The following is a 64,621-nucleotide window of genomic DNA, read 5'->3' on the forward strand; positions in this document are numbered from 1 at the left end:
CAGTATAAACCTTCCGAACTTCGCCGATAAAAATGGGTTGTCGATCGTCCTGGAAGAATGTTCCAGGAGTTCACATGGAAATCCCGTCGGAGATTCATCCCTGGGCCTGGCTTGGCGTACCAGTGCCTTGTTTGCACCATCCCAGCCAGAAGTATAGCGGGCTTGGTGGATTTGATATGATGTATGGTGTAAAGTCCGCCCTTACCAAAAGCCATATAAAAATATAGATATTCGTCCTCCCACGCACCCCCTCACACACACACACACACACACACACACACACACACACACACACACACACACACACACACACACACACACACACACACACACTACTACTACTACTACTAACAATAATGATAATGATAGTAATGATAACAATAATAATAATAATAATGATAATAATAATAATAATACAACTACTACTACTACTACTACTACTACTACTAATAATAATAATAATAATAATAATAATAATAATGATAATAATATTGATAATACTGCTACTACTACGAAACCCAGCGACGGAACGCTAAACCCAAGACCTACAAGTCGTGGAAGAGTATACTGTTCCTATCCACCACTTTGGTACTGTGGGGAATAGCTGCGAACAGTGCGGTATCGGCCTAGGCGGTAGGTCTATGGCTCAGGGCGCACCTGATTTAAGGGTTCAAGTCACGGAACTCAGCAAATTTGCCTCGATAAACCAGGAGCCGTATGTTCTGGCCTGAATCAAGGACCATCACACAAACATATGTTGTACATGTACATACACAAACATATCTACATATAACATAAAGAACAGGTATTGCATGACTGACAAATATATATAAAAACACTAAGGAAATGAAATAATGGAACATCAAACGCTTTCGTCTATTATACTATCTTCGGGGTACAGAAAATAGATTCAAGGTGACAATATCAAGACAAGGAACATGGGGAAGTCACACAAAGAATGCCTCAACCAGAGTCTGTGTCAAGCTGATGACCCTCCTGAGATACCACTATAGACTGTCATACAACAATTTTGTTATACACTCACATACTCAGATTTAAACTACCATCAAAACTATGTTTGATACAGCCGGACTCAATATAATTACTGTCCAATACAGAATTACAGGGTTACAGTTTTTTTTTTATAGAAATGTTCTAGTCAATATCATGGCTATAATCCTTGCCATACACAAACACACCACCACCTGATACGTTCTAATGTTATATGTTATGATGTCGATTGCCTGGTCTTCAGATCTTTACCTGTTTGACTAGTATAACAAATCTCACACCATTTAGATAGAATGGTATAAATACAACCTCCTTATTAAAAGAAATATCCCGGCAAAAGTGGAGGTTGGGCTTATTTACAGTATTTTCAAAGATGTATATATAAGAGAACAAACTGGCAAGGCCAGTGTGTGTGTGTGTGTGTGTGTGTGTGTGTGCTCTGCCAATGTGCCTAGCTCCTTTTCAACCAGAGTCCCATATATTTGAATAAAATCACCTGACGATAGCCAACATTAAAGGGGAAGAACGCCATCCGGTACGAAGGGTGTTCCCCGAGGTGGTCCCCCGCCCACTCGCAACCGGAAAAGGAGACCCAGACTAAAAGGAAGAAAGTGAGACGACGACACGGTAGAGGGAGGAACTGGTATGCGCCGGTGACGAGTTCCAGCCAAGGTGATCATTCAGCCTTGACTTGCTATTCCGGGTTCAGCAACCGGCTCCGGGATTTATCCTTCCTGTTCCTGGCCCGCGGTCGTGACCTCCCCCTCTGGAAGGCCCTGGAAGAACGCCCCTGGAACGTGGCGCTGGATAAGGACCTCGAGAGCGCCCTGGAAGCCGCTGCATGCGAACGGAGCAGATCCCCAACGGGGCCCTTGATGTTGATATCCGTGGGAAGGTCCTTGGAGACGTTCAGGGGCGGGACATGGAAGAGCTTGAGGCAGCAGAAGGGTGATCCTTGGCTGATCAGGTCCTTCATCCTTTCCCTCTCCTTGGCGTCTGTGGTAATGGATTCGTTCTTCAAGTCGGCGAAGGAGGCGGTGGTGGCATCACCCGTTCTGGAAAGGTCGTCGACTTTGGGGCTCAGCGATCTTTCTCCATTCCCGGCAACCATTCCTGTGCCCTTGGTCTTCCGGCGAGGCGTCTCGTCACTGCTGTCGGAGGGACCGAGGGAGGCTAAGTAGTCCTTACACGTGACGAGGAGAGTGCCGCACGACAGAAGGGTCAAAGGTCGGGGGCCGAGGTCTGTGTTAGAGCTGCTAGCGTCGTTGGGGGTTGTCTTGGACGATGGCGACGGAAAATCGAACTCAATCGTTTGCAGGCATTTGTAAGTGTCGACATTCCAGACACGAAGGACCTGTGGGAAATGCGACTAGTTTAACGGACCCTGTTTTATTAAAAGGCACAATTATGATGATAATTATTAACGAAAATAATGAAAAATATCTATCTATCTATATACCATGGGCTTCTTCTCCCTTATAAGGGAAGTAGCCAACTCAAAGAAATGCATCCACTTCCACACATTCCACTCCCATCCACCATCCTTATTTCCCTTTTATATTAGCTCCTCGTGGGTGAAAGGTCACCCTATCTCCTGCCTATACCCTGGGTTAGAGGCAATACAGCGAGGCACAGTACATTAACAGCAGGGCCGCTTAACTTAATCGGCGACCACCCCTTCCCTATCTTCCATACGGGAAATAGGGAAGACAGGAAGAAGTCCCTTCGGGGTGCGTCAGAAATCTTCCATACACAACCATCCTTAACTCACTCGTAACCCTTGCCTTCTCCTTTGGTTGTTCAACAGACATTCCCCTCTTGCTCAAAACCCTTTTCACCTCATCTATCCGTCACATTCTTGGTCCAATCAAATTCACTCTGTCCACCTCTGCTTTCCACAGCTCTTTTACTAATCTTTCTTCACACATTCTTTTTGTATCCAAACCGTCCCAACACTCTTTCATCAGCCTTATCTGCCAGCTCCCTTTCCACCTCCTCTCCCCTCGTTTCTCATTCTATCTATCCTTGTAACCCTTACCATACCTCTCAGACACGTCATCACAACCAATACCTCCCTATCCTCTTCCAAATTCAACAGCTCGCTAAAATACTCTGCCCATCTTCCCCTTTCCGCCTGCACTTCCATCATTTGACCATCTCCACTTTTTACCTCTTCCTCTCTGCCTGACTCACCCAACATTCCTCTCTTAACTTCCAAAACATATTTTCATTCTTTACAAAGTTATTTGTCAAACTCCTACCCTATCTTACATCTGCTTTCCTCTTTGCCTCCTTCATCTTATGTTTTGTGTCTCCTCTGTTTCCCTTGTATCTCTATATGCTTCCCGAGTTCTACTTTGCAACCACTTTCTGAAAGCTCGCTTCTTCTCTTCTACTACTACCTTCTTCATTTCATCATCCCACAACTCACTACCCTTCCTTCTATTCCCTCCCATCCTCATTGTCACACTTGCCATTTTTCCACAACTTGTCACTTTCTCCTTGAAAGACAGTCATTCCTCTTCCATTCCTACCTCTACTCTGTCCTTCCACACCTTCCACAGTTCTCTCACCTTCTCCTAGTACTCACGTTCCTTTTCTTTCTCATTTAAAGTATTTAATCTAAGCGCCTCCCTACCTTCAACCCTTTTCCTCTTTCTCCATTTATCCTCCACTTACCTTCCACAAAAAAAAAAAAAAAAAAAATTAGATATCCCCCACTCTCTCCCCTTAGAACATGAATATCCAGAACTCTTCTTATGTTTCCTTTGGATACCACTACATAGTCCACTAACGCCTCATCTACCACCTTTCCATCCACTACCCTCTCCCATGTATACTTATACTTGACTTTCTTCAACACTGTATTGGATATCATTAACTCTAAACATATCTTCCCTATCAACTCTTCACTATAAGTTTTACCTGGCACTCCAAACTTCCCAACCACTCCATCTATTGGTTCATCCCCTACTCTAGCATTGAGATCTCCCAACACTACTACATTGACATTCCTCCCAAAACTCTCTAAGCACTCATTTAGATATCTCAAAAAGGCCTCCCTTTCCTCTACACTCTTCTCACTACCAAACCCATATGCGCTTACAAAAAAAAAAAAAAAAAAAAATCTCACCCAAATTTCACCTTCGTCCACATTAACCTTGAAGATACTTTTTTCCATCCACCTTGCGCTTTCCTATCTCATCACTTACTAGTAGAGCCATCCCTTCCTTTCCTCGTCCTCTCCTCACTCCCGACACCTTCCCCACCACACTCCCAAACTCAAAATTACCCCCTCCTTTCAACTTAGTTTCACTTAATGCTAACACATCCACCTTTCTTCTCACATACTGCCTATCTCTTCCCTTTAAGTCTCGTCTGCACCACAACCACCCACATTTAATAACACAAATTTTAGGGTCAAAGCATATATAATAACAATAATGATAACAATAATACTAATAATAATACTAAATAATAATGATAATAATAATAATAATAATAATAATAATAATAATAATAATAATAATAATAATAATAATAATAATAATAATAATAATAATAATAATAATAATAATAATGATAATAACAACAACAATAATGAAAACAACAAAAGTGATAAACATAAGGATGAAGAGATCGAAAAAAAGCGAAAACGAAAAGTGCACAGCCTGACCTTATCAGCCGCCAAGGCGAGGACAGCGTTTGAAGAGGCTGATATCAAAACATGGACGACATTGGCGTCGTGGTCAGTGAGGACGGCGAGGGGGGCCGAGGGTACGTACGGGTTCCACAGCCGAACGCTCCCGTCCCTACTACCCGTCACCAAGACGTGGAGCCCCCAGTCCAGCGCAAATGTGCACACACCCTGCAGTAGAAAAACGGTTGGGGAAAACCATGACCAATGTTTCCTCTAATTTCGTCCTGGCTCTATTTTGTTTATTCTATTTCTGATGTGTTTATTATCGGATAGGATGGCACTACTTCCATCTTATATATATATATATATATATATATATATATATATATATATATATATATATATATATATATATATATATATATATATATATATATATATATATATATATATATATTCACTTAGTTTGATCATAATCATATTTATTGTTCAGACTGACAATTGATCTATAAAAAACACAAAATCTCTCAACGACAAAGCACTAAAACGAGACCAACTGACACGAAACTTTATCATTACCATTCACAATCAAACCTTTTTATATATTTCTAAATCTAGTTTGAACAAAAATGTTTTTATCATACACACACACACGCACGAACACAAAACCACCAAGACACATGGCTACGACTTGTTTATGCCAGAGACCTTGTGAATGCTGAAGGAGTAGCCAGGAGAGGCTTGGTCAAGCCCCTGGAGAACAACGGAAGCCTTGGGGTCCTGGCTGCAGGATATCACGGTGGCTGAGGATACGTCCAACTCCACGGATCCTACAGCCTGGGAATGCTTTCCGGATAAACGCGTCACTGTCGTCTGTGCGCAGAGTTCCTGCAGAAGGGAGGGAGAGTTGGGTAGAGGAAATGTCGTTGGTGAATATGATATTCTCCCAGTATGTGCAAATGCGTACAATGAGGATGATATCAATAACAGTGATAATAACAATGATGATGATGACGATAATAATAATAATGATGATGATTATGATAATAATAACAATAATAATAATAATAATGATAATAATAATAATAGTAATAATAACAACAACAACAACTACAACAACAATAATTGTGAAAAAAAACTAAGAAAATAAAGAAACTCGCAACCCTGGACATACTGGCTGCCATGGATTTTATGCAGTCGATGTTTTAGATTTATGGGAGGATTTTGATTGAAAAGGATTAGGAGAGGAACAGAGGAAATAATTGGTGTGTAGTGTGGTTGTAGAAGTAGATGTTTTGTTTTGTTTTTGTAAGGTAGATTGTGAGAAGGCTTTGACTTTTTTTTTTTTAGTGGGAGCTGGATTTATGAGTTTGGAGAAGGCCTATGGCAGGGTAGACAGGAAGTTATTGCTGATATATGAGATTGGGGGAAAGCTGTTAAGGGCAGTCAAGAGTTTAGTAGTAGAGCCTGTGTTAGGATTAGAAATGGAGAGAGCGAGTGGTTTGAGGTACGGGTGTTGCTGCGTCAGGGATGTGTTATGTCACCATGGTTGTTCAATGTGCACTTGGATGGGGTGATACGAAACGTAAATGCGAGGGTAATGGGCAAGGGATTGGAAATGGTTAGCAATAGTAGAAAGAAATGGGAGGTGAGCCAGTTGTTATTTGCGGATGACACTGCTCTTGTGGGGAAAGACTAAGGCAGTTAGTGACGGATTTTGGGAAAGTATGCGATAGGAGGATGTTGAAGGTAAATATGGATAAAAGTGAGGAGATATGTACAAGTAGTGATGGTGGCAACGAGTTAGAAGTAAGTCCTACAGGAGAGAGGCTGGAGAAAGTGAATAGTTTTAAGTAATTGGGGTCACATCTGGCTGGAAATGGAGGGGTTAGGGTGGAGGTAATCTGTAGATTAAGAGAAGCGAGTGAACGTCTTGGGGAATTGAAAAGTGCAATGAGAAATAGGCATCTAGGAATGGAAGCAAAAGGAGGATTAATTAAGGTGTGATTGTGCCTATGACACTTTAGACCGGAGACTTGGATTTAAAAAAGAGGCAAGGGAATATCTGAGAAGCATGGTCAGGGTTACAAGGATAGATAGAGTGAGAAACGAGGTGAGGAGGAGAGAGTGGTGGGAAAAGGAGCTGGCAGATAGGGCCGGTGAAAGAGTATTGGGATGGTTTGGAAACATGGGAAGAATGAGTGAAGGAAGAATAGCAAAAGAGGTGTGGAAAGCGGAGGTTGATTGGGGTGAACTTGAGGAGACGACCGAGGATGAGATGGATGGATGGGGTGAAAGGGGTTTTGAGCAAGAGGGGAATGCCTGTTGAACAAGGAAGGGAGAAGGCAGAGGATAGGGGTGAGTGGAGGATGGATGTGTATAGATGATTTTTAACCCAGCACGAAAGGATTTCTCGCCGTCTTCTCTATTTTCTATATGAAGAGACGGGAAAGGGGGGTCGCCGATTAAGCGAAGCGGCCCTGCTGTGGATGTACTGTATCTTGCTGCATTGCTTCTAACCCAGGCGGTCGGCAGGAGAAAGGGATGACTTTTCATCCATGAGGAACTAAGAGGGAAATAAGGATGGTGGATGGGAGTGGAATGGGTGGGAGTGGGTGCGTGACTTTGGTTTGGCTACCTCCCTTATAAGGGGGAAGAAGTCCGTGGGATATGGGTAGATAAAAATTTTAGGTACTTTATTGACACCCCAATGGACCAAAGTCACTGAGATATATATATTGCATTTATACAGTATATATATATATATATATATATATATATATATATATATATATATATATATATAAACATATATATAGAGAGAGAGAGAGAGAGAGAGAGAGAAAGGGAGAGAGAAAGCTTTATTAGACTGGAGACTACGATCTGCTGCCTTCCTAAATCTCTCATTAACCACCTCAATCTCTTTGGTACGATAGGAAAGAAGCGCTGGTTATTGCTGACAATGAATCTTACCTACCTGCCAAGGGAGCTCTGTCAGCGGCTGCCCTGCTGCTGATGACGCTGTCAGGGCGTTGACTGAGACGAGATTGATGACGTGAACAACGCCAGCCTCGTCGCCAACGACAATGTAATGGCCGGCCCCTGAAGGTCTAACGGATAGAAAGATTATTTTGTTTTGTTTTCTATTCTTGTTATTATTTCTTTGTTTTCTATTTTCTTGTTATTCTGTTTTTTGTGTTCTATATTCTTGTTATTTTGTTTTGTTTTCTATATTCTTGTCTGTACCGTGCATAACACACCCAGACACGTGTACAGGGTGGTTTAAATCTCTTGTTACTCCTATACCAATAGAGGTACAAGTATTACAGTAATACAAAACACATGTCCTGGATTCAGTTTATTTACTGTAAGAACAATGGAACAAAATAAGAACATTGGAACAAAATGTTCCCATCGCAGTATTACCAACTTCGGAGGAGCTGGTTTGCCGAATCTTTCGGTGACGTCATGTCGCACAGCCCCCGTTATGCTCTTGCCTGAACGCACACGCTCATGTGCCCATACTCTTACAAGCAGCCTGAATCCAGGACATGTATTTTGCATTACTGTGATACTTGTACCTCTATTGGTAGGGATAACAAGACATTCGGACCACCCTGTACATGTTAGAGTTAGGCTTGATAGTTTGATAGCATCGGACGGATACGAGTATTACTTCTTTCCTGTACACTAGAATTAATACACCACATACACATATACACACGTGCACACACGCAAATACACATATTATTTATAATAATTGTATTGCAAATATAGCCCGTGGGAGCTGAATAGAAAAAAGTCTGATGTTTTGAACTCTTCTGCGTTCCAGAATGGTCGAAAATGTCAATAAAGATGATAGTTGAAATATTTTTCTACTCAAATTGACAATTAGACTAAATGAATGAATAAATACGATAAAACAGAGGAATGGATAAATGAATTAATAAATAAATTAATAATGTTGATGATTTTTATATTTCACCAATCACGCCATTCTGCTCTCCTCCGTGACTCGACCTCTCCGACGCGGCATTGTTCGCAAGAATGAAACCGTTATTTCTCGCTGACTCAACACAAACACTCAACGCAAAGGCTGGAGGAAGCTGCAGCTCCTCACCTAATGAAAAGGCAGCTGGGCATAGCTGGCAGCTGCGTGAGGGCAAGCAGTGGATGTTGTGACTCTTCGGTTGAGTGCAGAAGGTGAAGGCTGGAATCTGAAGCAGCTACGACAATAGTCTCGTCGTCCATTGTTGCTGCGTCAACCACCCACGACTCCTGTAAACAAATACACTATCACCTTGTCAAGGGACATCTCATAGATGAATAAAGTAGTCTGTCGGCAGACGATTTGCTTCATATGAGGGTTTCTCTCTCTCTCTCTCTCTCTCTCTCTCTCTCCCTCTCTCTCTCTATATATATATATATATATATATATATATATATATATATATATATATATATATATATATCAATCTCTCCGTATAAGTGTAATGTCTGCCTATTTCATGTAGTCGATATTTTAGTGATTTTAATAACTTCATACTGGTAACTATTCACAAGAAATAACTAAAATACCATATTCCATGCCAAACTGTTTATTTCGTCTGAATAAAATCGACTGGCGTTAAAAAAACTAAATCGTGAAGTATGTCGACATGTATTCTCACCATAACGGTCGATGACGTCGAGTCGTCGATCAAAAGTCGATGGTGATGGAGACATCTGAATTTGTGGTTGAGCAAACTCAAAGCCCCAGATCGACTCACGACTAGGAATCGACCGTGACTACGAGGAATTACTCGTGCAGTTACACCGCGCTGAAAAATGGATATATTTATAGTCAGCAATCCGCCATTATGGCTGCAGCAAAAGATAAATAGAATAAGTAGATAAGACAATAATGATGATGAAAATGATAATGATAATAATAATAATAATAATGATAATATGATAATAATAACAATAATAATTATAGTAATAATAATAACAATAATAATATTGATAATAATAATACAACAAAAATAATAATAATAATGGGCAAGTATCATCTTAAACGGAAAAAATTAAACAAACTCTGCAATAATTACAGATGAACCAAATGTATTTTTCTAATATATTTTTAACACAGACGCGAATGCAGATACTATTCCACGGGATAATCATGAACATGCGGTATTTAAGACTCACAGCCATAGACGACCATTCAAAACTCACTCACCTTATTATGAATCAGTAGCTTGTATTTGGGAACAGAACAGAAAGGTGGCGATGAAAGATTTTTGTAATTTGTGTTTTTATTTGTGTCCAGAGCTGCCAGCTGGCCGACCAAATAATCGACGAGTTGCGTCCACTCGAGTGCTTCAGGGCTGCTCGCTGGCTGTTGGTCGTCGCTCAGTGTTCTTCTTTTGCTCAAGGGGGGAGGCCTTAGTCGCTCCGTCTGAGCGAGTTTTGAATCCTGATCGGTCGTCGTGGCCTTAGTTGTGATGACGTCAAAGGCCCGGGCGGTCGTGACGTCATATCGGTCAGTTTCTGAAATGTCATTGAGATAATATACATACACACACACGCGCACGCACACACACACACACACATGTATATTATATATAATATATATATATATATAAATCATTCAAGTGAAAAATCATAATAATGGCAACAATATTAATAATGATAATGATGACAACAACAACAACAATAATAATAATAATAATAATAATAATAATAATAATAATAATAATGATAATAATAATGATAATAATAATAATAATAATAATAATAATAATAATAATAATAATGATAATAGTAGTAGTAGTAGTAGTAATAATAATAATAATAATAACAATATAACAAAAATAATAATAATAATGATATCAATAATAATATTAATAACGACAATGATACTAATAATAATGTCAATAATAATATTAATAGTAATAATATCACTCCAGATGACGTCACACAAGGCAGGCACCTGCGCGCGCGAACCGACTCACCTAGAATGGACCTTATGGCGTTCACGAACTCTTCTTTGTTGAGTTTTAAGTAGACATCTTCGTCAGTAGACGTGTCCAGGAACTCAGCACGATTTAAATAATAGCTGCCTTTCCTGTTGGAGGTAAAAAATGGGTTGAAGATATTTAGACGGGACCCGACGAGTGTTGCTCCTGTCGTGTATACTATATATAGGTCCACACACACATACAATTAAGGGGTTATCACACTGGGCTATTTTTCCTCCAACCTCCGATTGATCGGCGGTACCGCCCACCTTCAGGACTTTTTCCGCCGTCAAATTACAGTGGCAAATTGTTTTGTTTTCTCAACAAAAATGCAAAGAATGTCATTTGATATGCTGGTGGGAAATTATTTCCTCCAGCAAATCAGATTCCTTACCGACAGCTGCGGGATGCAAATTTGCTCCCACAGTCGGAGGAAAAATAGCCCAGTGTGATAACGCCTTCGGGTAATTACACTTATATAACTGAAGTGAATCGCTAATAACAGCGAGAATCATACAAATAATTTCCGTCAGTCGCCGCGGGAATCGAACCGAGGATTGGCATGATGCCAAACCAGTCGGCTCAGTCGGGAAGGTATTTGTTTGGCATCAAGCAAAGTCCCGGTTCGATTCCCGGGGCGACCGTCGGAAACTTTTTGAACAATTGGGTAAATACATCCACATACTCTTGCTGTTCGACAAAATGTCCGCGTAGGAGTTCGAGTCGGTTTAGGTCGAGCTCTTCCCACAGTTCGACTTCGCTCGGCTCGACCAGACTGCGAACATGAAGACGAAAATAAAAAATAAAGATGAAAATGAAATTTAGATTTAAGATGAAGACAAAGATAAACGTGAATATAAAGATGAAAATAAAATATTTAAAATGAAGACAAAGATAAGCGTAAAGATAAAGATGAAAATAAAGTTTAGATTTAATTAAGATGAATATAAAGATAAATGTAAAGATAAAGATGAAAATAAAATTTGAATTTAAGATGAAAACAAAGGTAAATGTAAAGATAAAGATGAAAATGAAATTTAGATTTAAGATGAAAACAAAAATAAATGTAAAGATAAATATAAAAAATAAATTTAAGATGAGGACAAAGATAAATGTAAAGATAAAGACGAAAATGAAAATGAATATAAAGATGACAAAGATAAATTTGAAAATGAGAATAAAGGTAAAGATTAGTATAAAAAGGGAGACGAAGAAAGATAAATACAAATAAGAATATAGATATAAGAATTAAAATAAATATAAATATTAAGGATAGAAATGAAGATGAAAATTAATATAGAAGTAAAAGTAAAGATGAAAAGAATTAAAGATAATATTAAAAAGAATTTCTTTGGGAGGCACTCAGACTACAGAAAAGACCTAAATATCTGAACAAAGAAATTAATAAATGCATAAACAAATAAACAAGTAAAGATACAGAAGACAGACTGCATGGCATTACGAAATAATCCCTTCACCCAAAAAATTATTTATAGATTATATTCTAACTCCAAACAATTTCAATGAGCTGAAGACAAAATCCTGAGGTGTGAGTATTAAATTAGTTATAAGTCAAATGCTGTGTTTATGCACTCCCTACCCGTGGTTCGAACTGTAAAAATTAGGCTGCAAATGCTGCGATGAAAGAGGATGCGACATGACGTCACGATGAGCCTTTCTGAAAACAAAATGAACGAATAAATAAATAAATAAATAAATATTATGATTAAGGTCAAGCTTAAGCTACTTACAATACATTTCCCAGCTATGTTTATTGACTGTCTCCTTAGTTCATTGTCCTAAGGCTGGCGCATTGGGTATGGAGTGTTTAGAAGGACTACGAAGGCTATTGCCAATAAGCGCTTTATGTGTGGTTCAGTATGTTTAGGCGTAGTCAAGGAAGCCCACATCGGTGATCGGTTCTCGAGGTGCTTTGTAAGGGGATTAATTTTTTGAGGATATTTAGATATCAACCAACAAAGTTAGGAAGGGGGTCGGAGGTTAAGTTGTCAGGACAATAAAAAATCGTAAAGATTTTTAATGATACGTAAACTGAAATGAGAAGATACAGTAGAAGAAAAAGTTAGAATTTAAATAGATTTTAGTAGAAGAGAAAGCATATGTAGATGCTTGTGTATGAAGAGGTGTTTTTTGTTTGCGTATGTGTACCAAACATGGTTGCTGCCTCTGAACGGGTGTGTATACAATGTTATGATTTAATGTCACAAACTCCCTTTAACAGGAGGCTAGGACGGTGCCCCTTATAGAGGACTTTTTAGCGTTGAACTTAATGAACCATGACCTTCATTCAACTTCGCCGGTGGCAGGGCTCGAGCCGCCATCCCTTTAACCATCGCAGCAAGTAACGACGCCCTAACCCACCCTTTGTGGGGTCCAACTTCGGACATTCTGGTAAAAACAAATTTAAATCCAGTCCATTCATGGCGGAGGAAACTTAGGATCCACTTTTCGTATATTACCATTAAAGTCAGTACGTGTCAGTTTACTTGAATATACAAGTTTCATTGTATCAAACAGAACATGGTTTTGTGTACTATAGTCCTTGCGCCCCAAAGAGTCCGTTTAAGGTGGGGCAGAAGCGAGAATTCCCCAGAGTGCGACCTTGCCAAATTGATCACCAATTGTCGGGTCGTCACTGTCACCTGTCACCCGGTGACACTTTGACGTCATGGGAACAATCGCTGTCATAACATTTATTCAAATCGTTGTTATAACCAAAAAAGTTATACACATTGTACTACACAGCTTCTTTTACTATATATACAGAATATAAAGAAAATATATATTTCAAATTACACAGACATGGGGAAGAAGACAGAGGCATGTTGGTTTAACAGATGCCTCACGACTTGTGCACAAAGCACAGAGATAAATATGAACGTAACTGTATCACACTGTACACATCACCATTTCGTATATTTTTGTCCACCTATACGTGGCTTTATCGCAGTAACGCTAATTAATTAATGATTTATGCAAATTTTACAATAGAATATGTTCATGTATGTTACAAATTAACGCTGTTATGTTTTAATATAATTTTTCTAGTGATTTTACATTGCGCGTACTTGTATATCAAAGACAACGTCGAGTGCACATAACTTATATTTCATGCAAATTAATAGAATGGCGTATATATCTATGCTTTAAAAGTTTATATGAATACTTAACTGACAACACAAAGTATGAGCTAAAATCAAAATATTCTCAAATGTCTAGAAAACACTTGAGATAGAACTTTACTTGGTTGACTTCAAAACTGTTCTAGCGTCACTAGTTACCATGACAACCAGATCTTGCTTTTAACATTTTAGCAAAGCAGTTAATAATAATTTATGTTAATTGTAGAAAATATATATTTGATATGAAAATCAATAATAAAATTTATTTTACTCAGTGCATGTGAGATTATATAATTATAGTTGTAACTCTACGACAGTTTACAAAACAAATTCAAGACAGTTTATTACAGCAGTTAGGCATGTCAACCCTCAAAATGGTAAACAAACATGTGTATTGTATATATTACAATCTTAAATGTAGATGGGGATGATATATGAATATGGTTTATTTCTGTAGCAGGGTTGAAATATATTATTAAGTTAACTGGTAGTAAGGGCGAAATAAAATGAATGCTGAAATGTTTAATAAATTATATATTGTGATTCATACAAATTACTGAAGCGATTTTTCATCGTACTGTGACAATAACACTGGGGCTGTTTTCACCGCAAGGTTATTCAAAGCTAATTAAGTTGGAAAAGGGTTTATTAAATGTTTTTGTTGTGACCATAGCACCACATGTTAATCTCACCATGGGGATGCTTTTAGTGGAAAAATTGTATTATTGTATGCAAGGGTTTACATTATTTACTTAATTCTTAGACTTATCATGAAGTTCAAGTTACTCTCAGTGTAAAATGAACAAAAAAGTACTGATAGTGACTCATAGTCCCAGTATTTATCGCAAAATACAAAGCATTTTATATAAATCCAAAGTGCAGATAGTGAAAGAGCAATGTAATGAAGAACATGAAGATGACAATGATACCAGAACATCAGAAAGAACATGTTACATTGTAGTAATCTTTGGGATGCATAGATGACATTGTCATTAGACTGTCATTTCACAAATTTTTTACTCTACAGTGTGTATGGAAGTATAATGATGAAAATGATATTGATGTGGTTTTGGAAAGTAACCTGTCTCAGAATTTTATCTTTTTTCCATTAACAAAATTACGTTTCCCCCAAAGAAAAGTCAGGAATGAGTAAAAGTAGTGTCATTCATGATTAGTGTTACCTCAAGTTTCACAGACTAGAAACCTACGTGCATAAGACCTGGCGTTATGTGGCTAGCCTTAGTTAGAAGAAGTTGTGGACTGCTGTTTGTGTCATATTTGTATTGGACTTTTTATGTTAGTGGTTAAAAGAAGAAAATAAGCACTAACTGTCAGCTCTCCTTAACCTCTTAGATATGAGTAAAATTTTTATGGGCAGCATCAGCTGGTTGGTGTATGATGATTCGAAGTAGCATCACAATATTTGAGTTATAAAATATTAAGTTACTGCTGTATTATTAGTTCTCTTTCACTCTGAATATTAATAACTACAAAAAATATGATCAAGACAGTTCACATGATATGGAGGTCACTCAGCTACAACAACAAAATAAATATAATCAAGATGTCGACACTGGCATCCTAATATACCCAGTCATGCTTCATGACGCCTATGTAGGCATCATCGTAGTGAAGGAGTTATGCAAAAAGGTGGAGGAAATATAATTTAAAGTTGATAGAGAGATCATGAACCTGGTCAGAAGACCAATTGTTATACAGTAAACCCTCGATATAATGGATCTTGATTTACTGGATATGGGATATAACAGACAAAATATCTGACCAAACAAACCCTTGCTCTAACAGATTTTCATCCGTTATAGCAAGGGATCCTTGGTTATAACGGATCTTTAGATATAACAACAGACCTCTGTCCTTATATTGTCCATTATATCAAGGGTTTATTGTAATTTCTTATCATACTAATTTCTAATACTGGACACACTTCAGGATATAATGAATCTGTCTGGTATTTCCATTAGATATAATGGATCCTTGGTTATAACAGATCATCAGATATAATGATAGACCTGTTTCCATATTGTCCGTTATATCGAGGGTTTACTTTACTTCCAGATGGAGGTGGGAAGGTTGACAGGGTATTCAAATAGGCAGTAGAGAAATAATTCTCATTACCAACCATCTTTGAAGACCAAACTATCATGTGATTATTATTGGTCCCAATGGATTTACTATTTGGTTTCAAACAATAACTAGTTTCCTTTTTTTTTTTTTTTCCTGAAGGGATTGTTTTCCGAGGACACTAGTTTTCATTAGAAATTTGTTAGAACTGATGGTAGTTTAATTTGTCTTTGTAATTATGAAGTTGGTGCATTATTACCAAGTATGCCATTTTTGGTCATTGTTATAACCATCTGCAATGATCACTTGTGTAAACAAGGAAAGAGAGGAAGAGTGGATTAATGACCTCCATTATGAGGTTTTCCAGCATAGGTTAGGCTATATAATTTTTAACCTTAATCACTTCAGTATGAGTCAAATTCTCATGCACAGCATTGGCTGCCATATGTACAATTCATCACACTACTCATATTCTAAGATATAAAGTCACTGCTGTATTACTCATTCTCTTTTACTTTGAATAATGATAAACACAGAAAATGTGATCAAACTAGTTCGCAGAATCTGGGGATAACTCATGTACAACTACAAAAAAATATATGTAATCAAGACACAGATGTTAGCATCCTTGTGTACCCGCTCATGCCTCATGATGCTACATAGGCGTCATTGTACTAAAGTGGTTAAGGACATCAAAGATGGTATGCTCTTTGTACAGCCTAATATATAGGTTTTATTAAGAATTATGAGAATAAGATTTTTAGTTTTTGTATTTTTATTGAAAACTAATTCCTTTGGAAAAAACAAAGTTTACTCTTATGATTAGAAAAGAGAAGTGGTGAGACTGATTACCATCCAAAACAGTCTATCTCTACATACCAAGGGTTTCTTCCCTCTTATAGTTGAGATAGTCAAGTCTAGGCATGCACCCACTCCCTTCCACCAACATTTATACCCTTTTATCTTTGCTACACATGGATGAAGGGACATCCCTGTCTCGCGTCCACTGCCTGGGTCAGAAGCAATGCTTCAAGACACACCACGTCCACTGCAGGGCTGCTTCATAACCATTTTCCACTTAACCCTATCCCATGCCTTCTCCCTTGCTCAGCAGAATTTCCCCCTATTGCTCAAATCCCCGTTTGCCCCATCCATCCATCTCATCCTCAGTTGTCCCTTCAAGTTCACTCCATCCACCTTTGCTCTCTACATCTTTTTTGCTGATCTTTCTTTACTCATTTTTTCCGTTAAAAAATATTATGTTGGTTAGGTTAAGGTTAAGTTAAGGCTGGGATCAGTTGATGTTGAAGATGGGACATTATGGAGATTATTCTTTGTCAGATGTATCTTATAGAGCCACCACATAAAGTTACCCATTTTTTGTTCCAGTTGTCTAATGTTTCTAATGAAGTATTTTCTGCTTTTATATTACAGGTGCTGATGTATATGTAAAGACCTGTAGCAGACATCATGGACGGAGAAAACTTGGAAGGTACTTACTATCTTTGCAATCGGTGGATTGAGTTTGGTGATCTGTTTTGAATTCTCTTGGATTTAATGGAAAACATATTTGTATATTTTCGGTGATTTTCATCTAATTTGTTTCACTTCAGGAACTTCATCACACTTTGTTTAAATAAATCATTGTCTTTTGTTCAGGAAAACCAGTATTCTCAGGAAAGTTATCATGGTTTGTTCACAGATAAACTTTTAGTAGATACTGAACAGGGAGAAAATGAACAAGTTGAAGCTGATGATATGTTTGCCAGCCTAGCTCCACCAGGGGAAGAATGTGGTGAATATTTTTTTGAATCAGATCCACTTGCTTTAAAGGGTAACCATGATTACCAGCAGTTGATACGTGCACTTGTCGTGCTTGAGTCCCAGCGTGCACAAGGAGTTAAGGTGAGTGAGTATGAACTCCTTCAAGGTGATGATGCCTCCTCAAGTGAATAGAAGTATGCAGTGCATTTCCTTGTCAGAAATAACAGAGATAGGTGAATTTGAGCATCTGACATGAATCAGAGAAAAAATGTATCTATGTGTTACAAAAGTTAAAAAGAAATTGCCTATTTATACAGTATCTTTTGAAGCGTCAGTAAGTCTGTTGCTCATTGGTAGTAATCTGTTTTTCAGGACTTGGAGCGTCTGCAAGAAGCAAGAGAGGAAGCACTTAAAGACCCAATCCAGTTTGTCACAGCTTTACAAAATGGGCAAAATCTTCGTTTACCTGGTCCACAGGATATTACACAAGTAATTGTTTTTCAGTGGGCAGTGGGTGGGAGACAGGAATAACCCTTCATCCATGAGGAGCTAAGATGAGAGGGGGGAAAGGGTGATGGATTGGAGTGGGTACGTGTCTTTTGATTTGGCCTCTCTTATAAAGGGGAAAAACCTCTTGGTATATTTAATTTGTTTTTTTTCATTCATTATTAAGACTTGAACTGTGAAAAGGGTTTTTCACAACTGATTAAAATCACCTAAAGGCAGCTAGAATCAACTGGTCTCTTCCCCTAGGTTTCTCTTCAGAAAAACCATGGCTTCCAGATAACCGAAAACAGCTACTGGATTAACCAACAACTCACTCATAAAAAAGAAGTTGTGTTTTCTGGTGTTTAGATAAATGAAAGTAATAAACAAAACTAACAGTCTTTTAGTTTGGAATGGGGTTATTGGAATGAACTGAAAAGGACCTGAAGAATATCAAGAAAGTGTTTTCTTTACCAGATGTATCAAGTCATGGAATTGCCTAAAAGAAGACAATACTTGAAACTAAACATATACATACATATACCAAAAAGTTATTTTCCCCTCCTATAAAGGAGATGGTAAGCCAAAGCACACACCCACCTTTCGTCCATCCCATATCCATCCAGCAACCGTTTGTTTTCTTTTTTTATCATGAAACACTTATCCAAACAAAAGCTATAAATAAATTTAAAATGAAGTTTGAATGATGGAGAAAAAGATGGGATTTCTTAAGCATAGCTCCTTTCCTGTATTTTACAATTCAATAAATATATATTATATTTCTGCTTGGAAATTCATCCTCAATTTTTTTCATTTTGTCAGAGTATGTGGTAGCTAATTCATGTTACATTCTAACAACATATTGTAGTTTTAAATGTTTATTATTATGATTACCTGCACCTGTATTCAATGCTGAAGGATAAATGCTTTATACTGGTGTCTTGGTTGCAGATTCCACAAATTGACTGGGAAAAATATAATGTACAATCCATTACATGTGGGATGCGTCCCAAAACACGCAAACGGGTGATGAAAGAAGCAGCCGAAAAATCTCAGGAAAGCACCGCTGATGTAAGTAGATTGTGCTTCTTTCTAGAATTAATGATGACAGGTGTATTCCTAAACATTATGTCTGGTTTTATTGTTTTATTATAACTAGTTTATGACTTAGGTTATTCTAAACAGTTGAAAAAAAAGTCGTGTTAGCAGGAAATAGATATATCATAGTACAGAAAGGTTTAATCAAGATTTGTTTGCTATTAACATCTTCAGTATGAGTCAAATTTTTGCATGCAGCATTGGATGCCTAATGTACAATGCATCACACTACTTGCAGTGGAAAATATAAAGTCATAGCTATATTACTCATTCTCTTGCACTCTGATTAATAATAAACACAGAAAACATGATCAAACCAGTTCACAGAATTTGAGGGTCACTTAGCTATGACTACAAAATAAATATAATCAAGATGCCGATGCCAGCATCCTTGTATATCCACTTGTGCCTCATGATGCCTACATAGGCATCATCGTATGGAAGGGATGAAAGGTGGGAAATGCATCTGAATGAAATTTTTTGGTATTCAGCAATCAAAACTAGAAAGTTCCTCTTGGAATGTGGAGGAGTATCCTGCAGCTAAATTAAATTGCCTCACAGCATTCAGAATAAACAGGCAATTGATCTTGATTAAGAAATGGTTAAAGAGAAAATGTGGCTGGGATTTTTTCCATAGTGACTAACTTCCACTCAAAGAATAGTGATCACTTTTAATGTCTACTATCCCTCCTTTCTGCTACCCTCCTTTACCACCCATGTCACTCCGCCTCTTCATTAAGATATTTTTCTTAAGTATAGAAGGGCTGATTATTGGGAACAAAATGTAAATTCCTCTTTTTTTCTCTCTCTTTTTTTTTTCTCTCCCAGTAAATCTTCTTAGACTGAGGACTATTTTAGTAGCTGTTCTTTGTATACTTAATCTTATGTATAGAATAAAATTACTATGGGGCAGATCAAATTCTCATTTTTATTCATATGACTGATGTTAAATAATAAATTTACCTGAATTATAGGATGGGCAGGACAGCAACGATAGTCGAGTTATGGTGCGAGGTCGCCCGTACGATGAAACTAAACCCCAAACATTCAACCAAGCTTGGTCAGAGGAAGAACAGAGAAAGTAAGTAATTTATGATTTAGTATGATAATAGCAGTAATAGTTTATTAAGTATTTAACACACAGATGTAACGTCATAGTTGCAAATTTATGTTAAGGATGGCTTATCTTTATTATCCTCTTCAGGGTAGTGGCATTGTTCTTTAAAAAAAAAAAAAAAAAAAAAAAAAAAAATCCTGGACTCCAGCTCTTCAAAAATACATATACATATATATATATATATATATATAATATGTATATATATATATATGTATATATATATACATACATACATACATACATATACCAATGCTTTTTCCCCCTTACAAGGGAGGTAGCCAAAAAGGAAAAGGCATAAAATCACTCCCACCTATTCCATCCCTAAAAACACTCCACACCCCTCCACCCTCCCTCTTATCTTAGCACCTCCTGGATGACGGGTCATCCCTGCACCTTGTCCACTGCCCTGGGTCAGAAGTAGTGTTGCAAGACACAGCACATCCACAGCAAGGCCGCTTCATTAAATCGGTGACCCCCCTCTCCGTCCCCCCCATGCATAAAAGGAGAAGACGTGGAGAAATCCCTTTGGTCTGCGTCAAAATTTGCTCACACATACTACCTCACCCCCATCCCCCCCCCACCCATTCCACCTCATGCATCACATCATCATCCATATACAACCATTCTCCATTCACCCCTGTCTTCTGTCCTCTCCTGTCCTTCCTCAACAGACATTCCCCTCTTCCCCAAAGCCCCCTTCACCCCATCCATCCACCTCATCCTAGGACGTCCCCTCATGTTCACTCCCTCCACATCTGCCTTCCATACCTCTTTTACTAGTCTTTCTTCACTCATTCTTTCCATGTGTCCAAAGCATCCTAATACTCTTTCATCAACTCTATCTCCCAACTCCCTTTCCACCCCTGTTCTCCTCCTCACCTCCTCATTTCTCACTCTATCTAGCCTAGTAACCCCCATCATACTTCTCAGACACCTCATCTCAAACACATTCAAACTCCTCTCTTCCTCTCTTATGTTCCATGTTTCTGCCCCATACAGTGCTGTTGGCACAATCACTCCTTCATACAGTCTCCTCTTAGCATCCATTCCCAAATGTCTATTCCTTATTACACTCTTCAATCCACCAAGGCATTTACTCGCTTCTCTCAATCTACATTCTACCTCCACCTTCACTCCACCTTTTCCTGCCACATTTGCACCCAAGTATCTAAAACTATCCACTTCTTCCAGTCGCTCTTCCTTAATGCTCACTTCCAGTCTACTGCCACTTTCACCCCTTGTACATCTCATCACCTTACTTTTACCCACATATATATATATAAATATATGATTTATTTATATATACTTTTGTCGTAGAGGGGGGACAGAGAGGGGGGGGTCGCCGATTAAATGAAGCGGCCTTGCTGTGGATGTGCTGTGTCTTGCGACACTGCTTCTGACCCAGGGCGGTGGGCAGGGTGCAGGGATGACCCGTCATCCAGGAGGTGCTCAGATGAGAGGGAGGGTGGGAGAGGTGTGGAGTGTATTTAGGGATGAAATGGGTGGGAGTGTTTTTATGCCTTTCCCTTTTTGGCTACCTCCCTTGAAAGGGGGAAAAAGCCTTGGTATATGTATGTATGTTGTCGAAGAAGTAAGTTTCCACTGTATATAATATATTTTTTATCTCCCCAGGCTTGAGGAGCTCCTTATGAAATATCCAGATGAGCCAATTTCATCTCGCCGTTGGGCTAAAATCTCCAGAGACTTAGGTATTGATATCCCTTGGAAGGGCTTGATGTGTAGTACACTTGGGATCTGTACACTAATTCATATATATCATCTGTCAAAACACTGGGAAGAAATTGTGTTTGGAAACAATTTATAGCATTAGAATATATGATTGGATTATCAGTTAATTATAAATAGTTGCAGTAACCATATCAGTGTAAAAAATTTACCATAAATAGTTGAGGTATTTCTATGTAATCATAACTACATGCTCCAAGTTGATTTCCTGCAGGTAATTATTATGTGAGAAATGAGGAGGTGAGGTAGAGAGTTGGGATTGAAGAGCTGGGAAAGGAGGTCAGTCAAGGAATACTGGGATGGTTTGGTCATACGGAAAGAATGAAGAAAGACAAGTGAAAAAATGTGGAAGGCAGAAGTGGATGGAGTGAACTTGAGAGGAAGACGAGTGGGATGAGTGGATGGGGTGGAGGGGACCTTAGGTACAAGAGGAAAGGAGAGGATGAGAGATAGGTGTGAGTGGAAAGTGGCTGTGAATGGATGATAATCTGACGTGGCCTTAGAGATTTATTCTTGGATTCTGGAGTGATGATGATGATATGGTTTAACATCACAAAATCCCCCCTATCGGAAGGCTAGGATGGTGCCCCTCACAGAGGACTTTGTAGCGTGGAATTTAATGAACCATGCCCTTGGTTCAACTTCGGTGGTGGCAGGATTCAAACCGCCATCCCCTCAACCTTTGCCACAAGTAATGACGCCCTAACCCGCTCGGCCAGCGAGCTTCCTGAGAGTGGGGGAGGTTTATCATCTAGTGAAGTGGTAGGGATAAACCAGCTTCTGCTCTTGGGCCCTGCTATGGAGTTTGTGTGTCTTGTTCCATTGCTTCTGACCTGAGTAATGGGCAAGAAACAGGGATGACTCTTCGTCCACAAGGAACTAGGTAAAGGGACAACAAATGGATGTGGGATGGACGAAGTGTGGGTATGGCTTGGCTAGGCCACCCTCTTAAAAAGAGAAAAGGACCTTTTGGCATATTTGTGCATGGAACACAAACAGTCCATAGAACACAAAATCTCTTCATTAGGTGACTTATAGGCCAGTACAGAGGCTCTTGTCAGATAACCCAGAGCTACAGGTCTCTTGCAGGAAAGAACCACGGCAACTGATTGATTGATTTTCTCACCTTTCTTCCTTGCAGGTACTCGGACTCCTCTTCAGGTGCAGAGTCGTGTTCAAAAGTATTTCATTGCCCTCAAACGGAAGGGTCTACCTGTGCCTGGCAGAGCTCCCAGCAACACTCTTGTGAGAAGATCGGTGAGTATAGCGAGTCTTGGAATTAGAAGTGAAAATAAAGATTTGGACATTAGAGGGAAACAACTGTTGGTGCTACCTTAATCTACATTCTGGTGCCCAGCATTGGTCTTTGTCATATAATCTTATTATTGTCTATTGCATGCGCCCCCTTCCCTCATGTCAGATTAAATTAGATAAAATGCTGTAGATTACTTACTAAAGTTTAAGACAGCCTGTTGGCCTCATTCTAAAGTATAAAAGTGCATATAAACCTCAAATGTTTATGTCATAGTCTTTGTATATTGGTGGATACAATGTATTGAGTATATCTCTTCATTCTGAAAGCTATGCCTCAAGTGAATGAAGGAGTTATTACACTGGGCTATTTTTTCTCCAACCTTTGATTAATCGGCTGTACCACCCACCTCCAGAACTTTTTCCGCTGTAAAATCACTGTCGCAAACTATTTTATTTTCTTAACAAAAATACATAGAATGTCATTTGATATGCTGGAGGAAAGTTATTTTCCTCCAGCATATCAGATTCCTTCTCGAAAGCTGTGGGCTGCAAATTTCCTCCAACAGTTGGAGGAAAAATAGCCCAGTGTGATAATGCCTTGAGGTCATCAGGTGTTGACCAGAACAGTGATGATGATAATTGTTGCCTCAAGTTTCGCTGACTGGAAGCTTGCACTCCCACAACCAAATTTTTTACCCAAATAGACTCCCCCAGAAATCATACATACATACATACACCAAAGGCTTCTTTCCCCCTTACAAGGGAGGTAACCAAAAAAAAAAAGGCATAGAAACCACTCACTCCACTCCCCCCACCCTCCTCACCCAGAAATCAACCAGTAGGAAAATAATTCTCAAAACAAGCAAGAATTACCCTGGCACCTACATTCAGGTCATCATTATTATATAAAGAAACAGTACCAACATAGATTCAACCCAGCATGAGACATCAGTTGCCCAAGGTGCAACTACCACATAAAAGACACAGAGAACTCGATACTACATTGTCCTACACTCACTCTTCCTAGACACAAAATCTCATTACTGGCTTATGAAGTGCACCAATGATCATAGCTGGTTGTTGTGGATCTCATGCAGGAGAGAACTAGGGTAATTAAAAGATTGATGTCTAATTGGGTTACTATATGCAAACATGATTCATTCAAGAATCTCATTTATTAACTGAATTGTTCATTATGTGAGGACTTGCTGATTTGTAGTTGTTTTCATTCTGTTGTATGAAAGTGTAGAGTATTTATTTTATACAAATTCATGTTGTACAGCATGTATCCTTTGCATACATGGAGGGCTAATATATATACTTTCTCTGCTGCTTTTTGGACTTAATGTACTATTATATTGTATGTTTCTTCATGTACAGATATTAATAAGGTTTTCATCTTGATGCTTTATGCAGAATTCCAAAAAGAAACATGCCATAGTTCATGCTTCACACTTTCAACGTTCACACTTCATGTCTGCCTTCAACTATAGTGGTCTAGATGAGGAAGCGGATGTAGATAAGCCCAGTGCCCATAGTACAATGAAAAGAGACGCAGATGTTTCAGTAAGGAGAGACTAATTTGTTCATAATCTATAATTTGTTCAGATTAATCATGGAATTTTGAATATACAGTAGCACAGTACATCTGCTATTCCTGCTGGCTCTCCTGCACATATCCATTAGTTTGCATCATCTTTTGAATTTTTTGTTATTTTCACGTGTCAATGAGAGCATATAATGATGAAAAAATCAACATATAAGGTTGATATGAGAGTAACTAATAGGGTATATGCCATTCTTAGGATGAAGAAGATATAGCAGAAGAATTGTGGAACAGCGAAGAATATCAAGAGCTAATACATTTGAAGAGAATCCGGAATTTGAAGGAAACCGAAGGAGAGTTAGGAGTTGTAAAGCACTTCGATTTTATGGTAAGTCAGGTAACATGTACCTTGCATATCTTATAAACTGTTTTTAATCCCTTCGATACGATGACGCCTACGTAGGCGTTATGAGGAGCAAATGGGTACGCGAGGATGCCGATGTCGGCGTCTTGATTATATATATTGTAGTTGTACCTGCGTGACCCCCATACTCTATAAACTGGCTTCATCATGTTTTTTATGTTTATCAAAATTCGCGGGTGAAAGAGAACGAGTAATACAGCGGTAACTTTATTTTTGATAATGCGAGTATTATGACGCAACATCGCACGTCTGGCAGCTAATGCTGCCCGCGAGATTTTGGCCCAGAGTGAAGGGGTTAAGTGATAATATATATATTTTTTGCCCTGCTTTCTTGTTTTCAGTAATATCTTTAAGATTTCCCATATAGATATCAGAACTTATTTAACTTGTGTTTATTACTAGCCATGACACTAATTACTATCTATCTATATACTAAGAGTTTTTTCCCCCATTCAAGGGAGGTAGCCAAGCCCAAAGACAAGTACCCACTCCCAGCCATTTCACAACCATCCACCACCCTTTCCTCCTTCTTGTCTTAGCTCCTCATGGATGATAAGTCATCCTTGTATCCTGCCCACTGCCCTGGATCAGTTGCAATGCAGCAAGTCACATTATATCAACAGCAAGGCCACTTCATTTAACTGGTACCCCCCCTCTCTGTCCCCCCATGCAGAAAAGAAAAGACAGGGAAAATTACTTTTTGGGTGCATCAAAATATCATTCACGCATAACCACACCCAAATGTACCCCTCATCCTGCACCGCTCCCTTCCTTGCATAACAGTATTATCTATACATAGCCATTCTCCACTCACCCCTATCTCCTACCTACTCCCTTCCCTGCTCAACAGACATTCCCCTCTTGCTCAAACCCCCTTTGACCTCATACTTCTCAGACATTTCATCTCAAATATATTTAAACTTTTCCCCTATGCCTCTCTTAGATTCCAAGTCTCCACTTCATACAGTTCTTTTGGCACAATCACCACCTTCCTATCTCATTGCATTCATTCCCAAATACTTGTTTCTCATGACACTTTTTAATCCTCCAAGGCATTTACTTGCTTCTTTCAATCTACAATTTACCTCCACCTCCACTCCTCCCTTTCCTGCCACATGCAACCCCAGTTACCTAAAACTATCCACTTCCTCCAGTCTCTCTTCCCTTAACACATACTTCCAACTTGCTGCCACCCTCTCCCCTTATGCATCTCATCACCTTTTACTCACACTTACCTTCAATTTTCTCCTATTGCATACCTTCCTAAATTCTGTCACTAACTGCTTTAATCCCCCTCTGACCTGCCACAAGTGCAGTGTCATCAGCAAACAACAACTGGCTCACTTCCCACTTTTCTCCATTTTCTTTAACCATCTCCATGAGAATAATTAACACTTTTTTTTTCTGAAGCATGTAGATCAACAGTGGATTTGGAGAAATCCAAAAGAAGAAATAAGGATCAAAATAGACTTCATATTAGGAGATGAGAACAGCAGCAGCATTAGTAGTGTTTTTGTTATAAATAAAGTAAATGTAGGTAGTGACCAATGAATAGTTGGTTGTACAGCTAAATTAAATTTCAGAACTGAGAAAATTACTATTTTATTTACACATATAAGGTATGGTTGAAAAAAAAATCACAGAAAATTACTCTCCACCTTATATGTTCAAGGTCAGACTTTGAGTAGGTTTAGACTGCTGGCAGTTTGCGGTTTTAGGGATACAGTCAGGCTTCAGTTACCATAAACAAAACTCCAAAGACCCTCCTTGCATAACAATTTCCCATATTTTGTTAGAATAGGTTTTATAAATTGCAAATATAGGTATGATTGTAATTTGTATTTTACGAGTATGTGATAAGCAAATCTGTGTTCACAGCAGATATGTTGTTGTACATTTACCTACCAAAAGACACATCATCCCTTGGTTTGAATATACAAGGGGCTGTAGGAGAGAGGCCAAACGCAGAGTATGGGATCCAATGTATTTAATGTTTTGCCCAGTAGGGCTTCTTCAGAAATAACATAGTGGACAAACATCTGACTCCTTATGTAACCTGAGCTTCTGGGGAGAAACGAACCTGAAACTGGTGTAAACACAATTTGCATAAATTGCTTGTTACTTTGTTATTAAAATTGTTAAAGATTTATTTATTGTAAAAATCCATTGTTTTGATTTATATTTTCAATGAGAGATATAAAACCAGATTCAAAACATTTACCTTAAATACATTGGATCCCATACTCTGTGTTTGACCTCTCTCCTACAATGCTGTTGCAGCTGTTGCTGCTTTTGCTCATACAAGGGGTTGTTAGCAATTTATCTTTCTGTATGTACAATGATTTTCGGTCTGCAGGTTTTAATTCTCTCCTGTTTCCTCTTTCACTTCAGTGTGATGTGTGTGGTAAATCTCCCATTGAAGGCACGCGTTGGCACTGCATGGAGTGTCCACCCAGTACAAGCATCGATCTGTGTGACCAGTGTGTCAAGATGAACTTCTCTACCACAACCCATTCTCCCACTCATATTCTGAAACCTTACTCCTATATGTCCATCAAGGACAGCATCAACAATCCTGACTGATGTGTCATATTAACACACAAGATGGAAGTTATTGACATATGTTGTTGAGGAGCAGTTGTGTGTCTGCAGGTCAGAAAGGAAGTATTCAGAATGCTGGAAGGATAAAGAAGTGTAGCTCTAATTGAAACAAGAAATGGCATGTATTACTTTTGGACTTTTTTTTTTTTTTTTTTTTTTTTTTCCAAAGCAGTCATCCAATACCTTTTATTGATACTCATTTATCTGCTACCTATTCCGAAATTGGAACAGTCTCATCATATCAGCAATTTGCATAGGAATTTGGAGATACATAAACATGTTTATCAATAATGGATTAACCCTTCTGCTGCATTTTATGACTTAAACATTTATTTGTTTACCAGGTGACATTATATATTTGAGGGAAACCTCCTCTGTAGTAAGGGTTAAACTTATCTCAAACCTCTCTTGACTAAACCTTTGCTGCCTTTATGAGTTTAGTATGTGTTCTAGCTGTCACCAGACAGTTTTATTCAGTGGAGGGGAACCCACTCTGCAGCAAACGGGTTAAGTGTCCAATGTTTTCTTAAATAAAGAAGTCTCATCTTTGTGTATAGATATTTTTGCGGTACAAGAAATCAAGAATTTGAATAATACATTTATTTTTTTTAACCTATTCAATGTAGATAAGGAACACTGAGAGTTTTATAGAATTATTTGAAGGGACTGTTAATTAGAACCTGCATGACGTGGTCTCAAGGAATAGACATCAGGAAGGGTTACCTCCCAACTGTCCATCAACACCCTCACTTCCACTCAGAGTTGGAGACTTCAGAGCCTGGTGTTTGGACCAAGTTTAAATTCTTTCCATCAACTTCTATTTCTATTGTTTATCCACTACTTTTTTACAAAAGGGGAACGAACAGCTGGTGACCACCCTTTTCTTTCTACCAGCTGGTGACATAGAAACTGGCCCATGCTTGAGCAACACAGATGCATTCCAGAAAGATCTACAAGAGGGTTTCAGGACTTGGTTGATGCTACAGGGTTGTTGGTTGCCAGTCTATGAATTGAGGCAACAAATGATCAGTTATTTGAAAAGGGGATGAAATCTCAAGATTCAACATGGCTTGTAAAAATTGAAAGTATTGTGAACTTCATGTTTTCATCTCTCTCTTTTATCTATTTATTTTTTTTATTATTATTATCATTATCAGTAAGTGTCTGTGTTGGGAGGAAGGGGCAAATGCTAGGTGGTACATTGCTTCAATCAACCATCCTGTATGGGTATATTTACTCACACAATTGAATATTTACTTAAATATACCAAGGCTTTTTTCCCCATACAAGGGAGGTAGCCAAAAAGGAAAAGGCATAAAATCATTCCCACCCATTCCATCACTGAATACACTCCACACCCCTCCACCCTCCCTCTCATCTTAGCAAAGAGTATTTACTTAATTCTAAATAAATGGAGCCTTGGACATGGGGTTCCATCTTTGTTTCTCCATGTATCAACCTGCTTTAAATTTATGTACACTGTCCACCTTGATTGTTTCTTCTTGTAATTTGTTCCCAAATTAATGTGTCAGTGAGGAAAGGTGTATTTCGTAATATCCTTCAAGTACAGTCTTCTTTTATTGTTTTGCTATGTCCTAAGGTGCTAAAATGGGAGGGAGGGTGGAGGGGTGTGGAGTGTTTTCGGGGATGGAATGGGTGGGAATGATTTTATGCCTTTTCCTTTTTGGCTACCTCCCTAGTAAGGGGGAAAAAACCTTGGTATATGTATGTATGTATGTATGTCCTCTTAATAGACTTTCGTTCCTCTCTTTCTCTCTGTTTGTCAGTCTGTCTGTCCCTCTCTCTCGTAGTTCAGTTTAAATCACAACTCTTTTTACAGCTCTCTAAATGTTTTTGGTGTGTCACCTTTCAGTTGATGTATGGTTAACCACCAAGACATACACCATAAAACAAGTTTTAGGATTCTGAAATTGCCAGTGGTTTTACATAATTTCTGAGCAGGTGAATCTGCATCATCATCATCACCACACCTGAAGAGGAGCAGGTGTCAGGTAAGTGTTTTGGTTGCAATGGAGTTAATCTTTCTACATTGATGGCATGCTGTACTCCTTGTATAATTTGATGCAGTCATCAATTTTTTTTTTCTACATTGCCTCTGACCCAGGGCAATGGGTGAGATACAGGGATGACCCGTCATCCAGGAGGAGCCAAGATAAGAGGGAGGGAGGGGGGTGAATGGGAGTGGAGTATGTGGGAGTGGAATGGATGGAAGTAGATTTTATGCCTTTGTTTTTGGCTGCCTTCTTTATAAGGGGGAAAAAGACATTGGTATATATATATGTATGTATTTATTATTGTTTTTTTCTTCCCTTTTCTCTCTTCTTTAGTCAACAATGAGAAACTTGTGGTCTCATAGTAGCTGACAGTGGTCCTTGCACCCTTTTGTTTATGTTATGTATTACTGTACCTGGGAGTCTAGGTTCTCTTACTATTAGATAAAAACAAAGGAATTGTAAGTTTTGTATATTATCACAAAATGTGGCCCACTTCAGTAGATAGTAACTACAGAAGAGATTCACTATTAGTGGTGATAATATACAAAACTTGCAGTTCTTCTCTTTCTCTATCTCCCATAGTGGATTTTTAGTCTATTTTTACACATTTGTTACTGTATTGTTCTAGTATATGATCTGTATATCAATGGCTTCTTCCCCATTATAAGGGAGATAGCCACTAATATATATGAAAAACTATGACAGGAGAACAAAAACTTCAAGAAGGTATGTACTATTATGTATTATATCCTCAGACAACATAACAGAAAGACATAAATTTGGTAGTTATATACACATAAGAAAGGCACACAGACAAAAGAGGAAGATGTCCACTGGAAAGGGATGTGGGAAGGTACACTGACCCTACCTACCTTCACTTTACCTCATCTCAATTAGGTATATCTGGTGGATTATATATATATATATATATATATATATATATATATATATATATATATATATATATATATATATATAGATATATGTATGTATGATATGTATGTATGTAAAATTTGGTCAACAATATATCATATTGAGAATGTCCATAATTCATATTTACATGACTTGCATTTTCACCTGAGATTGATCATGTTTCAGACATATTCCTCATGAGGAAACATTTTGATTTGAGTAAAATTTGAGCTTCTGGTCAATCAATGTGGTATTAGTAATTGGTTTATGTTGGAGTAATACATTAATTTTTGAGTCAGTTCTGACACTGCTTAGGCAGAGAAATCCTAATTTCTATGACTTTAAAAGTTTGTCTTATATAAAACTTATCACAGTCCCTGAAGGAATTTTATATATAGCACCTTTGTCACATGGTGAGCAATTTTGAGTGAGGATCATATTGGTACTTTTATCATACTCAAATATCAAAGAATCCCCTATATGCAAAACTCCAATATACAAAGATTTGAAAGTAAGAAAAGGAAAAAGTGAGGAAAATTTTTGCTATGCAAGACATATCCTTCAATGGTACAGAAAAAAAAGTATGACAAGAATAATGAAAGTACTGTAACTAAGTTTACTGCACGAATGACTGTAGCAGTTGTCTTTCTTTAATATACAAATGATCACGATATTAAAATGTTTGAATGTATGTATCCATTTCATATATAGGAGACTTCCTATACAATTTTTACATCCAATTTCTTCAGAACCTAAGCAACTCTAAGAAGGTTATGATGAGTCTTTTGGCTGTTTTGCTTTGAGGGGCTGGCACTGGGTTAACAGACTAAACCCAAGACCTTTCTGTTTCAGTGGTATTTACCAGTGATGGGCACATTACTGTCGGACGAGTAGTGTGTTACCGAAAAATCTGCATATGTGTACATACATATAGTGAGACCTCTCATTAATGGACATTAATTAGCAGTGTTTGCAGTGTTTTTGCTGTGTTTTCAGTGTTTTTGGTGCTGTTGTTTAGTGCATGCAATCACTATGCTACCCAGAAACCACTCCAAAACACCGAAAACACAGTGAAAACACCACAAACACAGCTAATTAACATCCGTTAATGAGAGGTCTCACTGTATACACATATGCAGTAACGAGGACTACATACATACATATACCAAAGGCTTTTTCCCCCTTACACGGGGGGGGGGGTAGCCTAAAAGAAAAAGGCATAGAAGTAATGAGGACTGCTGAAAGTAAATTGAAATCAATAATGCATTGATGGAAATGCACCCCAGATTTTTCAGTAATGCACTACCTGTCCGACAGTGCTGCACCCACCTCTGGTATTTACTCTACCTCTTCACATAGGCAGAGCTGACCAGCAACTATCTCCCTTTCACCACTCTGAGCAGGTGACATAGAAACAGTCCAACACTTGTACTGCACAGAAAACAGTCCAGTGGTTTTCATAGAGATGTACAGGAGGGTCCAAGGACCATCACCAGGTGCTAAGATGGGAGGGAGGGTGGAGGGGAGTGGAGTGTATTTAGGGATGGAATGGGTGGGAATGATTTTATGCCTTTTTCTTTTTGGCTACCTCCCTTGTAAGGGGAAAAAAGCCTTGGTATATGTATGTATGTATGTATGTAAGGCTATGGGTTTCCACTCAGCAAAACCTGGCTACCTCAATGGTAAGGAGAAAAAAGACCTTGGTATATAGATTGAAATTCAAGGCAACAATTATTGTCATTACATATACAAATTGTTTCTGACCCAGGGAGATGGGCAAGATGCAGGGATGACCCATCATCCAGGAGGAGCCAAGATAAGAGGAAGAGAGGGGTGGTGAATGGGGGTGGAATGCGTGGGAGTGGAATTATGCCTTTTGACTTCAGCTTCCTCCTTTGTAAAGGGGAAAAAGCCATTTGTATATGTATGTATGTATATACATATGACAAATGGAGTAGGAAACACAGGAGTCTTAGTCTGAGTTTATTCCTGGCTAGTTTCGCAGGTATGCCCTTTTTTTTTTTTTTTTTTTTGCGAAACTTGTCAGACTAAGACTCCTGTGTTTCCTACTCCACTTACGTCAACCTGTCGGAATGTCTCAACGTACGTACATATGTAAATGTATACAATGGGATCAATGATGGCCACATGCTTGTGGTGGTCTTGTGAGATGGAAGGGTTTAGACTGGGGAAGTCATTTGCAGGGTTTGACCAATGCACTTATATGCCTCAATGGCTGCAATGTCTGTGTTCAGTTTGTCCAAAGTGGCATAGGCAAGGATAATACTCTTTTGTTTGGAGTCAAACCTTGCGTTGAGGTGGGATGGGAGGCCTGGACGGATGTAGGTTAGTATTATTGTGGAAGATGGAGGGTGCAGGGATGACCCATCATCCAGGAGGTGCTAAGATGAGAGGGAGGGTGGGGGGTGGAGGGGAGAGGAGTGTATTTAGGAATGGAATGGGTGGGAATGGTTTTATGCCTTTTTCTTTTTGGCTACCTCCTTTGTAAGGGGGAAAAAAGCCTTGGTATATGTATGTATGTATGTATATATTTACTTATTTTTATTTATTTATCTATTTCTATTTTATTTTATTTATTTATTTATATATATATATTTTTTTGTGGTGGTGGGGATGGGAGGCAATAGGTTCAGTTTATTTTTGTTCAGTAAGTTTTTCCAAAGTTCTGTTTTGTAGAAGTCATGGAGTTAAAGGTTATGTGGGGCTCATTTTGAAGCAAGGCATTTGTAAAGGTTGAAAGGACTTGGATCCAAGCTTCACTAATAGTGATCTGTTTCATTAGTTCCACATTTGGAGAAATTTTCCCAGATCAAAAGATATAGTATACTTTAAAAGACACATTGAGTAGTCTAGATTGGGGTCTACTTCATTATGGTAAGCGTTGAGATGAAGATCAAAGGAGCAGGTTAAGTTTGGAAATGCATTGTCTTTCACTGGTATGGGAGAGGTAGCTAATGTTCAAGGTGCAGTGGTCGTTCTGATGTGGCATAGATGGCAGTTATTAATTAATTTGTTAGGAGGGTAGGAGAGGTGACTATCAATGCATCATCAGGTCAAACAGGTTCAGGGTGTGTTATGGTGTGCTGGTTTGCCAACCCCCTAACCATAGGGAGTGTTACAGGACAGGCTTAAATGACAGCAACGGGACTTTCTTGGATCAGGTAAAGCTGTTGGTCCCTCCATTACCCGTTAGTTTGGTTGTCAGGACATGAGACTAGGTGACTTTGGTGGGGGCAGCTCCCCAGCCAAGTGGAATAAGGCTATGATTAGGACATCTTTTCAAGTTCCTGTCCCTTGTGGTGTAAGCAGAATGGATCCTAAAAAAGGCTGCTCAGACATGTAGGCAGCTGCTGATCTGTACTGCTGCTTTGCACTAGCACAGAGCAATCATTCAATCTGTACTGCCTGATGTTGGCTTTGACTAGACTCCCAGAGATCACCTTCTCCTGTCCTGAGTCATGCAGTATTGCCACAGAATTTGTGAGGGGTAGTAGAAGGAGACAGTATTACAGAGATTGATTACACTGCCTCTGACCCCGGACAGTGGGCGAGAAGCAGAGATGACCCATTATCCAGGGTGAGCCAAGATAAAAGGTAGGGAGGGAGGTGGATGGGAGTGGAGTATGTGGGGATGAAATGGGTGGGAGTGGATTCTATGTCTTTGTTTTTTGGCTACCTCCCATGTAAGGGAGAAAAAGCCTTTGGTATATGTATGTATGGTTACACTGTCAGTCTCAACCAATACTTCATATCTAGTTTTGACTTCCCTGGTGGGAGTGAACCCAGGGGCACCTATACAGAGGTGGTGAGGCAACAGCCAGCTTCTCCCTCAGGTGGGAGGAGCCTAATCCTTTGTAGAAATGTGACGTTGTAGAAATAATGAATAGGTAGAAAAGGCTGACCCTGTTGTTAATGTTATCATATAAAGGAAGTTGTCCAATATATCACAGTGAAAACATACAAATATCATGCAGGGTGGATGTTGAAGATCACCATCAAACACTTTCACCCTACCCCATATAAGGATTAGTGCAAAGTCTCTGGACCATGCCCAAGATGTCTCTCTCTCTCTGTTACACACAGTTTCTAATATATTTCTGATATTTTTATACCACAGAACTGTGGACAACATGCAACATCTCTCCTATCAGCTTATGACATAAAACCAGTCCCATATTCACACAACACAGCAATGCAATCCTTCTTTGTTGAAAGAACTAAGCAAAGGCCCAGAAACTGTTACCAGTTGCTTTGGGTCTGCAGGTTTCTGACAAGAGCGACCCATGGGGGAAAATAAGTGAATACAATAAAAAAAAGTTTGGCCCCTTTAATGTTTTCATAAAATATTTTAACCTAACTAGAGGTACTTGCACATGGTGCCATTTCTGTCAGGGTAGCAGAAAAGACTATTCCCGGTTTTTGTGGAGATAAGACCTCCATCATTCCAGGTTATATTGATGCAAGGCATTGCTAATCATCAGACTGAACTCAAGATCGTAACGAATAGGTCTATGGGTCCATTGCCAGCTTTTTAGATTCTTCAAGGTTTCTTTAGAAGTATCGCTTGTCTATAACAATTAATAAATTGCCCCTTCAACATTCTCTCTGATGACATAGAGAAGGAAGTGATGGGTGAACATTTTAAGCTTGCTAAGAATATGCGTTGATGTCAGTCAACTTCAAATGCTACTTTTGGGTAGTTTATATATGGCTTTTGGGAGTAAAGGCAACCAAAAGCATTCCTTTTAGAATTCAGATGTAGAAGATAGGAAAACTTTTTTCTTCGTGAGTAACTTTTTAAATTTCAGTCTTGTCTGAAACCCTGATTCAGAGGACACTGTTTAGAGTTCTGATCTTGGTCAGGCTTCTCAAAAACAGACCGAGTCCTTTAAGAACTTGAAAAGGGAATTGGCAAAAGATCGCTTTATTTTCTAAAACTGCTCAAAGGATCTCATTAAGGAAGGACATTGAGCTTTATTACACTTATTGAACACTGAGGAACCTTGTCTTCTACCTCCTAGGTCTAATGGTTCATCAATCTTCTTTTTTTGCTTTGCTCCTCTCATACATCTGGTCAATCTCTTGCATGCTCATATTCCTCGTCTCAGGCATGTTGGGTCCAATGATCATCTGCCCCACTACGGTAAGTATGGCAAACCCGAGGAAAGTCCCACCAGACCCCAGACTCTTGACGCTCTCGTTGAACATTTTAGTCACTAAGAAGGCACCTCCCCAGTTGCTGCATGCTGTGGCCGCTGACGCAAGTCCCCGTACACGACTCGGGAGTCCTTCTCCCATGAAGATCCATGGCACAGGTCCCCACCCCATACCAAAACTGACCATGTAAACCAGGAGACTCGCCAACGGAACAAAGCTTAAGTTGTCTGCCAGGTCCTCCCATTCCCCACCTGCATCCTTGGCTATGAAGTACCCTCCTAACAACCCGAGAGAGGGCACCACAAACAGGGAGGAGTAGTATAGAAGACTCGTCCTGTCCACCTTCGGCAGGAGGGCCATGTTGATGAGACACGCGACAAAGTTGACTGTCCCAAGCAACACCGAGCATGCCCCAGGATCGAGATCGGCGCCGGCGGCCTCGAAGATACTAGCAGCATAGAAGATCACTGCATTGATCCCTGTGGTCTGCTGGAAGAGCATCAGGAGCACTGAGATGCCCACGGGCCATCTGTTGGGGGCCACAAGAAGATCGGCTATGGATTCTTTGTCATTTGAAGACGTAGGTTTACAGGAGAGTTTGAGAGCTTCCAGTTCCTCCTGTGCTATCTTGTCATTCCTTCGTATACTCTGTAGCACTGACAAAGCCTTCTTAGGATCTGGAAGCATCAGAGAAATGTACTTATTAAATCACTCGGATAGTGGTAGGGGCAGTGTCTCATACATTGTTGCAACATTATATTTTGCCTCTACTTTCAGTAAGGTTCAGTCAAGAATAGGTATCTTTAGGAACATTAGCACTCCAAAGAGGTGGAGTCATGAGGATGATAAAGGAGGAACTTAGGGAGGAATGTCTCTAGTCACAAAAGAATAATGAGTGACTTGGTTTGTTGAGATGTCACAAAAGTTCCTAAAATATTGACTGCATATATTATGCAGTAAATATCCAATACGAGAGAGAGAGACAGCATCTTTGTGGTAAATGTCAAGAAGGATTTTGTAATTGAAAATCCAAGAAGTAACTTTGATCTGTATGAAAAGAATTATATCAGAAGGGGTCTTGTCCGATCTGAGGAGGAGGACTCACCCGCTTTCTTCAGGAGGTAGAGAGGTGACTCTGGCTGCAGAAGCTGCATGATGGCGAAAATGAAGGTGATGGAAGCTCCAAACCATGCCAAATCCCTCCACATCAAGTACTGACCCATCACGAAGCTGAGCAACAGTCCTGCAGATAAGTATGATTTGATTTGGTTTAATGTCACAAACTTCCCCCATATCGGGAGGCTAGGACGGTGCCCCTTGCAGTGGACTTTTTAGAGTGGAATTTAATGAACCATGTCCTTAGATAAATTTCGCTGGTGGTAGGGTTCGAATCGTCGTCATCTCATCTTTCGCCTCATGTAACGACGCCTTAACCTACTCGGCCAGCAAATAAACAAACTCTAGATAGAAATAATAATAATAATAATAATAATAATAATAATAATAATAATAATAATAATAATAATAATAATAATTAATAATAATGATAATAATAATAATAATAATAATAATGATAAAAAGAGCACAGGGAAGAACAAGAACGTGTAGATAAAAAAACAAGAGTGAAGATACTAGAAAAAAAATTCTTGTCAGATATGTGGTAGATGAAGGAGAATGTGTCACAGTCTCAAGATGGATAAAGGATCACATTACATCACGAGCGAGAATAATGCATTATCTACAAAATGCTGGAGAAATCACGTCAACAACGAACGGAATTGTTTCCAGTGCTTATTATCAGATAAAAGTGCATAGGTTAGGCATCTGTTTACAAAGAGGGGAGACATGTCTGTTGAAAATTAAGTTTAGGTCACAAATGGAGTAAATTTTAAATAATGCACTACCAGCTCACTCTTAGGAATAGTCTTGCAAAGAAAATTCACACATTCGCACGAAGTCTGTTGACACTAAATTGGTTCCTACTGCATCCAAAATATGTGGAGCAACGGCGCTGTGACGTCATCTGGCACGATATCCCAGTTGACTCATGACGACATGATCCAGCATCAGCTGGGACGATTATTCGGTTTGGAAAAGCGAAAGAATTCGCCAGTATTTATTATTTCATTTATTTATCTATTATTATTGTTGTTGTTATTATTATCATTATTTTAATAAGACTTTAGAGATTTTTTTCTTGGGGTCTCGCCGAATGGGAATACGTGAGCACGTGACTTCCGATGAAAACATTGGGACGGACTTACGACTTCCGGTGATGACGTAGCCAGTCTTGGATCACAGCCTCACCGTTGCCGACGTGCAATTTTCGTAAACAGAAAAGTGGCGGCACACTAGGCATTTCTCACTAGCATGCTACTTGTTTTTGCTACTTCGTTTGAGCAGAAACGACCTGTTACAATCTTTTGTTTTTCAAATTTCCAAATGCCCAATTACTTTTGCTTCATGTAGTGAGAAGCTGAATGGCGAACTAAGAGAAGTTAACTTATATGAATGTCAGACACATTGTTGAAATGTTCTTGCGGAAGTCTAGATTAGTGTAACCGAAGTCGTTTCTACTCGAACGAAGTAGCAAAGCAAGCATCATGCCAACCTAATGTGTGTCGCCACCATAAGGATTCGTCTTTTGGTCACGTGACGCATGGAAGGAATCGCCTGGCTGCGAAGAGGTTTATACTTTTATGGATTGCTGTTGAAATCATCAGAGTTGATACTGTAGATGTGCAACAACAGGTGTTCTGTTTCCCAATGCGCATGACCATGAAGTAAGCGATGAAACTATCGGTTGTTTTAAGAAACGGTTAGACAACTTTATGGATGGGGATGACAGGTGGTAATGGACATGGAACTGCCTTGTGTAGGCCTTATGGTCTATTGCAGTCTCCTTCATTCTTATGTTCTTATGTACCAACCAGTTCTTCAGCTTACCCCTAGCCTTTCCATATATTTTTGTTCACACCAAGTGACGTCACACACAACCTACGCTTCCCAGGAAGTGAGCTGATTTCGCATTAGTAGACTTTGCATGTGTAAATGCACGGATACATGTGGATAGGATAACTCTCTTTGCATATTTTGTTTTCGTTAATGAACAGCCTACTGTAGGATAGGATGAAGATACTCGCGTGCACGCGCGCACACACGCACATTAGCTTTGAATGCGACATAAACCAAGCTAAAACAATAAACGACTTCACAACAAAGTATAATAGTTGGAAAGAAAGAGACAAGAGCTCATAGGTATAGCTCATTCCCTGTATATCAAATTAGGTAAATACACACACACACACACAAATACAACTAGGTAAACATACACACACACGGGACACCACGAGCATAGCTCCCCTCCCGTAAGATACAACTAGGTAAACACGCACACACACACACATCTGATTCTAAAAGAGATTCCCCACTCCTTAATAACTTTGCCCCATATAGCCCTTAATAACACCCATATAGCCCCCGGAAGGGCAACACCTCAATCCACAAGAGACACTTTATTCCCCGCAATAACTGCACCCACCTCCAACGCCCATAGCCCCCGGTAGGGCAACCAGGGCGCCCTTGAGTTCGAGTTCCACGATCTCGCTCATGTAGACGGCGGCGGCGACGGTTTGGATCCCAACGCAGGCGCCACCGATCAACCGTCCAAGCACAACCACGGTCACGTCGGTAGCCATGGCAATTATCGCCCACGCTGAAACGAAATGGAGGTATTAGTGTTTTAGGTGCTAATTGTGTGTTCGTTAGAAAAAGGAATAGTGCCCCAGGATTGGAAGAAGGCTAATGTGGTACTAATTTGGAAAGGATGAAGTAAGGAAAAGACCCTGAATTTCAAAACAGTGTCTGAACAGCGTGGTAGCCTAATTGTTTGAGAATTGTGAAAGACAGGTGAGGAGATCTCGGTAGACAACCCATTCCGCTTCGGAAATGGAAGATCACGTGTCTACTATCTGTTCTTTTTCTACTCAATGACGATCAATATCTTACAAGAGAGATGACTAAGTGATTGTGTATAGATCTGGGGAAAGCCGACCATGTCTCAAAAGTCTGTTAAGCTTGTACTCAATTGTGATCGATATCTTAAGAGAGATGGCTCGATGAACCACGTGTACCTATAGTAGATCTGGGGAAAGCCTTTGGCATGGTACTCCACTAACGAGTAGTATGGATATAGAGGCATATTGGAGGAATTAAAAGAAGACTTCTGAAATGGATTAAATATTTCCCGAAAGTCATGAGAACAGAGGTAAATGATAAAATGTCAGGATGTAAGTAACTAGTGGGGTCCAACGAAGATAAGACATATACCCAAAATGTTCTTGGTTTAAGTAAATACGATGAAAGGAATAAGTTACAGGAATCAATTTACAGAAGACGAAAAGGTCAAGAAGAAAATAAAAGATGAAGATTGCAAAATGTTACAAAAAGAGTTTGGCATAATTCTCAAATGCAATTAAGTGTGGAAGAAATGTTCACTGCCAAGAATTGCTGCACAAAGACACACACACATACACATATGTGTGTGTGCGTGTATGAATGTGTATGTAATGATAATACATTTATTGAATGAACAGTGATACAGTGACAGTATACAATTTGTGCTAATTTTGGGATTATTCTAATCTGAGTAAATAATGTGCATGGGGATGCCAGGTGCCGGTGTCCACAGAATGATGGTATTTATGGTGCGACCGAGAGGGGGAGAGGTCTGGGGCCATATCAGTGATTATAAGGTTGAAGGTTATTCATGGGTAGGGAAGTTCGCTGCTTGATTGAGAATTAGCTGGTGTACAATTTCACCGATGTCCAAACGATTAAGAACCCGCATACAACCAGTTTTCCAACTGGAAATCTCACTCGTAGGGCGTCGCCAGTTTCAATGACGTGGTTGATGAGGCGGTTGGGGCATATGGAGGGTGATACATCACACGCACGATGACAGATGCGCTGTGGTGGGGATAGAGACGAGGATTAATCTTACAATGTCTTAATTCCCTTGGGAATGTCAACACTGAGATATGATGAAGTCAGGTCAGCGCGACAACGTAACGCTACCTCCCACCCCTTCGATTTGCCCTGAGCTGATGAAATAACTCAAAGTTAACATTGTTGCACACTTCGGGGACAATTTGCCACGACTTTGTTATTACCCTCATGTCGAAATCTGTAGTAAGCACTACCTTAGTCCCTCTCTCCATCTTGTTGGTCACTGAACTTTGTGGATAACCGCACCCTCGTTTCAGTTTGTATGGTTCACTGGGTCAGTATCGGTAGATTGGAGGACAGCACATTCAGTCACTGCACTATAAACTCAATCATGTGCCTCAAGTATATTGATGTGTGTGTGTGTTTGTGTGTCAAAATATGGAATAACCTAAAGAAGAAAACACGTTTCTCAGAATCCTTACACGAAATGAAGATTAAGTCTGTTTGAGGAAGACGAAGGGACAGAATTCATGAACGTAACCGTTTTCCTGTACATTATCCACATCTATCCACATAGCAAGGACTTCTCTCCACTTATAGGGTGGTAGCCAAGTCAAAGGCACGCACCCACTCCCACCCATTCCACTCCCATCCACCACCCTTTCCTCCCTCTCATCTTAGCTCCCCGTGGATGAAGGGTCATCCCTGTCTCCTGCCCACTGCCCGGGTCAGAGGCAATGCAGTACATCCACAGCAGGGTTGCTTCACTTAATCAGCGACCCCCTTCCCCCACTTCCCGTCCCCTCATGCGGAAATTATAGAAAACGGGAAGAAATCCCTTCGGGCTGTACATTACAGTTCAGTAAATACGAGTCAGCAAATGAATTTCCGTTATACATAAAATTACGCATGTGTCTATGAATGTACATGTTTTTTAAAGTGTATGTATGCGGGGGTGTTGAGTGTGCATGTGTACGTGTGTGTATATGTGTGTGTGGGGTGTATCCGTGCGTGTAGCTACACACGCAAGGGACCTTGGTCTCTGGAAAGGGCACTGAGAATGATTGCGGCGTTATTGATTTCATCACGTAACTTGTGCAAAAGATATACTAAAAAAAATGGTGATTCATTATAAAGTCGCGAACTCCCCCGTATCAAGAGGCTAGGACGGTGCCCCTTACAGAGGAATTTATAGCGTGAAAGTTTATAAACCATGCCCTTGGTCCAACTCGCTCGGGGCAGGATTCGAACCGCCACCATCTCAACCTAAGTCGCAAATAGCAACGCTCCAACCCGCTCGGCCAGCGAACATCGAAATGTTGACAATAATAATAATAATAATAATAATAATAATAATAATAATAATAAGTTAATAATAATAATAATAATAATAATGATAATGATAATAATAATAAGTTAATAATAATAATAATAATAATAATAATAATGATAATAACTAATAACAATAATAATAATAATAATAATGATAAATAATAATAATAAATCGCCTATAGAAGGGACCTTGGCCTAAATCAGGGCCCCTAATCGATCAAGCAGTATGTGGGGGAAGACATATCAGGCATCAACTGACTTAAAGGCCCTGGCTGGTGTTACCATGGGAACTGATGGGTTGCCCAGAGACGAGCATAAATCATGACTGCAGGGTGACCAGATTTTGCATAATTATGCTAAATCTAACATATTTTCACCAAGAAATAATACATTTATAATAAAAAAAAAACCGGATAACGAACGTAGAGGAACAAAGGTTTAGCATGAGTTTTGACAATTTAACGTGATTTCAGTTGCTGTCTACCGTATTCTCGTTTGAGAAATCTGGCCACCCTGGCGCCATGGCGCTGTGACTCGCTGCACTGCCTTTGGTCCAAGCAGTGTGGCGGGAATCTGGGATGACACGTCATCCACGAGGTGCTAAGATGGGCAGGGGGCGATGGAAAAGGATTAGGAAGGGTGTGGGATGGGTGTGTTGTAGTCTTAATGTGCGACTACAACACTGATGGAAAATTAAACTGCGATTTCTTCGAAGGCAGCTTGATTAAGGAAGTTTATACCCAAGCAGGGTCGTACATTGTACACGAACAGGCCTACTGAATAAATCTTGGAGGTCATACATATTACATTCTCTGGGTGTCTGTGCGTGAACAGTGTACGAACCTGCTTGATTATAAAATTCCTTAATTAAACGGCTTTCGAAGAGAACGCAGTTTTATTTTTGATCATTGTTGTAGTCTCACATCCAACAAGTGTAGGCTTTGAAATAGTCACCCTCCTTGTAAGCAGGAAATGACCTTTTGGTACATGTAATATATATATATATATATATATATATATATATATATATATATATATATATATATACATATATTGTGTACATATACACACACACACACATTCGTAATGTCAAAGCTGTGGCCCCGAACCCTCATGAATACATAGCACAGGTATCGAATTTCAAATCGCAGTAAAGCTGGTCATTTAGTCACACACACACACAAACACACACACACACACACACACGGTTAGGGCACATGGAAAGAATGAGAGAAGAAAGGCTAACAAAAAGAATGTGGAAGGCAAAAGTGGGTGGAGTGAACTTGAGAGGAAGACCGAAATTGTGATGGATGGGTGAATGGATGGGACTAAGGGGGCGTTGGTTATAAGGGGAATGCCTGTCGACCATGGAAGAGAGAGGACCATACATATGGGCAGGTGTGAGTGAAGAATGATTGTGAATGGATGAATTCATGACGCGACCTAGGAAGATTTCTTTTCTTGTCTGTTTTGTAAATTCCCTAGTGGATGTGTGGAGAGAGTCGCTATCCAATGAAGTGATGAGGGTGAAGGCGTTATCACACTTGGCTATTTTCCACCAACCTCCAATTAATCGGCGGTACCGCCCACCTCCAGCACATTTTCCGCCGTAAAATAACTATAGCAAACTATTTTGTTTTCTCAAAAATTTACGTAAGATATTACTCGATATGCTGGAGGAAATTTATTTTCCTCCAACATATCAGGTTCCTTCCCGGGCTGGAAATCTGCTCCAACAGTTGGAAGAAAAATAGCCCAGTGTGATAACGTCTTAAACCAGCTTCAGCTGCAAGGTGCTGTGTCTTGCTGCATTGCTTCTTAACTAGGTGTGAGTGCCTGTTTTGGCTGGAAATTAAGGTACAGAGACAGTATATATATATATATATATATATATATATATATATGTATATGTATATATATATATATATATATATATATATATATATGTATGTGTATGTATATATATATATATATATATATATATATATGTATCTATATATACATGTATACCCACACAATTTTATCAACTACAATACACTTTAATTCTAAGCCATCAACATTGAGAGAGATTCGAGGAGGCCAACATGCAGAAATTGAAACGTGGTACAGTCAAGGACTCAATTTCTGCATGTTGGCCTCCTCGAGTCTCTCGATATTGATGGCTTAGAATTAAAGTGTATTGTGGTTGATAAAAATGTACATCTGTTCACTGGGACCCATTCAGTGTTGTACATATATATATATATATATATATATATATATATATATATATATATATATATGTATACACACACACACACCTCAGTGCATTGACGTTCTTTACATATTCTGTAACACCTGATGACAATAACTTGCATTCAGTTGAAATAAGAAAAGGATAGGGGCATGTGAATACAGTAGATGAAGGGTTCTTTCACTGTACGTACAGAGAGTGAAGGGCAGCGCTATGAGTAGAAGTGCTCCCTTCCTGCCCATCGTGTCGACCAAGTGGCCCCCTACTAAGCTCCCGAGAAGAGCGCTGAAGGGGAGCACGCTGCCAATCCAGGACGCCTGCGCATAGAGAAGCAAACATAAGACGACATATGGGATGTTCAATTGAACGCAGTGGAAGGTTTTATGGAAAAGAAATATTTTCACCGTTTCGATGTTATCATCATCAATGTTATTATTATTAATGTTATTATTATTATTGTTATTATTATTATATTATTATTATCATCATTTTTATTGTTACTGTTCCTGTTACTAATATAATCATTATGAAGACGATGTTTATGATTATCATTATGGTTATTATTATTATTATTATTATTATTATTATTATTATTATTATTATTAGATCATTAATATTACGAAATGAATCAATATTCATTTCGGAAGATTTTATCGAACCGAATATTAACCGTTAAAGAAAGAATTTTTACGAAATACATACATTATTACTAACTTGGAAGAAATCTTATGAAACGAAAATTTTACTAACGAATACATATATTTTTTAACGAAATACATTAATATTTAACAGACATTTTATGGAGCAGAGATTGTATTAGCTGTTGGAGTACGATTTTTTTTTTTTTACGAATTACACGAATTAATATTTAATTTGGCAGACATTTTATGAAGAAATAAGTATATTAGCCGTTAGAACACTTTATTCATTTACTGATTTGTGTACTTGTTTGTTTGTTTATTTATCTCTATATTAATTTATTTATTTATCTATTATTATATTCTACGAAATGCATATATTAATAGTTGGCAAAGGATTTTATGGACCAAAATTTGTAAATATGGACCAAAAGGTCTCCTGTCGGCATATTCAGCCTTTGTAATCCGTTGTACCATTGAAGTTAAAAAATCACGAAATACATATACTACCGTGACTAAAAATTTAATATAAAAAAGAGAAAATGTTAATGTAATAAATTTTGAGAAGTTGGTTCAAACTCTCACAACGCAACCACCCTATTCACACTAGCGGTTTATTTACAATGTTTACAACCGCCGCGCACTTTTCCTTGACTAAGCGGTACCGCCACTGTTTCTGCGCGGTTCAAACTGCTAGTGTGAACAGAATCTAAGAGCTCTGGGTAATCAACCAGTCACCTTTACTTTTTGTTCTGTGACAGAGCAAGTGCCAATCACTAATCATACTAATAATCTCAAAGAAGCTCCGCCTCCTTCGCTGATCCTGGCCTGTGATTGGCTGCTGTCCTAAATCCAATCACAGAGCGACACGTCAGGCTAGGGGGGCGGAGCTTATTAGATATTTTCAAACTAAACGTAAATTTTGTCTTGGATCACGTGCTGGGCACATGATTGACAGTTATTACATTCTCGTATGAGAGTTCAGAGTTCATACACGGCCCAATCTATTGCTAATGAAACGACCTTACACACACACACACACACACACACACACACACACACACACACACAAACTCCTTGCCCACCAGAGTTGGGGTGACTGTTTGTATGATGCTTTTTAGCCCTGTTCGGGGAATCAAACTCAGACCAATGAATTAGCAGTCGAGCGCAGTACTACCACACCATCAAGCCGTGTGTGTGTGTGTGTGTGTGTGTGCGTACGTATGTGTGTACAGACATCCCCCACCTTCCATACTGGGTGGTACTTTCCCATCCATCATGGCTGCCGTCAGGCGATTTTTATTAATTTCTGCAGTTCCCCTTTGGAGAGGCCAGACCACAAGAGAGAGAGAGAGAAGAGGAGAGGGGGAACATACATAAGAACATAAGAATGACGGAGACCGCAAGAGACCATGAGGCCTACACTAGGCAGTTCCATGTCCGTTACCCCCTGTCATCCCCATCCATAAAGTCGTCAAACCGTTTCTTAAAACAACTGATAGTTTCAGTGTTTGCTACGTGATTACTAAGTCTGTTCCATTCGTTGATCACCCTATTAGTAAGAGAATGGGAGAGAAAGAGAGAGAGAGAGAGAGATAGAAAGAGATAGAGAGGGAGGGAGGGAAAGAGAGAGAAGAGGTTTAGTCAATACCATCGACTTAGTGAGAAGACCTATGACGTCATCAAAGTCGACTGAATAAAGGAGGAGCGATCACAGATGTCTTTGGTAGATACAACGTGTGTTTCTATAAGTAAATGTGTGCATGTGGGCGTCTGTGTAATTCATCAGTCTTGGATCACGTGTTAGACTCGCGATCGACAGCTATTCCCCTCCCGGATGAGAGCTCAGAGCTCATATCTATGGGTATTACCGTGATCTCTCTCACACACGCATTCCCAACTTCTTGCCCACCTGAGTTGGAGTACCGGTTCGCAGTACAGCGATGCAGAAATTTTTAGCCCTGGGTGAGACTCGAACTCGGATCGCTGAATTAGCGGTCGAACGCGGTGCCAGTACACCATCGAGCTGAGTTTGTGTGTGTGAGAGAGAGAGAGAGATAGAGAGGGAGAGAGAGAGAGAGAGAGAGAAAGAGAAAGAGAAAGAGAGAGAGAGGAGAGAGAAAAGTAGAAATAAAAGTAAAGAAAGATTGAGAATGAGGAGAAAAATATAACCAGCGCTTCTATCCTCAGAGGCAAGATCGCGCCGAAGTAAAGTCTTTGGCCCTGTTCACACTAGCGGTTTGAACCGCGCGGAAACCGCGCCAGTACCACATAATCACGGACAAACTACACGGTGGTGTGAGAACGCCTCCATTGACTTATACTGTAACTAAACCGCGGCGGTTGAAACCGCTAGTGTGAACAAAACCATTGTTCAAGTAACCTCCAGTCCTAAAAGAATGCTCAGCGCCTCTGGTCCGTAGGGGGTGTCGCTAAGATCCCTAGAATATCGACTACGTAAGGTATACGGTCGGTACTTCACAAGGAACACCTCGGGGGAACTTGGTTTAAGTTCTTTTAGAAGAACGAAAGGACGAGGTACTGTTGATGTCACTCGCCTGATCGTCTGTCACATCGAAGTCCGGGTCGGAGAACATCGACGGGATGGCTGGGGACGTGTAACCCAAGGTCAGAGTCGCCGCTATGGTGCTCATTCCCACCGTCAGCGCCACCATGGCCTGAAAAAGGGATAGGCCTACATAAGGATGAAGTACATAAGCCTACATAAGGATGAAATAGACTGCAAGAACCATAGTAGCCACTGTGACCTGAAAAAGGGGGACATAAAGATGGAATAGACTGCAGGAGACATAATAAGCGCAGACTGAGACGCAGGTGACACAGGTGACGCAGGTAACACAGGCGACACAGGTGACGCAGGCGACACAGGTTGCACAGGTGACGCAGGTAACGCAGGCGACACAGGTGACGCAGGCGACGCAGGCGACACAGGTGACACAGGTTGCACAGGTGACGCAGGCGACACAGGTGACGCAGGCGACACCGGTGACGCAGGCGACACAGGCGACGCAGCACAGAGCAAAGGCAGACTTCCTGTTGCTGAATTGAAGTATGAAGTACAGTTTGGACTTCTCTCTCACTTTAAATGCTTCTATATGTATGTACTACCTCAGCATTTCAGGTGAGAGAGAAGTTCAAACTGTGCTTTAATTCAGCAACAGGAAGTCTGCTTTTGCTCTGTGCTGCGTCGCCTGTGCTTAGGACGAGGAAAGCTCCTTAAGGTCATACTTTCAACCTTCTCGCCAGATCTGGAGAACGCTTCAGGAAATAGAATTATATCTATCCATAGACTAAGGGGCTCTTTCCTCCTTATAAAGGAGGTAGCCAGTCATTGTGATAAGTTCTTCAACTTGTAGAACGGTGTTAACCCTGTGGTGGGGGAAAAGAATACTGCCACCAAGTGTTCCCACTTGAGTCGTAAAAGGCGACAAAAACGGGATGGGGATAAGACTAGGCATCCTTCTCCCTGTACACCCAAAGGGAACATTCCTAAAAAAAAAAAAAAAAAAAAAAAAAATTATGTACATATATATTTAAGGTGGAAGATAGTGGAAGATACGGGGAATGGATCCTTGAATCGCTTTTGTCTCTTGTCATCCTCGTTCCCTCTTTTTACGGAAAATCCTGACTCAGAATGTGGAACATTTGTTGTTTATTACCCCCGACAAGGTTATGTTTTCGGTTGTGTTCGTTTGTCCGTTAGCAACTTAACGTAAAAATGTACGAAAATTTTATCTATGTATTTATTTATTTATTTATTTATCTATTTATTGCTTATGGCCCAAGTAACACATCATAAAAATTCGGTGGTGATATAGATTACATTTTTTTTTTACAAGATTGAAAGAAGATATTTTTACGCCAACCTTGGCAAGTTACAACGCCAACACACACACACACACACACACACATATATATATATATATATATATATATATATATATATATATATATACACATATATATACATATATATATAATATATATATATACATATTTATATATATATATATTTATATATATATATATATATATACACACACATATATATACATATATATACATATATGTATATATAGATTTCTATTAATTTTCTATTCACATAAGCAGTTTCATCTGCCGCCTTTCGAAACGCGGTTCAATTACAATGTAAGTTAATGGAGGCGTTCGCACACGACCTCGTACATTTTCCCTTTGTGGCACCGCCGCTGTTTCCACGCGGTCCAAACCACTAATGTGAACAGGGCCTTTTAGTGTGATTGCGCAACGGTCTTGGGTCTTGGTGGCTGTTTACATTCAAATGATTCTAGTTTAATCCGTGACATTGAAATATTTAATGTACTATGGATCATGTAGATAGAAGAATATGTAGATTTATATATACATACATACACAAGCACACGTACACTCATATTATATATATATATATATTTATATATATATATATATGTATGTATGTATGATGTACTTTGCACTGAAGGTGTAATATACGAAAGCGCTCTGCTTCGTTCAGTTTCTCTTTCCCAGTGGTTACTCTTGCATAATAGAACACAAGTTACCGGTGTTTTTATTAGCATATATATATATATATATATATTATATATATATATATATATATATATAAATATATATATATATGTATATATATGGGTACCTGTATTTCGATGCACCTCCTTAATAAACTTTATTGAGTAACGTACTTTGACATCTTCTTCCTGATTAAAATAAATAAACAAATAAATAAATAAATAAAGAGGCCTCCGACTGTTAGAGCAGGTTTATAGTCCGCAGCTTTAGGGAAGGAATCTGATATGCTGGAGGAAAAAGATTTTTCTCCAGCATATCAACTGACATTCTTTATAAATTGTGGAGAAAATAAAATAGTTTGTCGTGGTGATTTTCCGGCGGAAAAAGTGTTGGAGGTGGGCGTTACCGCCGATTAATTGGAGGTTGGAGGAAAAATAGCCCAGTGTGATAACGGTTTTAGATCAATAGTTTTTAGTAAAGAGGAAGAGGAAGAGAGGAAGGGGAAAAAGCGAGGAGAGAAGGAGGAGGAGGATGAGAAGAAAAGGCCACAGGCCAAACAATCGTGCACAACAGCTTTAGGCCCTGTTCACACGAGCGTTTTGAACCGCGCGGAAACCGCAGTGGTACCACATTGTCAAGGAAAAACAACGCGGTTCTTTGCGAATGCCTTCATTGACTTACATTGTAATTGAACCGCGGCGGGTGAAACCGCTAATGTGAACAGAGCCTCACAAGTCTAAAGTGCCCTGGGGAAGGGGGGGAGGCAGGTAATAATGATGTAAAATCTCTTTCTAAAAAAAAAAAAAAAAAAAAACCCGCACGGGTGGAAATAGTGATAAACTAAAGAAGTGGACGACAAAAAGAGGTGGAACAAAGTGGATCTGAAGCTTTAAGCTGGCAGCACACAAGACTAGCATGCTACTTGCTTTCGTTACTTCGTTTGAACAAAAACGACTTCGGTTATAGTATTCTAGACTAGAACATCTCAACAATGTGTCTAACATTTGTATTCTAGATTTAACTTCTCTTAGTTCGTCATTCATCTTCTAAATATACGGCGCAAGAGCAATTTGACGTTTGGAATCTTGAAAAACAAAAGATCGTAACAAAAGTCGTTTCTACTCAAACGAAATAGCAAAAGCAAGTAGCATGCTAACGAGAAATGCCACCACCATTAGAGTAATATTTTCAAGACATTTGTGATACTTTTGAATTAGTTTTAATTATTTTCTCTTTTGTGCTAAATTAGTGTTAAATAAGAATATAATATAACAGAAATTTGCTCTGCCTGAGATTTATGTGACGTCATCAGTAGGAAAAAAATGTACGTTCGACATGACGTCAGAAGTGGTCACTGGGCTATTTTTCCTCCCATATCCTGCCTCCAACCTCCATTTGAATAACTAGAATATGACTTCGCTTACAGAAATTTAGACTTCTCTAAGAATATTTCAGTAATATGTCTAACATTCGTATAGATTCACAACCTCTTAGATCATTATTCAACTTTGTTATATGTGACGGAAAGATAATTTGATGTTTGGAGATTTAAAAATTAAATTCTGTAACAGAAGTCGTTTTTACTCAAACGAACTCTCAACAGTCGGCGCTGGTGAAACACGTGGAAGTCCAGTGTGATAACCCTTCTAAAGGATTAGAATATGATTTGTACGAACAAATGTAGTTAATATCATTATTCAGGAGCACACACCAGAATACACCTTACTTCACTTATACACAAACGCCCTTTCCCACATTTCTTCGGGGAAACCCTCCACTATTGCAGACACCATCCCAAACAGCTCTCAGCAGAACTGGTCAGTTATATATTTGTCCCAATCATGAGTTCTGTTGGTGTCCCTGTTCCCTTCTTCTTCATTATTGTTTGTCTCTCGTGGAGATAACCCAGTATGATCAACAACAAGGGAAACGTGACTCGTGCCTACATTCTGGAGTTATGTTCATGAATGGTGTCAGTTGATTTCGACGGAGCATTACAAACCAGTCGCTAATTCGATAATGAATATATTAATAAATGAATAAATAAAATAGAATCATACAAATGATACACACAAATACCAGCAACAAACTTGCCCCCAAATTACCTGATTAAAACTATACGATTTATTTGTCGTTTCGGCCATCTTGATTCTTCTGATTTTCCTCTTCCCGCCAAACTACAACGACGACGTGACGACGCGTCACAGCACCAAAGGCACAAGCGACCTTCACTGAGTGGGCGCGAAGCTAGGACAGATGTAGGCGGTTACTCCCCTGTAAAGAAGGAAAATGGGTTTATAAATGTTTAGACTTTAATCGGAAGAAATGTTCCAAATAGCACTGTGGTTTCGATGCAGATCGCCTTTAGTTGACGGTGAAATGTTTCACTGAATTGGCCCAAAGTATTAATTAATAAACATATTCATCAGTTACTGCATCTTGACCACAAGAAGATCGATACAGTCATCACGATAATGGAGATAATCTTCCATTTGTTCAAGATTGAAAGATAGAATTAATTTCCTATCTGGTGTGAGTCAAGCTAGGTTTTTGTCTTAGCGGTTCGCTGAAAATTCCCTATAAATCTACATTCGCTTGACGCTTGTGAAGACAAAATGTATACTGAGCACTACGACAAGGTAAGGGGGTGGGAGGAAATGGGATTGTACCAACATTAGGTTTAATGATGTCGATATTATATATTTTTCTTTAATCATTATTATATTTTTCGTTTCGTTGTTTTGCTGTTTAGACTTTTCATTTTACTATTTCTATAACCAACGCTTCACTTAATATCGTCTGATTTATGGTGAAAAATATACGTATATTAATTAATTAAGAGTAATACATTGTTTTTCTTACATTTTCAACTTTACAGGAAAGTTTTAAACTCACAAAACAAATACAAGAGAACAAATAGTCCGTTTGACAGTTGACATGAATCCCACACACTAGGAATTCGATCTCATTTGATAGATCACTAGAACTCGTTTTACCACAGCTTCGCGCACGCGCTGTCTTACGTAAGTCTCAAGGCCCTGTTAAAACGCGCACACGTACACACATGCGCACAGGTTCGAATCCCGCCCAGGACTGAAATAACTTCAGTACCATTGCGCTGCGGGTCGTTATTCCAACTCTCGTGGTTAAAGGTGTGTGTGTGTGTGTGTAAGGTCACAGCATTACCCATAGCTCGGTCATATATGAGCTCTCTTTCGGGAGGGAAATAGCTGTCGATCACGAGTCCAACACGTGATCCAAGACCATAGGGAATCACACACACGTGTACATATGCGTGAGCGGCAGTGGTTTTCCATGTCGTCTGGGTATTAGTTTTAATCGTCAACATTCTCTCCCCTCCTCCCTCCCTGGCTCCCTCCTCCACGAAGTTTTCTTAGCAAAATAAAATTCTGTCGACATCCAAATTAAAGCTGTTCACTTACATAACCAAACTATAGTTGTAAAAACGAAAATATTATGATGACCAGATATTATGGTGACCAGGGCTTATATCCTTAGTGGGGGAAATCGTAATAGAGATGAAGGCAGCGGAACGTAGGGGAAAATATTATTATTATTATGCTGATACATGCATTAATATTCAATATCCATTATAGTTTCACATGTGCCCCATGTTGTTGCCAAGTGATTTTATCTAGTTTGACGTATAGCACCATGAACGACAGCGCAGAGCGATTTTATTATAAATCATTATTATGTTATTATTATTATTATTATCATTATAGTATGTATTGTTTCCATTATTATCATTCACTTGCGACGAATCGATTTTGTATTAAAATCACTAGCCACTCTGACGACAGTTCCACTGAGGTCACAGGCCACGCGTCAGGTCTCGATTCCCAACGGCTCCCGGTGAGTCCCACGTGACCTGGCTGTCCGTGCACTTAGGGTAAAGGCGAGGCTTCGGCTACAGGTGGCCCTTGGCGTAGGCTCACAGGATGCAGCGTTGACAGGTGCTACAGCTGTTGTTTTCCCGTACAGCTACAGATGTTGACGTCCGCGCGCGCACACACACACACACACACACACACACACACACCACGCACACACACACCACACACACATACACACGCGCGCGCGCGCACACACATACGGTTAAGAAGCCTGGTCAAGTAGAAGTCACTGATAGTCGTATAACTCAGATCCATTTCCTGTAGAGAAAATGCACACTGCACACGTAAGACGATGGAATATTATAATGTACTACACTTCACTGCACCGTTCCAGCTGTCCTGCCTAGTCCACAATATGTGGAGCAGAACTGAACCTGATCCACATACAGTATACTTTCTCCCACCAACCGGTCTATATACCCTTAGAAACGGCAACTGAAGCAGATAAATGACTAGGCGGGAACGCTCTTCCGAGAGCAGCTTCCCAAGTGCATCTGCGCTGATGGTTTTAGAGAGAGGAGGGGGGGAGGGAGGGAGCGAGTGAAGATAAGCGCGGAGTTTCAACGATATACCAAATGTCAGCCACGAACCGACCTGGCGCACCGACTTAAGGTCGGTCGGTCACTGGAGGAGACTATAGACTCAGAGTGGGAGTGGAAGTTGTCGAGCAGAGGCGTCGACACGCGCTCACTCTGGCGTCAGGCGAGCGAATGAACGCGGAGAGATTGCGCGTGCGTGAATGTTGCAGTAGTGCCGCACAGACCAAATGCAGGTGTTTTGTTTGCGTGTTCGTGCGTGCGTGCAGTTACGCAAATGCAGTTTGTAAGATTGTTGTTATTATAATTATTACCATTATCATTACAGTTATTATTATTGTTATTATCATTATTGTTATATTTCATTATCATTATTATATTAGTAATATAGATATTAGTAATATAAATGGAATTATTATTATCATTATTATTATTACTAATATTATTAATTCTACTATTATTACTATTATTATTATTATTATTAATAATTCTATTATTATCATTAATAATAATACTATCATTATTAATGTTATTACGATTATTATTATTGTTAATATTATAACTATTATCATTATTATTATAAATATTATCATTATCATTGCTATTACTATTATTGTTATTATTATCATTATGAATTTCATTATTAACATTATTATTGTTATTCTTCATCTTATGATTATCATTATTATTACCATTACTATTACTATTATCATAACTATATTAGGGACTTTAGCAATACCTCTACGGACCCAAGTCACGCAACAATCTTTCATAAGAGACTAACATCCAATAAAAATAATTACGTATTCATCATATTAATCCTCTGTAAATTTCGCATTTACAAACACACACACACACACATACATATACACTTACACGCGCACACAAAACCACACAAAACCACACATTCATGTACTCGTATAATGCATTGCTGGGACAGAGTTGGTCGCCATGGCAACGTCAGCAGGATTTGTTAGCTTTTGTTTCCTTTTCGCGTCCTGATCTCTGTGAACTCGCTTGGCTGTACATTCATTATTATTATCACCATCGTTGTTATCATTATCATTATTATTGTTATTATTACTACTACTATTATTATTATTATCAATATTATTATTATTATTACTATTATTATTATTATTACTATTATTATTATTGTTATCATTATCACTATCATTATTATTATAATTATTGTTATTGTTGTTGTTAGTATTATTACCGTTACTATTATTATCGTTATTATTATTACTATTATTATTATCATTGCTATCACGGCTATTATTATTATTATCATTATTATTATTATTATCATCATTATTATTATTGTTGTTGGTGGTGTTATTACTATTATCTTTATTATTATTATTACAATTATAATTATTATTGTTATCATCATTATTATTACCGTTATTATTATTACTACTATAATTATTAGTCAGGAACGTTCTCGTCCTGGCCCCGTCAGTCCTGACAAGACGCACCGCCACAGCCAACTGACTTCAGTTCAATGTGTGGTAAAATGATAAGCCCATGGCCCACGAGATAAGCTGAGGATCATCAGCCATAACACTGAAGGCTTTCGTCACAGCAAAGCACAGGTCTTGGCAGACCAGCTCCTAAATCAACGTTTCTTAACCTTTTTACCCTTGCGTAACCTTTAGAATAAATTGCATGTCTCAAGGAACCCCTTAAAAAAAAAAAAAAAAAAAAGCATGTACCCCATATCTTTCTCATTTTATTTTCATCGTAATAATAGGTTAGATAGGATGACGTCTATGTTACATTATTACAATAACCAAGAATATGTCGTGCGTGTTTGATTATATTACGTATATGAAAGTAAATAAAAAAAAAATCAAAAGTGCATTAGCTTATCTCACTTGTTCTCGCGGAACCCTTAGGGACCTTTTGCGGAACCTTAGGGTTCTGGGGAGCCCTGGTTGAGAAACGTTGCCCTAGATGCTCTCTGTCTACAGGAAACACATAGAGCGAATATCTGATTGATTTACTAATAGGGTGGTCGATGAATGGAATAAACTTAGTAACCATGTAGTAAGCGCTGAAACTATCAGTTGTTTTAAGAAACGATTAGACAACTTTATGGATGGGGATGACAGGTGGTGATGGATACGGAGCTGCCTAGTGTAGGCCTTATGGTCTCATGCAGTCTCCTTTATTCTTATGTTCTTATGTTATGTTCTTAAACCCACATAGGAGGAATACACTTGATTATTGTCACTCTAAGCCATGTATATGAAAGTGCAGTCTTCGTTGAAGACTGGTCTCTGGTAACGTGTTCAGTGATATGCAAGGCTAGCTGTCTAAAGATCCTCCAAAGAAAAACAGAAAAGTTAAGAGTCATCTTTACATACAAACCCCACAGTTGAGCCATTCGCGTGGCCGCCTAACCTCGAGCTCCCGGTGACTTTCACAAACACAACACCAACTGGGCAGAGCTGGGCGCGTTACCGCCGGACAGGTAGTGCGTTACCGCAGGACATGTAGTGCGTTAGCGAAAAATCTGGGGTGCATTTCCGTCAATGCGTTACCGATTTTAATTTCATTTAGAACTGCCCGCGTATGTGTATATGTATATACAAATACGCAGTATGTATACGCAGATTTTTCGGTAACGCACTACCCGGCCGGCGGTAACGCGCCCAGCTCTGCAACTGGGGATATGAAGACGATGATGCAAATGGAGAAGAAGTCGTGTTATGGGTTCTAAACAACAACCTAGAGGCGCTTTATGAACCAAAGGATCCCCCCCCACCTTTAAGAGCGCTAAACGAAGGGGATTGCAATACAGATCTTTCTTTTGTGTCATCTGTAACTATGAACCTCTTTCTGTAAACTATACCAAAGTAGATTTCCATCCGTCAGTGAAGCGTATAGAATCAAAGTACCTCCCAAAGTTTAATCAGAAGAAAGCCAATTGGATACTATGCGCCCAATAAGTCGACCAACTAATTAGTACCACGCCATCAGATCTAAACTAATATGACAAATTCGTCCAACTAGTATGGAAGGCAGCACAAAGAAATATGTATATATATATATATGTATATATATATATATATATATATATATAGATATATATATATATAAGCTGTGATCTAACGGGTGATAACAAAGAGCTATATGAAAAGTACACCTCCCTGTATTAAAAAGATACTTTTAACCAAGATACCATCGCACTGGGAGAACTGATTATTTCTTCACTAGGCCAAGTCAACAAAAATGGGACGATCTGATTGAAAATACGGATAAGACACAATAATAATAATAATAATAATAATAATAATAATAATAATAATAATAATAATAATAATAATAATAATAATAATAATAAACATGGAAAACAGTCTGCAAACTGAACACTGACAATAGACCACTAAAAAGACAAGCTGGGGTAACATCCAAACAAGTTGCTCTTCAAATAATTGTAAACGTGCCGACCAGACAAAAGAAAACGGCGGCAAAACAAGACGACAGGAGACGGAGACAACTCTATCTGACGGAAATTACACCATCTTACCCATCACCTTGGAAGAGCTCTCAGATGAAATACAACAGCTAAAGTCCCGGTCACACATATGCGACTCAAGTGAGTTCGTTTGAGTAGAAATGACTTCGTTTACAATATTTTATTTTTCGAATCTCCAAATGTCAAATCGCCTTTGCGTCATATACTGAGGAGCTGAATGACGAACTAAGAGAGGTTAAACCTAGAATACGAATATTAGACACATTGTTGAATTGTAGACTTAGGGAAATCTAGAATACTGTAGACGAAGTCGTCTTGCTGCTTTTCAAATTCACAACATTTGACGAGAATCGTGATTGTGTGACCGGGGTCAACAAAGCTGTAGGCATAGATGGAATACTACATGAATTCACCAAAGACCTCGAACCCATACCACATTGGTGGTTCATGTCCCTCTTTAATCCATGCTTGAGAATGCATAAAGTATCAAAAAGTGGGCAAGAACCAAAGTAGTGGTTCTCTTAAAACCAAATAAGGATTATTTTTTTATAAATAAATTACGCAATAGCGTCATACAGTGGGGGGAGGTTTTCATAATGAATGTAGGAAGGCAACTGGGATGCACATGCTTACACACGTACACACACATATATATACACATACAATACATGAGTTGCAGGTAACATATAGGAATATAAGGACCTCAATCACCTAAAAAGGTATAGATTCATATCACTAATGTGCACATCCTACAAACAGACATACGGGGTGATCTAATAGAGGTGTTCAAGTGGGTCAAAGACTTTAATAAGGATGAGTCAAACAATCTCAACTTATTGAGACAACAGGGTAGGACTCGCAGTAATGGATTTAAATTTGACAAATTTAGATTTAAGAAGGAAATAGGTAGGAACTGGTTCACTAATAGGGTGGTCAACGAATGGAATAGATTTATTAACCATGTAGTGAGTGCTGAAACTATCGGTTGTTTTAAGAAACGGTTAGAGAACTTTATGGATGGGGATGACAGGTGGTGATGGATATGGAACTGTAGCAACGTCACGCTTTCAAGAAATCGTTTTCTTTAGTTTACGCACGACATATATAATTTCCTGTATCAATTAATTATGCAACTATATCTTTAATAACAGTTACATGTTTCCAATAACGAAATGTAAATATGTATAAATGCATATACTAATATTCTGTATAGTAACAATTGTATTTTGTAAACTATTTTGTACACTATTCTTCTAAATGTAACATATGCCCTTTTTTTTAGTTGTACTGCTAAGTCAGCAGTTTGATTCAACTAGATTTGCGTTGCGGACTGACGTATAGAAATGAGCAAGTATTTCTGCCCCATATCTATCATACCTCTTCCACATTTTCATGTCAGTCAACATTTAAATCCTTTGCGTATCAACATACACATGTAAGTTCTCAGTACATATAAATATCGCCCCCAATCAAGAAAATATTATGTATTCATGTCCCGTGGATATTAATGTCTATCATTAGTCACGGAGGATATGGTCGTGTTCAGTGAATATTAAAGAAAAACAACATTAAACTAAGGTAATGCTAAAATCAAGTAAAAGAATCTAATATCATCATACCAACTCAAGAAAGAAGATGGACCAAACTCCGTATGAAATATAAATATGTATGAGTGCATATACTAATATTCTGTATAGTAACAATTGTATTTTGTAAACTAATTTGTGCACTATTCTTCTAAATGTAACATATGCCCTTTTTTTAGTTGTACTGCTAAGTCAGCAGTTTGATTCAAGTAGATTTGCGTTGTGTTCTCGTTGGTTAATCAGATGTACATAAATATATACATGTAAATTCACAGTACAGTACATGTAACATCGCCCGTTACCAGGAAAATATTAAGTGTGAATGTCCCGTGGATATTGATGTCTATCATTAGTCACGGAGAATATAGTCGTGTTCAGTAAATATTAAAGAAAAACATTAAACTAAGGTAATACTAAAATCAAGTAAAAGAATTTAATATCATCATATCAACTCAAGAGGGAAGACCCAACCAGTAAGAAGTTGGACCAAACTCCAATTTCAACTCCGTATGAATAATTAGGCAGAAGCTCCGCGACAAAGCAACATGCTAATCACAAAAATATATATCTAAAAACAGCAAGTGGGTCAGCCCTACACCTGTCATAACTTTAACTTCCTTCCATCTCATTTTTTCCTTACACTAACCCCCCAAATCCCCCCTCTCCCCCATCTTACCTATCCTGTCCAGTAGTAGTAGTAGTAATGATAAGCGAGCAAGTGGGTCTGCCCCACACCTATCATAACTCTAACTTCTTTCCATTTCTTTACACTGACCTTCCAAACACCCCCCCCTCTCCTCCATCCTACCTATTGTATCCAGTATATTAATGATAAGCCTAGAGAGAAGCTAAAATTCTCTAATCCATTTCTTACGGATGAATAATTGTACCATGAATCAAAAACACATCATTAAAGGTTATGTAATGTCTTATATTATCGTTCATTATTAAGTTAGTAAGTGTTTAAATAAAAAATTCTCCACTGTTCATAGCCTCCTCTCTCCTGAGCAAGCTAATCTCAGGCCATGTCTCTCATGTAGTGGACAGGTCCTGAACCTCACCAGTTTATAGAAAAATGTAATTTTCGCAGGAAAATTAATTGTTCCCTGATACAAACCTGAGGTACTCCTTACCCAAGGATACTTTCGCGTAAGCCAAAGTTTCTACCGCTAACACTGTGTGTGTTTGAAAACACCTAATTCCTAGGGTCTGGGCAACCATTATCCCCAGTAAGGGGCCCTCCTGGGGCATATCTTGAACAGCAGCAAATCACTGGAACGGTGTTTGTGGACCTAACAGAAGTATACGACACGATGAACCACAGAGGCTTGTTGCTGAAACTTACCAACATGCTCCAGAACAGTTTATGTCATAAGAAGCCTTTTGGAAAACCCGCAGATTCTATATTGAAATAAATGGCATCAAATGCAGATGGCGGACACAAAAGAACAGTCTATCCCAGGGATCAGTCCGGGTATTCTGTTCTTTAACATCTATACAAACAACCAACACTTTTCCACCGTCGTCCGTAGATTCATCTACGCCAGTGGTTCTTAATCTTTTTCAGTCTCAGAAAAAAAAAAAAAATCTCGTACCCCCATCCAATACAATGGAAACATATGAAAAGGATGAGTGATGCAAACCTTGCTCTGCTTTCTCATTGTAAATATACAGTACCATTGAACTGGCTATCATGTCTCGTACCCCCCATCCCCCAGGGTTCAAGGTTTCGTACCCCTGGTTAGAACCACTGATCTACGCGGATGAGTTCTGTCTAGCCACACAGTACACTACCTTCCAAGAGGTTGAGGCACGTTTATCAACAAACCTCGAACTTACGAGGCACTACTACGATAAAAAGTCCCTCAACCCAAACCTATCCAAAACCCAGGTGTGCTCTTTCCACTTAAAGAATAGAGAAGCAAACCGAAATCTTAAAACACAGTGGTGTGGAAAGGAATCGGGTCAAACAAATATCGTGAACGTTATAAAGTCAAGGCGACTGCAGTATGCCGGGCACGTTGCAAGAATGGACCAGGAAAGAATACCAAAGAGAGTGATGAAGGACGGTATGGTAGGAGGAAGACGATTCCCGGGAAGACCACGCAGAAGATGGATGGACAACGTGAAGGAGGACCTGGACAGGGCTGGAGCAGATGTCCGTGAGTGGATGACAGCAGTGGCACAGAACCATAGAAACTGGAGGCAACTGGTGGCAGCGGTGAGGGGTCAGCAAGTGGCCCGACCACCACCGGAGTGGAAAGGAATCAGAACGCCAGGAATTTCCAATGTACCTCGGGGGTAACTGGACAGGACACTCACGTTTGCCACCCACATACAAAAACTCGGAGGGAAAGTAAGCTTCCCCAACTCCCTGCTTAGAAAATTGGCAGGAACAAAGTGTGGTGCGCTAATGCACACACGCTTAAAACATCTGCCTTACCACTGTCATATGCACCAGGAGAGTAATTTTTTTTTTTTTTTTTTAAAGTAAATCAGCTCATTCAAAGAAAATAGACCCAGAATTGAACGAAACCCGTAGAATTATCACAGGACCACTGCGCCCCAAGCCCATCAACACCCTGCACACAATCACAGGCATTGCACCCGCAAACAGTCGACGACATACCATAGTCGAAAAGGGGAAACAAACATCAGACACAAGGTAACACTACACTCTCACGCACCTCTCCCGAGCAGAGTCAAGTCACGGAGGGGCTTTGCTGCTGTGGAGGAATTGCCACCAGGCACAACTCTAGAATTAAAAAATGGAAGGAATCTGAAATCACAATCCCTCTTAACGATACAGTGCAAGAACCTAAGGAAGAGCTCAGAGATGGGTCAGGTACTTCCAAGACACGAGTGGTCCACACTAATTAGAGCAAGACCCAGAGTTTCCTGAACTGGTGACAATCTGATTAAATGGGGCCTCAAGACAGATCCATCCTGTGAGTACGGAGAAGTTGTACAGATCGCTGACCACGTTCTAAGCTCATGTCCACCTTCACCCGATCTAGTGAACACCGACCTAGTCAACATCAACACCTCAATGGTCGGCCGTCCGGCGCAATAAGATATCATCATCATCATCATTATCATATGTATATTTATCATTATTATTGATATTATTATTATCTTTATCATTATTTGCTATAGGCTTGTGCTGAAATGCCATTTTGTATAATCCATTGTGACTACAACTATAGGATCTTATTTAGTTGAGGGATGACCCTCCCCCACCACCCAGCCTCCAACTTCACTTCTCAGAGGAGCACAAGTGGTGAATGTGATGTTACAGGTGATTCTGATAAGACCCCCACTGGGCGAGCAGATAAGACAGTTGCAGTCTTATCAAAATAGATAAGCCTTGTGGTTTTGTAAAAATTCACTGTTATTGATGCTGCTGCTGCTAGCCCTTCTTCTACCACTTCGGGTTCATCTGTTTTTACTACAACTACTTATGATATTAACTACTATAACTACTTCTGATATTAACTACTACAAACACAACCACTATTAATACTCCTTTTTTCTAAAAACTACCACCATCTTCATGTAATTTTATGGTGAAAGCAGTCAGGATCTGTCTCTCACAGACACAGTTTATTGGTCCCGCTCTCGCCAATGACTTTAGTTGACTACCCTTTTATATTTCATATAATTTAACTTTAATGAAACCTAAAACAAAAGTTCATTTATCCTACTTCCTACTACGGTCTGAACATAAGAACATAAGAATGAAGGAGACTGCAAGTGACCATAATGCCTACACTAGGCAGCTCCGTATCCATCACCACCTGTCATCCCCATCCATAAAGTTGTCTAATCGTTTCTTAAAACAACTGATAGTTTCAGCTCTTACTACATGGTTACTAAGTTTATTCCATTCGTCGACCACCCTATTAGTAAACCAATTCTTGCCTATTTCCTTTTTAAATCTAAATTTGTCCAGTTTATAACCATTACTGCGAGTCCTGCCCTGTTATTTGATATGATGACCTTGTTTGCATCACCCTTGTTAAAGCCTTTGATCCACTTGAACACCTCTATTAGATCGCCCCACACTCTGCGTCTTTCCAGAGAGTGTAAGTTAAAGTGCCTAAGCCTCTCTTCGTAAGGCAAATTTCTGAGTCCATGTATCATTTTGGTCATTCTTCTCTGTACTGATTCTAGTGAATTGATGTCCATTCTGTAGGACGGAGACCAAAACTGTACCGCATAGTCAAGGATGGGTGTAACTATCGCTGGTTAGAGTTTAATAATTACCTCTGCACTTCTATTCGTTACCTTCCTAGCAATGAAACCTAATGCTCTGTTAGCTTTATTCCTGGCGCTAATGCACTGTTTCCTGGTTTTAAGGTCCAAACTCACTAGAACTCCCAAGTCTCTCGCACTCAGTTTTCTCTAAATGCGTGTTAGCTAAACTGTATCTATTTTCGGGGTTGTGTAGCCCTACATTTAGCACGCTACACTTAGAGATATTGAAGCTCATTTGCCATTTCACCGACCATGTGAACGATTTGTTAAGATCACCCTGCCGAATCTCTGCGTCGTCTCCTGACCTAATTAGGCGTTCTATTTTAGTGTCGTCCGCAAACTTAATAACATAACTATTTATCCCGTCGTCTAAGTCGTTTATGTACATAATGGACAACAACGGACTCAAAACCGAGCCCTGGGGTACCCCACTAGTAACAATGCCCCATCTAGATTTTACTCCATTTATGGTGACCCGCTGTTTTCTGTTACTAATACAAGCTCTAATCCATGCTAACACTTTTCCTCCTATGTCATGGGCTTTGATTTTTATTTAGTAGTCTCTGGTGTGGCACCTTATCGAACGATTTGCTAAAGTCAAGGTGAATAATATCGTACTTATCATTGTTACCTGACGCCTTATATACTTTAGTGTAAAAGGATAGAAGATTAGTCACACATGACTTACCCTTGGAGAAACCATGCTGTGAATCACGAATTAAATTATGTCTTTCGATGTGTTCTCTGAGTCTATTTACTATTATTGATTGAAGCATTTTTCCTATAACCGATGTCAAACTGATTGGCCTGTAGTTGCATATAGACGATCTATCTCCCTTCTTAAAGATAGGAACAACGTTTGCTAGCCTCCAAGCAGTAGGCACAAAACCAGTGTCTACTGATTTATTAAATATTTCAGTTAACTGGTCGCAGATTTCAAATTTACACTCCTTTAGATTTCTCGGAAAAATTTCGTCTGGACCCGGGGATTTTGTAGCTTTAAGTCTTTCAATCTGCTTGACTACTTCTACTTTACTAATGCTGATGTTAGATAGACTACTTTCTTCATCCCCTCTGAAAATCGGATCGCAGTCAGGTACTTTAACCTCTCATTACTAAAC

At 39.2% G+C, this 64,621-nt stretch overlaps 3 protein-coding genes across 8 annotated transcripts in view; 1 reads left to right on the forward strand and 2 right to left on the reverse strand.

Moving 5' to 3' along the window:
• Positions 1 to 925: 925 nt before the first annotated feature.
• On the reverse strand, positions 926 to 10,184 carry LOC143040179 (cilia- and flagella-associated protein 337-like). Its single transcript, XM_076210845.1, has 7 exons — positions 9,873 to 10,184; positions 9,322 to 9,471; positions 8,772 to 8,944; positions 7,629 to 7,761; positions 5,360 to 5,539; positions 4,688 to 4,879; positions 926 to 2,365 (listed from the first exon to the last, which is right to left on the reverse strand). Exons 2-7 carry the CDS (start codon positions 9,322 to 9,324, stop codon positions 1,706 to 1,708), a joined length of 1,341 nt encoding a protein of 446 aa, XP_076066960.1. The 5' UTR covers positions 9,325 to 9,471; positions 9,873 to 10,184; the 3' UTR covers positions 926 to 1,705.
• A 3,969-nt stretch (positions 10,185 to 14,153) lies between these two features.
• Atac1 (Ada2a-containing complex component 1) lies at positions 14,154 to 30,881 on the forward strand. 2 transcript variants are annotated; one of them, XM_076211404.1, is made up of 11 exons: positions 14,154 to 14,173; positions 17,313 to 17,370; positions 17,581 to 17,783; positions 18,015 to 18,131; positions 19,080 to 19,199; positions 20,201 to 20,307; positions 21,976 to 22,052; positions 23,231 to 23,346; positions 24,760 to 24,909; positions 25,149 to 25,277; positions 27,705 to 30,881. In XM_076211404.1, the coding sequence occupies exons 2-11, from the start codon at positions 17,349 to 17,351 to the stop codon at positions 27,894 to 27,896; spliced, it is 1,233 nt and encodes a 410-aa protein (XP_076067519.1). In that variant the 5' UTR covers positions 14,154 to 14,173; positions 17,313 to 17,348; the 3' UTR covers positions 27,897 to 30,881. The 2 variants fall into 2 exon arrangements, with proteins under 2 accessions (XP_076067519.1, XP_076067520.1); XM_076211405.1 differs by lacking the exon at positions 14,154 to 14,173 and having other exon boundaries at positions 17,538 to 17,783.
• A 4,293-nt stretch (positions 30,882 to 35,174) lies between these two features.
• Positions 35,175 to 64,621, reverse strand: part of LOC143040387 (facilitated trehalose transporter Tret1-like) — a 31,629-nt gene continuing 2,182 nt past the window's right edge. The window contains exons 1-7 of one of the 5 annotated variants that reach the window (XM_076211401.1): positions 54,229 to 54,374; positions 51,823 to 51,991; positions 47,728 to 47,847; positions 44,725 to 44,848; positions 39,561 to 39,734; positions 37,125 to 37,262; positions 35,175 to 36,696 (exon numbers count right to left, since the gene is read on the reverse strand). In XM_076211401.1, coding sequence (XP_076067516.1) covers positions 35,897 to 36,696; positions 37,125 to 37,262; positions 39,561 to 39,734; positions 44,725 to 44,848; positions 47,728 to 47,847; positions 51,823 to 51,861 — 1,395 coding nt within the window. In that variant the 5' untranslated portion in view covers positions 51,862 to 51,991; positions 54,229 to 54,374 and the 3' untranslated portion in view covers positions 35,175 to 35,896. Of the gene's footprint in view, positions 36,697 to 37,124; positions 37,263 to 39,560; positions 39,735 to 44,724; positions 44,849 to 47,727; positions 47,848 to 51,822; positions 51,992 to 54,054; positions 54,176 to 54,206; positions 54,375 to 64,621 lie in introns of those variants that run through there. The other 4 variants (XM_076211400.1, XM_076211402.1, XM_076211403.1 and 1 more) reach the window with 4 other exon arrangements.

The sequence above is a fragment of the Oratosquilla oratoria genome, chromosome 28 (genome assembly GCF_046742065.1).
Source record: "Oratosquilla oratoria isolate Oo_2021 chromosome 28, ASM4674206v1, whole genome shotgun sequence".
NCBI classification, from domain to species: Eukaryota; Metazoa; Arthropoda; class Malacostraca; order Stomatopoda; family Squillidae; genus Oratosquilla; species Oratosquilla oratoria.

What these genes read in the sequence shown, in the direction of transcription:
- LOC143040179 (XM_076210845.1), bottom strand. An exon ending in CCCAGCTGCCTTTTCATTAG is followed by an intron (nt 7,762 to 8,771) that starts GTGAGGAGCTGC and finishes TCTATCCGTTAG; the next exon opens with ACCTTCAGGGGCCGGCCATT. An exon ending in TGACAGAGCTCCCTTGGCAG is followed by an intron (nt 5,540 to 7,628) that starts GTAGGTAAGATT and finishes TCCCTTCTGCAG; the next exon opens with GAACTCTGCGCACAGACGAC.
- Atac1 (XM_076211404.1), top strand. Translation starts at nt 17,349, where the DNA reads ATGGACGGAGAAAACTTGGAAG. An exon ending in TCAGAGGAAGAACAGAGAAA is followed by an intron (nt 20,308 to 21,975) that starts GTAAGTAATTTA and finishes TTATCTCCCCAG; the next exon opens with GCTTGAGGAGCTCCTTATGA. An exon ending in TAAAATCTCCAGAGACTTAG is followed by an intron (nt 22,053 to 23,230) that starts GTATTGATATCC and finishes TCTTCCTTGCAG; the next exon opens with GTACTCGGACTCCTCTTCAG.